This window comes from Lathyrus oleraceus, chromosome 2 (assembly GCF_024323335.1).
Source record: "Lathyrus oleraceus cultivar Zhongwan6 chromosome 2, CAAS_Psat_ZW6_1.0, whole genome shotgun sequence".
NCBI lineage: Eukaryota > Viridiplantae > Streptophyta > Magnoliopsida > Fabales > Fabaceae > Lathyrus > Lathyrus oleraceus.
Genome location: NC_066580.1, coordinates 387,465,978 through 387,529,037, shown reverse-complemented (window position 1 = coordinate 387,529,037; position 63,060 = coordinate 387,465,978). Strand labels below are relative to the sequence as shown.

Sequence of the window (63,060 nt, the reverse complement as noted above, 5' to 3'; positions counted from 1 at the left end):
TTTGGGTGATGCGTGTTATCATCTTGTCCTTGGTGAATCGTATGTTACTTTGTGTAATCCTTTGCAAATACACAAATCAATTACTATTATAAATAAATTTGATTTTTTTTGTTTCATTCGATGATTAATGTATTTAGCCCATATATAATCCATATACATCAACTATTTAATAAAGCAAAAAAGTGAAATTTGCATGTAATAATGACCATAAGGTCTATACCACTACATACTTCAACATATTTATATATAAATAAGGTTTAATGGAGATACAATGACAACGTAAAAAAGTTTTATACTATCACCCAAAGAGAATATATCTTGTATTAATGTTGATTAAGTATGAAGACTTTGATAGTAGAATCTTGTGCGTGATTGAAAATCATTCGATAACACTTCTTGTGGAATTGAAATTTTTGCAATACGATTAGTTTGTACATTTGGTGTAATTCAATAGTTCGATTTAATACATTACAAACTGGTTAAGTACATTTGTGAATCTCTCAATCGATAAGCATAATCTCTTTTACGCAAAAGTTGCTTCCGTCACGTAAAATAAACTCTATTTTTGAAACTTTGATAAAAATATTTATAAACATCTTAAGACATGAGTTTAAAGCCAGTAATGATCAAGTGAAGTATGAATCCCTTATTGCAAGAATGGCCTTGGCTAGAGAAATGGGTGTGTCTAATCTCAAATCCAAAAAGTGATTCTTAACTTGTTACTAGTTAAGTCGCTGCGACTACCAGATGAAGGAAACACAATTTATTAGGTATTTGTAGTAGGTTTAAGAGTTTGCAAAACACTTCAATTCATTCGAACTAACTTATAATCCTAGAGTGGAATACTCAAGAGCTATCCTCTTGTCAAAATTCGCCAACACCAAGTAGTCGGGTCACAACAAAACGATTTCACAAGAAATATTGTGCGTCCTTAACATAGAAAGTAAAGTCGTCAACTTCATAGACTCCTTAGATGCCAAAAGCGGGATGATGTCCTTATTTCAATACCTAACATATTATAAATTGTCCCCGAACAAAGAGGAAGTGAATAAGATAAGAAGGATAATGCAACAAATTCCATCAATACTCAAACCTACATCACGTCCCCATAGAGAGGTCTTGTATTACGTATCCTCGCCTTGGCCGTTTTATCAATGGGGGCGTAAACATCCCAAGTCCTTTTCCTTTAGCACTAGAACAACTAAATTCTTTACTCGTGAGAGTGAATTACTTCACTAAATGAATTGAAGTTGAAGCAATATCAAAGATCACGATAAATAAAGGAAGACGCTTTTATTGGAAATTGGACAATCAATGTGTTCAAGTTACTTGGGGTCTGCATGGGTAACCAATTAATGTGAACCAACCCATTTCTATAATTAAGATACTATTATGCTTTACTATATTAAAAATCAAACCTTTAACGTTTTCTCCTTCTTCAAAGACTCATTTCTGCATTATTTGGTGTGGTTAGGTCATGAGTGATAGGTTTGAGTGTGTTATCCATCATGGGAGTGTGTTTGTGGAGTTTAACAAATTATGTTACAAGGGGTTAGAGGAGGTTTGGCAAGTTGACCCTAATTTATGGAATTATTTTGAGGTTATGGGTGGTTTAAAGGATTTAAAGTATCAAAAAGTGGAAAGTTTTGGTATTCTGATTCAATGGATATTAATGAGCTAGTTTTGTTCAAAGATGATGCAGGAACAAATAGAGTGAAAATGATAGCACGAATTAATGAGAATGTGCATTTATATGTCATGCATCCAGTTTATGGGGTAAATTCAATATTGTCTCTAGAAAACAACGTATGATCCAACAATGTAGAAGAAGACAATTTGAAAGATTTGAATAATGATGTGAAAGGTATTTTCATGTGAGGATGTTAATTTGGAAGGGGCCATTGTGTCTGTGTTTGAGAAAGAAAGAAAACACACCGACACAACTTAAATCAAATACACACCAACACTTTCTGTAATCACATTTGAATATCAAGAAAGAAATAATAGCATGTTTGATACAAGTGAAACCCTTAAATAATGATTTTTTTTTTATCTTTTTGTTGAGTCATTACATAGTTGACACTCCACGTTGGCAAATGCTAGCGTTTTCTTAGCTATGCTAACGTTTTGTTAGCTAAACTAAAGGAAGAGACCAATAATGCTAACGAACCTAATATTAACGGATCAAAGTGTAACGTTTTTTATTAAGGGACTAAAGCGGAACTAAAAATTAACTTAAGGGACCTAATAACTAATTATGCCTAGTTTATATATATATATATATATATATATATATATATATATATATATATATATATATATATATATATATATATATATATATATATATATATATATATATATATATATATATATATATATCAAATGATACCGCTTTTTGATTAACAACATCCTCAAAGATTAACGAGACTTTCTCAGTCGGAAGTGAAGAACCCGAAGTCTCGCTGTTTGATTAACAACATCTTCTACATTAAAGGGATCTCTCACCCACTACCATAAATGCTGAACTGAGCGCAACACTGCAATTCTCCGTTGTTAATCGTGAAATGCGGAGGTTCGTTTCTTACTCCAATTTTCTCACTTCCTTTCACTCACTCTCTTCGTTTAGGGTTTTCTCTCATTCTCAATATTGGAAGGAGCAGCCCGTTACCGGCTCCGTTCCGCCCTTCGCACCCGCCATTGACGGCCCTTCTTCAGTCCCCTCTCTCTGCCAGAACCACCGTTGCAGGCGAGGACCTCCCTTCACTCTGTTGTTCATTAATATGTCTTTTTGATTAGATTCAGTTTTCTTTTCAGGCTGTTTGATTTGTAGAACAACATAAAACCTATTAGTTATTTATGGTTTCAATCCTCAAATTCCGTAGAATCTTCTACACAATAGAAGCCACACGCAAAGAATCATATGGTGCTTTGAGACACTGTCATTCTGAGAAGCTATGTAGAGTAGGGCTTTTCTGGGATTTGGATAACAAACCACCCAATTCAATTCCACCCTATGAAGTTGCCAATAAGCTCAGAATAGCTGCAGCTTCCTTCGGGGTTGTTCGCCATATGGTGGCTTATGCGAATAGCCACACTTTTAGCCATGTCCCTCATGTTGTTCGGGAGAGTCGGAAAGAGAGGCAATTGTTGTATAGTTTGGAGAATAAGGGTGTGATCAAACGTAATGAGCCTCATCTTTGTCGTGTTTGCGGGAGAAAGTTTTATACTAATGAAAAACTTGTTAACCATTTCAAGCAGCTGCATGAGCGTGAGCACGCGAAAAGGGTGAATCAGATAGAGTCTGCTAGAGGGAGTAGGAAAGTGAAATTGGTGGGAAAGTATTCTATGAAAATGGACAAGTATAAGAAGGTTGCAAGGGCTGTTCTGACTCCTAAAGTTGGGTATGGTTTGGCTGATGAGCTGAAACGGGCAGGGTTTTGGGTTCAAACCGTGTTGGATAGGCCGCAAGCTGCAGATGTTGCGCTGCAAAAGCATATGGTGGATATGATGGATCACAGGCGGGTTGAGTGCGTGGTCCTTGTATCGGATGATTCTGATTTTGTTGATGTGATAAAGGAAGCAAAGTTGCGATGTCTCAAGACTGTTGTTATTGGGGATATTAGTAGTAACGGAGTCTTGAAAAGGACTGCCGATACTGCATTTTCCTGGGAGGAAATTTTGATGGGGAAGGCTAAGAAGGAGGCTGTATCGGTTATGGAAAATTGGAAAGATCGTGATATATTGAAAAGGTTGGAGTGGACGTACAATCCAGATGTGGATAAAAAGAAACTCAACATGGATGATGCAGATGCTGAAGCATCTGGAGATGATGATATTGAAGATATCTATGATGAAATTGATAATGACTACAATGATGACAAAGGTTCTTGGTGGAAATTAGACTCCGATGATAATGATGTTACAAATTGATAATCACTGAAAGCTATCCATCTTACATGTGAAGCTCGTCAAGAAAGCTACTGATATTGTAGATTTTAAGTAGATCAATGCCAACCTAATGCAATTCTTGATAGTTATATATTATGTTTGGTTTGCTGCTTTCCAAATACATATTTCAGTTTTTCAATCATGATTTTACAATTTAAATTTGTTTGTGTAAACTCTTGTTCTGGATTCAAATGCAAAAATTATGCTCAAAGATGATTTTGTTAGAATTATTTTGTTGTTTATCCTATACACACTTAATTATGTTATTTATCTAAATATGGTCTATGCAAAAATAATTGGAAGAATTATTTTAATCATTTTGATTTAACTTAATATTCGATTCAACTCAAGCAACTAATTAGTCATTATTCTTCTCTAGTATATAGTTTTTGCTAAGGTGTTACTTATGAGGATGAAAGATTTATCAGTTGATATTAGAAGCCTTACCTGGTGGCTTGGAAGGGTTTTGCTTCTTGAACGAAGAATTCTGGATGAACAGTCTTCTACCCTTTTTGATCTCTCGCATGCTTATATGGGCGAAGCCTTACAACAATTTGGCACTTCAGAACAAGGTTATTAAAGTTGGTTTGCTTGATGGAGGGAGCTCGGCCATTGACTCTTGCTTCATTTAGAGGTTGGAATTATGGAATATGTATATGGACGAGTTGACACATACTTTGACAGTATGTGTTTTCATTTAGAGGTTGTTATTTATTTATTTTATTTTACTTTGACAGTTGTTATTTTGTTCTCTTGGAATATGTATATATACAAGTTCATAAGGCAAGACTCATAAGTAACACATACTGATGCACACCTTTCGTTTCACATTGAAAACAAAATAAATAACAACTGTCAAACCAGATGATTATACTTTTAATATATTGGTTGATGCTCTTTGTAAGGAAGGAAAAGTGAAAGAAGCTAAGAAACTGTTAGCCGTGATGATGAAAGAAGGTGTGACACCTGATGTTGTTACATATAATTCATTAATGGATGGTCATTTCCTACTTAATGAAGTGAATAAGGCCATGAATATATTCTATACTTTGGCTCGAAGGGGAGTGGCTCTTGATGGTCATTCTTATAGTATAATGATCAATGGACTATCTAAGAGTAAAATGGTGGATGAGGCCGTCAATCTCTTCAAAGAAATGAGTTGCAACAATATTATTCCTAATTTGATGACTTACAATGCCCTTATTGATGGTTTCTGCAAATCAGGGAGAATCTCCTATGCTTGGGAGCTTGTTCTTGAGATGCACGATAATGGTCAACCAGCCGATATAGTCACTTACAGTTCTATAATATACGCTTTATGCAAAAACCATCATGTTGACAAAGCTATTGCATTAGTCAAGAAAATTAAAGACCAAGGCATACAACCAAGTATGTTCACATACAATATACTTCTAGATGGATTATGCAAAGAAGGACAACTTAAGAATGCACAAGATGTTTTTAGGGATCTTTTGATTAAGGGTTATAGTCTAGATGTCCGAACGTATAGTATTATGATCAATGGACTTTCTAGAGAGGGCTTGTTTGATGAAGCAGAGGCCTTGTTGTCCAAAATGGATGACAATGGTATCATTCCTAATGCTATAACTTATGAAACTATAATCCTTGCTCTCTTTTATAAAGATGAGAATGCAAAGGCAGAGAAACTTCTTCGCGAAATGAGGTCTACTTGAAGAGTAACTCTAGGTAAGATAATTTCACATTATTTAATTGCTTATATTGCAGACAATTATGTAATTATTATGATTTAATTATTTATTTTGTCTATAGTTACACAAAAGAAGGTGGACCGCTCAATCGTCTCGCGGTCACTTCAATTTTAATCAAAAGTCATGTATGTGTTGTTGTTATGTTCATTTCGATATTTTAATGGCGTCAATGAATGTGTTAAGAAATGTGGTTGGACCTAACTCAACCCTATAAAACCAGCTAGTAGAATGAGGACTGCCCCCACTTATAAACACATGTTCAGGCCATATATTATCCGATGTGGGACTCTTAACAGAATGTTTATGTTCCTGTATATGGTTGTGATGTATATGATTTCTTGAGTTTTGAGATATAGCAATAATTCTATAGAAGTCTTGTATCTTGGCAAAATGGGTTGTTCACAAGTCTGCATATTACTAGGGGGAAAACAAAGACATGATGGAAACTTTGAAGTTTATATATACAATGTGAATTATATAGTAATATAACCACCAATTTAATAATTAACCACTGTAATTGTTGTTTGCATTAACTTCCCTTTGGCAAGGTCCATTTGTGGATCCAATTCTTCAATTATATTTGTCTGCAAATCCAAGAGTTCTAGTTGGTTGTTGATGTCTGTGTCAATATCTAAAGTTCCTTTGAGCTGATTATTTTTCAGCACCCTATGACTTATGTTGACTTGATTACTAATATAATGAATTTGAATCTATTTTTTTTTTACCTTAAGAGCAAAAAAGAAATTTAAATCTATTTTTTACCTTTATGATGGATTCACTAATAAAAGTTCTTTGCAACATACTCAAATTTGGAAATTGTTTTCTGTACTTCTTTCAGGTTCCTTAGGGTCTCTGCATGATCTAAATCATTATTTATTTTCTCGTGGTGGAGAAAAAAATTCACTTTTGATTCACTTCTCTCCTTATTTGGATGTGAGATCTTCATCTTCCAAATCATACCCAAAATCATCAGGATGAGGATCCAGTCAAAGTCTATTTTCTGGCACTATATATTTCTTTGTACTCAATTGTACTGCTGCTCCGTGGCAAATCAAACAAACGACCAACATCATTCCAGGATATTTGAACTGCAGGATCAGTTGAATGGTCATCAGTATTTAGTTCTGATTGATTAGTATGCACTAATGATGATGCTGTTGGATTTGTATTCATGTCTCTTTCGAATTTTGCTTTATTCATGCGATGCAAGAGCTTTTGTCAATGAAGGTTCAGACACACAAGCTTATCAGAAATGATATACTCTTTGTTTTCTATTATTTATTTGTTTCTTCCATTAATTCTATCACATTCCATGAAATTATGAAATCTGTATTTTACTTCAGAATATTTTCTATCCCTAAATATAAGCAATGTGAAAAATATCTAGTTAAAGTCAATTTACTATACACTAAATATGCAGGGCCTGAAGCTAGCTTTAGACAACATCAAGTGATCGATAATGCAGCTTTGTTAAATAACAGTTATAATGGTGCTAAAGCGTAGCAGAATTTGAACAACCGCTCATGTTCTGCGATATTATTTAGTACAAAGTGCTGTCAAATAGTGACTATGTCGATGCTATAGCCTATAGCATTGTAGCGTAAGTTTGAATAAACCGTTATTTCCTGGATCGGTGAAATAGAAATACTGATAATGAAAAGAAATGGACTGACTTACCTATGATGGCATGTGGTTTGTTACTAGGGCTTTAGGTGTTGAAATTATAGTATTTGTTGTCCTGTGATAGAAAAAAAATAGTAATGGAGAATGTAATGTGATAGCAATAAACTTATGTTATCTTGTCAAGGACATACATTTTTATGTGAATTGATTTATTCTTAAAGATCTTCATAAGTTGGTGTCAAAGGGGTGGAAATACTGTAATTTGGAACTTTCTGTCTTGAAGTTTATTGTCATTGGCTTACCTAAAGATCTATCCACGGGCATGGATTCCATTAGTGCTTTTTACTCTTTATGTCAACATTCTAGTTCTATTTTCCAGTAACATTTTATGCTGTTATGTATTTACTTTGAGAAATGTGGTAAGATGTAGTTTGCATACCAAGTAATACAATAATAATTATTCTGATTTATAAAAAATATGCTTGGGTCTCTGATATATGATGAAATCTTTTGTTTGTTGTGTTTCCTCACCTTCCTGTTCTGCATTGCTCAATGGTTTGAGACAACAACATCTCGCATGGTTTGATGATATCACTTCCATCTTTTTCTACTTGACACTACTGAGCAAGAGGTGTAAAGGTTATGTCTCGGAAATGTTTTTTAAGAACAGTTTTGAAACTATGATTTAACTATTGCATAAATGATTTTAGCATATGATCGAATCTGAGATTATCATATAAACATAATCAAGTTTAGGGATCTTTGACATACATTGGGACTGGAGAGGATCATGAAATGAAGGACATTCTTAAACACTTTGCATTGATATTATGTGTGGAAATGCTATGGAACGTCGCAGGACCCAATAGTATTTGAGAAGTTGGTTATCTCTGGATGGAATGCAGCTTCTGAAGCAAAAGTCATGTTTGGAGAACTTAAAGGGTGTCCCGCAAGGATGAAGTGGATGCATGTTTTCAAAGGAAAATGTAAGAGCTCTCTTTTACAGCTTCAGGTATGAATACTTTGAGTTTAGTAGTATTCTGTTAATATTTATATTTTTCTAATGAAAAATGAGCTGGTTCAGAAAGATCTGAAATGAAATAAAATAAAATAGTTCTGAAAACATTGCATTACGATACACAACTATTACATAGTCGAACAAATCATGCTGATGATGATGCTTTGACATGAAATATTGTTGCACCATAATAGACTTGAATGTAGAAGTCCTAAACTGGTAGGGTATTTGGAGTCATTGTTCACCTTGTTTCGAATTTGGTAAGGGTGATGTTCCCGTGTTTCGAATCAATGTGCAATGTTCATTAAATGTCTTTTTTGTGGTTCTAAAATGATAAGGAACCAACTTAAGTGGTATTCTGCAAAGAACTTGAATTGCTATCATAGTAAATATAGAATTTCATATGTAAATGAGATGGAGAAAACAAATTTTGTTCAATCAATTTTATGATTCCTTTGCAAAGAATATCATAACACCACCATGTAAAACTTCATAAACAAAATCTATTTACAGTTTTAAGTCGGTAAGTTTTTTTTAAAATAGTATTCTTAGACCACCTAGGATTGTATTTTGTTATTTAAGAATTTGTTTTTCTCTCCTTATTTGATTTCTCTTTGTTTGGGAAGCTAGTCAATGGAAAACCTACTCTCCCAACTGCCTCTTGCCACAATCGAAAATAGTAAGAGCATAGAAAGGTTGCAATCAAAGTTGTCCATTAATGACTTACCAGAAGAGATACTATCTCATATTATCTCTTTTCTCCCAACCAAACATGCTTTCAAAACCATGCTTCTTTCCAAGAATTGGATCTCTATATGCCACTCACTCTCAGTCTTACGCATTGACGATGGAATCGTCAACAACGCAGAGAACATGATTCACTTGCTTAGATTCGTGAACACATTTATGTTCTCCCCACAGTCTCAACACCTTCCTCTCAAATATTTTATTTTCAATTGTCGTTCTTAACAATGGGATGCTGAGACTGACCGTTTCACTTTCGACAATTGGATTGAAACAGATCAAAAATGTGGCATCCGTCATCTCTATCTATACTTGTTATATGTTCCTTTGGCGCCTACCGTTTTCAGCTTCAAAACACTTGTCACCATGACATTAATCAAAATACATCTAGACACTTTGTTTGATTGTTCTGTTTATCTTCCTTTACTCAAAATCCTCTATCTGTTCGATGTTCGTTTTCATCATATGGACGATTTCATGAAACTTCTTTCTGTTGAAATATTAAACTTGATTTGGGTCTAACCTTATTATTTGATTTTTGGGTTTAGTTATTTTGGATTTATTTTATTTTGGATAATGTATATAGAAAATTCTTGTAGTATTTGGAGTGTATAGATATTTCTTAAGATTGTAATATTTTCTAGAATATTTTTTGAATGTCTAGAGTTGAGAACTTGATAGATATGGCAAGGTGTATAGGAGGACACGTAAGAAGAGAGAGATGAGGAATTATGTTACTCCCACTCAAAACTAATTCTGTTAGCAACACATGGGAGAGGTGCCAGGTGGCAGGAAGAGAGAGAAATCCAGATGTGAGGGAATATATGCAGAGAGAATGTTCCTTTGTCAGTATGCATGATTTGAGTCTCATCTATAACTATATATAAAGGGGATACAAGTTTTTGGAGTGACCTATTTTTGTTCCAAAATTACCCTTTATCTTTTTTATAAATAACTTGAGTGATTAGTATCTTTTGTTGGTTACCAATTGATAAACTAACTTCCATCTCCCACAAAAAAAAATGTATAATTATCTATAACTTCCATTTCTATAACTATATATAAAGAGGATACAAGTTTTTGGAGTGGCCTATTTTTGTTCCAAAATTACCCTTTATCTTTTTTATAAATAACTTGAGTGATTAGTATCTTTTGTTGGTTACCAATTGATAAACTAACTTCCATCTCCCATAAAAAAAATATATAATATCTATAACTTCCATTATCTGTTGAAGGATGACAAGTTAAAAATCCTCTTCTATTTTTCTTTTTTAATTTCATCTTTTTCTCAATAAACATACTATTTTTTTTGTTGAACTTTTTTCATTCTATTATATTTCTATCTTACTTTTGATTTTCTATGTAACTTTCTAATATGCTGTTTTTTTACTTCCAATATAGTTTATTTTAATAACCTCTCACCACATTTTTAAAATTGACAATAGTTTCTTTTAGTAACGATAATGACAAGTTTTTTCATAACTTAATCACCTCATTGTTGCAAGATATGAGCATATATAGTTGCTCTTAAATTTTTTTTTTTAAAACTTCACATAAAAAATTTAAAATAATTGAAAAACACAAACATAAAGATAAGTTTATTTTGCTTTTCTCCATTATCATAAAAATATAAATTTATATTGGATATGATTTTCTTTTCCTAATTACACTTTAAATTGATTTATTTATTCATTCTACTTACAAAATTAGAATCTCACTTGTGTAATAGATAATACATTAAATTTTTATAACCATGATTTATGCTTAACAAAATTGTAATTGGAAACCATCGTTATTTTATTTTCTTATTCGTATTAATTTAGAATTTTATATGGAAGTAATGATAAGCAACTCTCTATATATATATATATATATATATATATATATATATATATATATATATATATATATATATATATATATATATATATATATATATATATATATATATATATATATATATGTCTCTCTTCTTTATCATCTCTATTTTCTTTCATGTGTTGCAAATCTGGTTCAATATCATGAATGGAGAAAGGAAACGATTATGAATATGTGGTTGTTTGAAATCCTAAAATCCAATTTGTAATTTTACTTTAAGCATGTTGCATGTTTTCATTTCTTTTTTTTTAAGAACCATTGCAGTAGTAGAAGTAGGGAGAAATGGGGAGTGAGTGTGTGTATTATCATCACAAAGTTGATATTTGGGTGGCGAGAGAGAGAGAGAGAGAGAGAGAGAGAGAGAGAGAGAGAGAGAGAGGGGAGGAGAGGAGAGAGGAGAGGAGAGGGAGAGAGGAGAGAGAGAGAGAGAGAGAGAGAGAGAGAGAGAGAGAGAGAGAGAGAGAGAGAGAGAGAGAGAGAGAGAGAGAGAGAGAGAGAGAGAGTTCTGATTTTGATTATATGGTTGACCTTCCTATTAAGCAACAATGTCACTTAATTCTCTCTTTTAAAGTTTATGTTTATTTGCTTAATGAACTGTGGAAAACAATTTTTTCTTATTTTATCTAAATCTTCTTATGGTTTTGAACAATCTATAACAATATATAAAGACAAAACTTAATTTTGGTGTCACCTATTTTCTTTTTTCATAATACCGTATTCCAATGCGGTTGAATAACGTCACGTCACAATGCGGTTTTCTCAATTCAAACAAAATTTAATACAAAAAATATTACATTGCAAACAATTTTTTTTCTTCTATACAACTATATATGTTTCATCAAATAAATAGTTTATATTAAAATCAAACTTATAAAAAGAGAAACAATTAATATTTTCACGTGTTAGCGCAATAAAAAAAACGGACAAACGGGCACGGAGTGCCCGTTTGGACGCTAGTTTTCATAGGAGAGATAAGGCCTCTCGAAGAGCTTGACCCTTTTTCTTCATCTTTTCTTTCCATTTTCATGCTAGTTTACTGTATTCTGCTAGATCCCATATGAACTCTAGCCTTATTTCATCAATAATATTCATCAATTGACTTATTTGTGTCCCTGTTCCATTTCTCTTGTTGCTAGACTACTGATTTGATCTTAACAATTTGGTATCTAGAGCCTTGGTTTCGTTTTTCCTGTGGATGGTCGTTACGAGAAGCGTTAGGGGAAATCATGTTGAACTGATAGAACAGTGGATGGGTAACATGGAAGCGTCCATGGAACAAATTCGTCAACTCGTTTTAGATCAACAATCACGACCTCAAGTCACCGTTGATCAGATACGTCAACTCATTCAAGAATAACAAACATGGCGTCACACACGTAAAGGGCGTGAGGACCGGCGAGACGACGACAGCGAGGGAAGCACTTTTAGCTCAGAATAAGGGGAATCGCGACCACGACACCATTATCATAACAATAACCAGAGAGGTGGAATTTTTGGAGGAAGGATGCGATTGGAGATTCCAATATTCAAGGGAGAGGATGCGTATGGGTGGTTGGTGCGAGTGTGTAGCGGGGTATTCGTTACCATTAGAGATATTGACTAAATCTAAGGTGAACCATACAAGTCGAGTCGCCACCGCACTTCTATTTATCCAAAGAAAATGTTAGAAAGCGAACAAAAACCGAGAAGTTTTATCGAATCAAAAACTAATAAAAATGTCAGAGATCTGGGTAAGGGGGTTGGTTATGCAATGGGAAGGTTTTAAGCACCCAAAACATCCTAGGTACTCCTAGGGAGCCCTTTTCACATTGGTTGTAAGGTTGGTATTTTGTGAAAATTTATTTGTGCAAACATGATTGAAGAGATGAGGAAAGAATATACAAGTTATTTACATTTTGTGTTTGGATGGATAAACCCATTGCCTACGTACCATCTAAAAAAGATTAGGATCAAAACCTCGTAGTTCGGGGTAAAAAATCTAAGAAATGAGTTGGTGAATTGATTGGTCCAAAAGCCTTAAGGTCTTTTGTTATCCAAGGGAGAAAACTCAACCTAAAACCACAAATCCACCATGTGAGGATAACTTCAACATGCTAGTGAGGGGTTAACCCTATAATAAGCATGGAAGATTCATTGTCCATCACTAAGGATATAGGTGAGTATTACATCTACCTCAAGGATAACTCAAAACTAATAGCTAAAGGTTATGAAAAATTTTGATTAAGAAAGTGGTCATTGAAACCACAAAAAGGAATTTGAATGGGTTATATTTACCAATGAAAAGTATGTAGAAAATATGGTCAAAGTTGATTTAAGAATTCAATTCAAAATAAGTATTATGAAAAGGAAATTTGAAAATCAAAAGCATAAGGCTTAGGTTTCTAATGTTTGAAAACAAATGTTAAATGTTTGCACAAAAGTTTTGGCTTGGGTTAGAGTGGAGGGAAGAAGAAGAATGACTAAGATCCTAATCATACAAGAGGTAGGGGATAAAAAGTAAGACCACAAATGGAGTTCCCTTCTTGAGATCATATTGATGATCCAAGTAGCTCCCATCCTTTGGAATATGCAAGCAAGATAAACAAATATTTAAGCACATAGGACAAAATTGGGTCCTCGAGGAATCAGATGTGCCTTCATAGGATATGCACCAAATAGCAAAGCATACATACTTCTAAATATAGAGTCTAATGTAATTGTTGAATGATGTGAAATTCTTTGAAAATATCATCACAAAGGATAAGGGACCTGAAAATCCCACAATTGAAGAATCTCGTGACAAAGATTCGACACGAATTGTTGAAACACAATCAGAACCAAGGAGAAGCAAAAGGGCACGAAAAACTAAGGATCTAGGACCAGATGAAATCAATTCCCAACTCATTTCTCTTTATTTAGTTGAAGGAAATAGCAAGAATGATGTTCATGAAATTCCTATTATTCTTCAAGTAGAAGATGATCCTAAAACATATAAGGAATCAGTGGCTTCTAGGGACGCTTCTTTTGGAAAGATGCTATCCAAGATGAAATGGATTCAATTATGTCAAATCATACTTGGGAACTAGTTGATCTTCCGAAGGGATCAAGACCCATTGGATGCAAGTGGATGTTTAGAAAAAAGTATCATAGTAACGGTATATTAAACACCTACAAGGCTAGACTAGTAGCAAAATGATTTAGATAAAAGGAAGGTGTCGATTATTTTGACACATATGCACCGGTAGCAAAAACTACGACGATTAGAATCCTGTTTGCACTAGCTTCCTTGAATAACCTTATTGTTCATCAAATGGATGTTAAAACAGCATTCCTAAACGGAGATCTCGATGAAGAGATCTACATGGAGCAACCAGAAGGCTTCATGCTTCCTGGAAATGAACAAAAGGTATGCAAACTTGTTAAGTCTTTATACGGTTTAAAATAAGCACCAAAACAATGGCATCAAAAATTTGACACCGCCATAATTTCAAATGGGTTTGTTCCAAACTCTTGTGACAAATGCTTGTACACAAAGGTGCGCGGAAGTGTTGTGATATTTCTATGTCTATATGTTGATGACATGTTGATTATCAACAATGAAATAAATGGAATATTAGAAACAAAGAAATTTTTGACTTCCACATTCAAGATGAAAGATCTTGGACTAGTTGACACTATACTAGGGATCAAAGTAAAACGAAATAGTGGGGGTTATGAACTTAATCAAACACATTATATTGAGAAAATGTTGGAAAAGTTCAAACACCTAAACTTTAAAGAAGTAAACACTCCATTCGATCCTAGTGTCAAACTTCAAAAGAACAATGGGAGAACCGTGGCACAATTGGAATATGCAAGTGCAATTGGATGTCTAATGTACTTAATGCAATGCACCAGACCTAACATAGCTTTTGCAGTTAGTAAGATGAGTAGATTTACTAGCAATCCAAATGATGAACATTGGAAGGCCATAACTAGGATTTTCGGATATTTGTTAAAGACCAAAAATCTTGGCCTTCATTACGGTAAGTTTCCTGCCGTACTAGAAGGATATACCAACTCAAGTTGGATATCAAGTGTTGGAGATTATAAATCTACAACTGGATGGATACTCACATTAACGGGAGGTGCTATTTCTTGGAAAATCAAGAAACAAACATGCATTACTCTCTCAACCATGGAATCAGAGTTTGTGGCTCTTGCGTCTGTTGGACAAGAAGCAGAATGGTTGAGGGACCTCTTATTGGAGGTTCTGTTAGCTAAAGACAATGTTTCAAAAGTATTGATATATTGTGATAGTCAAGCCACCCTGGCTAGAGCGTTTAGTGAAATGTACAATGGAAAGTCTAGACACATAGGTCTTAGACACTCTCTCGTGAGAAAAATGATAAAGGATGGGATCATTTCACTAACATATATACAAACAAGCTATAATTTGGCTGATCCATTTACTAAACCACTGGCCAGAGATTTAGTAAAGACTACCTCAAAAGGTATGGGATTAAAACTCCTTGAATAAGGGTTCCGACAATGATAGCAACCCAATCTGAAGTTAACACATTTTAATTTAAGATTCAATGGGTAACAAGAAGTCGTTGATTCGGAAGGTTATGCAACATTCCGCGATAATGTTGACGATTACAAACTGAGGGTTGAGTTTTCAAGGAAACTCTTAATGAAGTTCTATATCAAGGAGGATACGCATCTCAAGAAATAGATACGAATTGAACTTCACCTATATGAACTTCAAGATGGTGCCGTCTTAAGGTGAGAGTTGGAGTTTCTCTCATGAAAAATTCATGAAAACAGGAAAAGCACATGGCCATAAATAGTGCTAGGCGAGATATGTAGGCGAAGAACCTCTAAAAGTGTGTGTATAGCAACGTCGATCTGATCACATGGGATAATGGTTCAAAGCATAGCTACCTAACGTTCCGATTAGGCTTTGCGTTGTCTTTACTAAGGTTAAGTTCAAATCGAAAGATACCTAACTGTATTAACACTTTTTGCTTTCTATATTCTGGAATTGGATTTGTCATTATTAGAACAAGTGGGGGATTGTTGTAATTTATTAAATACAAGTGTGTTCCAAAATGACAAATGGTGGAAGTGAGTTAATGTTAATAAATGCATGAGATAACTCTTCATGAATTTTGAATTTTGAATTTTGAATTCGGAGATTGTAACTCTTCATGAGATGTTGCAAAGGCGAAAACATGCAACTGTTGGTGAAACATGCTGCAGGCCAACCATTATGATTATTGGAAAAAGACATTGCTTCACCAAGGGTCGCTACTTTGTGAAACAATATCAACATGGCCTATAAAAGCATAAATCCGGATTCAGAATACAACAAACAAAATCCGAAAACCCTCTAAATAATTCCAGACGCTCTTCGCTGCATTCGGGTTTTCGCCGGTCTTGCGCAAACTCGATAAGGCTGAATTATCCTGGGTATTCCTGCATAAGAACTCTAAGACAATCGAGAGTGTTTGAAATACTATAAGGAAAGTGTTGCGTTCACGATTCAAGCCTGGACCCCTTTAATCCTTCAGAAATTTCTAACAATTATTATGTACATCAATTTTTATTTTTATTTTTATTTTCGATCGCACGTTATACTTCATCTGAACATAGATAAATAACTTATAACATTAAATATCTGTTATGATACATTTCGAATATGTATCTCTGAAATATCCACAAATATGCAACTCCAATATAATTCAAATGTAAATAACTTCTGAGTTGATTATATTAAATATTTAAAATTATTCCGAAAATACATCTCCAAAATATTTGAACGTTTATTCAAAAATAAATACATCAAGAAATAAAATCTAATAACATTTAAATAATTGTGCATAATGGTACAAAAATATCCATCATGCATTACGAAATTCTCTTTTTTTCCACCTCAAAGATTAACGAGACTTTCTCAGTCGGAAGTGAAGAACCCGAAGTCTCGCTGTTTGATTAACAACATCTTCTACATTAAAGGGATCTCTCACCCACTACCATAAATGCTGAACTGAGCGCAACACTACAATTCTCCGTTGTTAATCGTGAAATGCGGAGGTTCGTTTCTTACTCCAAATTTCTCACTTCCTTTCACTCACTCTCTTCGTTTAGGGTTTTCTCTCGCTCTGTACATCAATTCATTCCCAATAACTCTAATGTTGATGATGCCGTTTTCTCATTCCATCGCATGCTAAATATGCGCCCTACTCCATCCATAGTTGAATTTAGCAGGATTTTAGGTTTCCTTGTTAGGACTAAGAATCATTACGCCACTACTATTTCCCTTTATCACCAATTAGAATTCAACCAAATTCAACCATGTATTGTTACTTTAAACACCATCATCAATTGTTATTGCCACACAGGTCAAATGAGGTTTGCTTTTTCTGTATTTGCTAAGATTCTCAAAATTGGTTATCAGCCTGATACCATAACTTTGAATACTCTTATCAAGGGTTTGTGTCTTAACGGTAAGGTTCATGAAGCTCTGCACTTTCATGACCATGTCGTTGCACATGGATTTCGACTCGACCGGATTAGTTATGGTACTTTAATCAACGGGTTGTGTAAAATCGGGGAAACAAGAGCCGCCGTGAAAATGTTGAGACAAATTGATGGGAAGTTGGTCAAGGTGGACGTGGTAATGCACAACATAATAATTGATAGTTTGTGTAAAGATAAGTTTGTAATGGATGCCTATGAGTTATATTCTGAAATGATTGCAAAGAAAATATCTCCCGATGTTGTCACTTTCAATGCTCTTATATATGGATTTTGCGTTGTTGGTCAATTGAGAGAAGCATTTGGCTTGTTCCATGAAATGATATCAAAATTCATCAAACCAGATGATTATACTTTTAATATATTGGTGGATGCTCTTTGTAAGGAAGGAAAAGTGAAAGAAGCTAAGAAACTGTTAGCCGTGATGATGAAAGAAGGTGTGACACCTGATGTTGTTACATATAATTCATTAATGGATGGTCATTTCCTACTTAATGAAGTGAACAAGGCCATGAATATATTCTATACTTTGGCTCAAAGGGGAGTGGCTCTTGATGTTCATTCTTATAGTATAATGATCAATGGACTATCTAAGAGTAAAATGGTGGATGAGGCCGTCAATCTCTTCAAAGAAATGAGTTGCAACAATATTATTCCTAATTTGATGACTTACAATGCCCTTATTGATGGTTTGTGCAAATCAGGGAGAATCTCCTCTGCTTGGGAGCTTGTTCTTGAGATGCACGATAATGGTCAACCAGCCGATATAGTCACTTACAATTCTATAATATACGCTTTATGCAAAAACCATCATGTTGACAAAGCTATTGCCCTAGTCAAGAAAATTAAAGACCAAGGCATTCAACCAAGTATGTTCACATACAATATACTTCTAGATGGATTATGCAAAGAAGGACAACTTAAGAATGCACAAGATGTTTTTAGGGATCTTTTGATTAAGGGTTATAGTCTAGGTATCCAAACGTATAGTATTATGATCAATGGACTTTCTAGAGAGGGCTTGTTTGATGAAGCAGAGGCCTTGTTGTCCAAAATGGATGACAATGGTATCATTCCTAATGCTATAACTTATGAAACTATAATCCGTGCGCTCTTTTATAAAGATGAGAATGCAAAGGCAGAGAAACTTCTTCGCGAAATGATTACTAGAGGTCTACTTGAAGAGTAACTCTAGGTAAGATAATTTCTCACTATTTAATTGGTTATATTGCGGACAATTATGTAATTATTATGATTTAATTATTTATTTTGTCAATAGTTACACAAAAGAAGGTGGACTGCTCAATCGTCTCACTGTCACTTCAATTTTAATCAAAAGTCATGTGTTGTTATTACGTTCATTTTGATATTTTAACGGCGTCAATGTTTGATTCTTTTTTTGTCGTGACATAATTATCCTTTATCTTTGCAATGTACTTCGATCATCTTCATCTAATTTTAATGATATTTTCTTTCATTGCTCATTGTTGGTGAGTCAGATAACAAACAAGTCTGAGAAAGGATTTGAATGTTTATGTTCCTGTATATGGTTGTGATGTATATGATTTCTTGAGTTTCGAGATATAGCAATAATTCTATAGAAGTCCTGTATCTTGGCAAAATGGGTTGTTCACAAGTCTGCATATTACTAGGGGTAAAACAAAGACATGATGGAAACTTTGAAATTTATAAATACAATGTGAAATATATATAACCACCAATTTAATAACTAACCACTGTAATTGTTGTTTGCATTAACTTTCCTTTGGCAAGGTCCATTTGTGGATCCAATTCTTCAATTATATTTGTCTGCAAATCCAAGAGTTCTAGTTGGTTGTTGATGTCTGTGTCAATATCTAAAGTGCCTTTGAGCTGATTATTTTTCAGCACCCTATGACTTATGTTGACTTGATTACTAATATAATGAATTTGAATCTTTTTTTTTTTACCTTAAGAGCAAAAAAGAAATTTAAATCTATTTTTTTACCTTTATGATGGATTCACTAATAAAAGTTCTTTGCAACATACTCAAATTTTGGAAATTGTTTTCTGTACTTCTTTCAGGTTCCTTACGGTCTCTGCATGATCTAAATCATTATTTATTTTCTCGTGGTGGAGAAAAAAAATCACTTTTGATTCACTTCTCTCCTGATTTGGATGTGAGATCTTCATCTTCCAAATCATACCCAAAATCATCAGGATGAGGATCCAGTCAAAGTCTATTTTCTGGCACTATATATTTCTTTGTACTCAATTGTACTGCTGCTCCGTGGCAAATCAAACAAACGACCAACATCATTCAAGGATATTTGAACTGCAGGATCAGTTGAATGATCATCAGTATTTAGTTCTGATTGATTAGTATGCACTAATGATGATGCTGTTGGATTTGTATTCATGTCTCTTTCGAATTTTGCTTTATTCGTGCGATGCAAGAGCTTTTGTCAATGATGGTTCACACACACAAGCTTATCAGAAATGATATACTCTTTGTTTTCTATTATTTATTTGTTTCTTCCATTAATTCTATCACATTCCATGAAATTATGAAATCTGTATTTTACTTCAGAATATTTTCTATCCCTAAATATAAGCAATGTGAAAAATATCTAGTTAAAGTCAATTTACTATACACTAAATATGCAGGGCCTGAAGCTAGCTTTAGACAGCATCAAGTGATCGATAATGCAGCTTTGTTAAATAGCAGTTATAATGGTGCTAAAGTGTAGCAGAATTTGAACAATCGCTCCTGTTCTGTGATATTATTTAGTACAAAGTGCTGTCAAATAGTGACTATGTCGATGCTATAGCCTATAGCATTGTAGCGTAAGTTTGAATAAACCGTTATTTCCTGGATCGGTGAAATAGAAATACTGATAATGAAAAGAAATGGACTGACTTACCTATGATGGCATGTGGTTTGTTACTGGGACTTTAGGTGTTGAAGTTATAGTATTTGTTGTCCTGTGATAGAAAAAAAATAGTAATGGAGAATGTAATGTGATAGCAATAAACTTATGTTATCTTGTCAAGGACATACATTTTTATGTGAATTGATTTATTCTTAAAGATCTTCATAAGTTGGTGTCAAAGGGGTGGAAATGCCATTGGAAACATGAAACACTGTATTTTGGCTTGGAACTTTCTGTCTTGAAGTTTATTGTCATTGGCTTACCTAAAGATCTATCCACGGGCATGGATTCCATTAGTGCTTTTTACTCTTTATGTCAACATTCTAGTTCTATTTTCCAGTAACATTTTATGCTGTTATGTATTTACTTTGAGAAATGTGGTAAGATGTAGTTTGCATACCAAATAATACAATAATAATTATTCTGATTTATAAAAAATATGCTTTGGTATCTGACATATGATGAAATCTTTTGTTTGTTGTGTTTCCTCACCTTCCTGTTCTGCATTGCTCAATGGTTTGAGACAACAGCATCTCGCATGGTTTGATGATATCACTTCCATCTTTTTCTACTTGACACTACTGAGCAAGAGGTGTAAAGGTTATGTCTCGGAAATGTTTTTTAAGAACAGTTTTGAAAATATGATTTAACTATTGCATAAATGATTTTAGCATATGATAGAATCTGAGATTATCATATAAACATAATAAAGTTTAGGGATCTTTGACATACATTGGGACTGGAGAGGATCATGAAATGCAGTGGAGCAGCATCAAATGCTATGGAACATTTCGCCTTCTGAGAAAGTATCTGAGAAGTTGGTTATCTCTGGATGGAATGCAGCTTCTGAAGCAAAAGTCATGTTTGGAGAACTTAAAGGGTGTCCCGCAAGGATGAAGTGGATGCTTGTTTTCAAAGGAAAATGTAAGAGCTCTCTTTTACAGCTTCAGTTATGAATACTTTGAGTTTAGTAGTATTCTGTTAATATTTATATTTTTCTAATGAAAAATGAGCTGGTTCAGAAAGATCTGAAATGAAATAAAATAAAATAAAATAAAATAGTTCTGAAAACATTGCATTACGATACACAACTATTACATAGTCGAACAAATCATGCTGATGATGATGCTTTGACATGAAATATTGTTGCACCATAATGGACTTGAATGTAGAAGTCCTAAACTGGTAGGGTATTTGGAGTCATTGTTCACCTTGTTTCGAATTTGGTAAGGGTGATGATCCCGTGTTTCGAATCAATGTGCAATGTTCATTAAATGTCTTTTTTGTGGTTCTAAAATGATAAGGAACCAACTTAAGTGGTATTCTGCAAAGAACTTGAATTGCTATCATAGTAAATATAGAATTTCATATGTAAATGAGATAGAGAAAACAAATTTTGTTCAATCAATTTTATGATTCCTTTGCAAAGAATATCATAACACCACCATGTAAAACTTCATAAACAAAATCTATTTACAGTTTTAAGTCGGTAAGTTTTTTTTTTTAAATAGTATTCTTACATCACCTAGGATTGATGGTCAGTGTTCTCTTTTAATTGAATAGTAAAATACCCATGCGGAAGCACGGGAATGGGTTGTTACGTGCATTGGTACACAAATTAAGAAAATACTAAAACAAAAAAAATCCGATTTATAAAAATAATACCGTTTAGTATATTTTTTTCCATATATAAAAATAATACCATACATAAAAATATTTGAATTAATCATAAATAATTTTTCCGAATTTTAACATCACTTATAAAAATATTTGAATTAATAATGCGATTTTCTTCGTATATAAAAATAATACTCTCTCTGTCCTAAGATAGGAGTCTTTCTAGCCAAACAAATTTATCTTAAAATAAGAACGTTTTTACATTTTCAAGGAAACATTAATTAATTTTTAACAACTTTACTCCTAATATTTTAACAACTTTACTCCTAATTAATATTGTCTACACTATTTTTAAAATAATATATTATACTATACCTTTATGATAATCAATTATTTTTAATCTATGTTCAACAATTTTAAAAAACTTTTATTTTAAGATAAAAAAAATACTGTTTATAAAAATATTTAAAATAAATCTATGTTGTTTTTTGTATCTCGACATAATTTATAAAAATATTTGAATAAGTAATTCACTTTTCTCATAAATTATTAAAATTTTATTAAGAATGTGATAACCATGTTAAAATTTAAATTATGCTTATATATATATATATATATATATATATATATATATATATATATATATATATATATATATATATATATATATATATATATATATATATATATATATATATATATATATATATATATATATATATATATATATATATATATATATTATTTCAGTATGATAGGCTTTTCTCACATTGGAATTTTTGCTCCCATTTCCATAATTATTTGTTTCTAGTTTTCTTTTACACATGTGTATTGTAAGATAATGGAATGCGTTCCTTTTAATTAATCTGAATAGGGTATATATACAACAATGTGTAACGTATGTAATTATGATACAATCCTAATTATAGGAAATTATTTATGACTAATAATAATCAAATATTCTATTCTATCACACCCCCACAGTCGAAGCGGGAGGTTCACGGACGCTTAGACTGGTCCGAAAATCATCAAAGAGAATGCGAGGAAGTCCTTTGGTGAAGATGTCTGCAATCTGATGTCTGGATGGGACATGAAGGACGCGAGCCTGACCACGCGCGACCTTTTCCCGAACAAAATGAATGTCCATCTCAATATGCTTAGTGCGCTGATGCTGCACAGGATTACCAGATAGATAGATGGCACTAACATTGTCACAATACACCAAAGTGGCCTGAGGAATAGGAAAATGGAGTTCTAGGAGAAGATTGCGAATCCAACACGATTCTGAGACAACATTGGCAACTCCCCTATATTCGGCTTCAGCACTAGAACGGGAGAGAGTAGGTTGTCTTTTTGAAGACCAAGAAATAAGGTTGTCCCCTAGAAAAACACAGTAACCAGATGTAGACCGTCTGGTGTCAGGACATCCACCCCAATCAGCGTCAGTGTAGGAGATCAGTTTTGTAATAGGAGATGGTGATAAATGTAATCCAAAATGTAAGGTGCCCTGAACATAGCGCAAAATGCGCTTAAGAGCAAGCATGTGTTCCGTGCGAGGGGCGTGCATATGAAGACAAACTTGCTGAACAGCATATGATATGTCAGGTCGAGTGAAGGTGAGATATTGTAGGGCCCCTGCAAGACTCCGATACATGGAAGGATCCTCATAAGAAGTGCCGGAGGAGGTGCTGAGTTTCTGTTTGGTGTCAACAGGAGTGGCTGACGGTTTACAAGACGCCATGCCAGCACGTGCAATGATATCTGAAGCATAAGTGCTTTGACTGAGAAACATACCTCCAGGATAACGAGATACTGCAATACCCAAAAAGTAACTCAGAGGACCCAGATCCTTCATTGCAAACTCAGATGCTAAGAGTGACATAATTGATTTGCAGAGGACCTGAGTGGAGGTAATGAGGATGATGTCGTCTACATACAACAAAATGTAGGCGATGTCTGAACCTTGTCGATATATGAAGAGAGAGTGATCTGATGTGCTATGACGAAAACCAATAGTGGCGACGTAGTCAGCAAAGCGTTGGTACCATGCCCTGGGCGCTTGCTTAAGACCATACAATGACTTCTTCAACCGACATACATAATCTGGATGACGGAGGTCGCGAAAACCCAATGGCTGATGCATGTAAACAGTCTCATGAAGATCACCATGTAAAAATGCATTCTGGACATCCAGTTGATGAATGGGCCATGATTTGGATAGAGCAATGCTGAGCACTGTTCGAATGGTAGCTAGTTTCACCACGGGGCTGAAAGTCTCATCACAATCCACACCTGCAATCTGTGACCTGCCATCACCTACAAGACGAGCCTTATAACGCTCAAAGGAGCCATCAGAATTCTTCTTATGTCTAAAAATCCACATACATCGAATAAGATTAGCATCACAAGGACGGGGAACTAAATCCCACGTCTTATTTCTAATAAGAGCATCAAATTCAGATTGCATTGCAGATTTCCAATTCGGGTCTGATAAGGCTAGTTTAGGATTTTTAGGTATGGGAGAGATGGTGTGGTCGGAGTGAGAGATTGATAAGTTAAATATTTTGCGGGGTTTAACAATGCCTTTCATGCTACGTGTGGTGATGGTTCGTGTAAGTGGAGGTGGATGTTGTTGAATTTGTGGTGATGTGGGAGAGTTTATTGGAGTCGGTGGGTTGGTCTGAGAGGTAGGAGATGATGATTGTTGGTTTATTGAGGGGAGTGGCTGGTCAATTTTGCTTGTGGGTGTTGATTGGTTATGTGCAATAGGTGGTGAAATTTGATTTTGCCACTGATGTATAAGGTAGGGGTGAAGGTCATCATCTAGGAATTGATAAGAGTGAGGTGAAGGGGAGTGTATCTTGGTGAAGGGAAATTGAGTTTCATCAAAGATAACATGCCTTGAAATTATTAATTTTCTATTAGACAAATCAAAACACTTGTAACCTCTATGATTCGGTGGATAACCCAAGAAGACACACGGAGTAGAGCGGGGTTGTAACTTATTGATGGTAGACGACGGGAATAATGGATAACATAGACAACCAAAGACTCGAAGGTGTGTGTATGTGGGATCACGACGATACAGAAGTTGTGTTGGTGACTGATTATGACGTGTTTTACAGGGAATAATATTTAACAAATAAGTTGCCATGAGGAGAGCATGATGCCAAAATGAGGGGGGGACAGAAGAATGAGCTAGCATAGTGCGTATCATATTATTAATGGTTCTTATTTTACGTTCCGCTTTCCCATTTTGTGAGGATGTGTGTGGACAAGAGAAACGAAAAATTAGACCATGATCTGTGCAATACTTTTGAAAAGGCTCATTATTATATTCACCGCCATTGTCACATTGAAATGTTTTGACTTTTTTTGAAAATTGAGTTTGAATGAGTTGAGTAAGTGACTTGAACGTTTCAAACACATGGGATTTTCTGCTAATAGGAAAAGTCCACAAGAAGTTTGTAAAATCATCTAAGTATAATACATAATATTTATGACCAGCAGAGCTTAAAATTGGAGACGTCCATAAATCACTATGTAAAATATCAAAAGGCATCAAGGTCGTAGTTTGAGAATCAAAAAATGGCAATTTAACCTGTTTGCCTAAAACACAAGAGTCACAAACAACAGAAGAATTAAAAGGTTCACAACATATGAACTTATTTTTGCGAAGGGAATTTAAAACAGACACGCCAGGATGACCAAGACGACTATGCCAGAGACTGGAAGTGAGACCGGCAAAACTAGGAGAAGTGGTAACTGGATAAAGATCTCCACGACTGTCACATCTGAGAAGGGAGATCCCCGTCTGAAAGTCAGAGACAGTAAAACCAAAAGGGTCAAAGGAAACAGAAACATTGTTGTCAGTGGTGAGTCGTCTCACAGAAATTAAATTTTTAATAATTTTCGGGGCATGCAGGACATGTTTAAGGTGAAGTGGTTGGTGAGATGTGGTTATTTGTGTGTGTCCGGTGCCGTGAATTGGAATTTCATGGCCACTGCCAACAATAACTTTCTGATTTGAATTACTTATAGGAAAATAAGACGAGAGATTACCTTGTGATGCAGCTGTGTGAGATGTTGCGCCCGTATCCATGTACCACTGATTGTCAGGAGTGTGGAGTGACATTGTGTGCATTGCGGTCTCAATGTCTGTCGGTATCTGAGAGGAGGTAGAGGCTGCATACACCTGAGGACGTTGTCCTAGAATGCCTGGTTGCTTAGGAGGACCGGCAAGGCGTGCCCACTGAGAGGTGGGATATGGACACGGTGGCATAGCCCATGGTGGTGGAGTCCAACCCCATGGTTGCCAAGCTGGGTACTGTTGTTGCTGCTGCCAAGGAGGAGAGGACCATGATGGAGGAGTGTTCGGAGCTCCAGGCTGAGGACCACTGCGGTTATTGCGTCCCCCTCCGCGGCTCTGGTTGCCACGAGAACGAGAACGGTTGTTGGGGCGGCGGTTGCCACGCTGAGAGGTGTCTTCAATAGGTTTTGACTGAGTGGTGTGCATGGCAGCATGAGAGCCTGTGTTTGCCATCTTAGCCATACCGGCTTCTTCCAAAGTGAGCATTGAACGAGCCTGATAGAATGCAGGGAGAGGATTACTCTGGCGAATCAAGGTGGCAACACTACGGTAAGCTTCTGGGAGACCCGATATCAGCTGAAGGACAAGACGATGATTGTTGACAGGGGAGCCGACATTTCTCAATTGATCAGAAAGCATCTTAAGACGCTGACAGTAAGCAGAGACATTTGGAAAATCCTCCATACGAGTGTTAGAAAACTCTTGCTCAAGAGTGACAGCTCGAGCATTTTGGTTGTCCTGAAAGATATCTTCTAAGCGATTCCAAGCTTCTACTGCAGTCGAGTTGGGTTCCAGGATAGTGGTCAGCAAATCAGTAGAAATGGTGGAATAAATCCACTGGAGAACGGTGGCATCAAGAGTGGTCCATTGTTCATGCTCGGCATCGGTAGGGGCTGGAGGTGCTTTTTCCGTAGATGGAACAATGTGATGCAAGACTCGATGTGAGCGAGCATGAATTCGGAAAAGCTCGGCCCATGTTCCATACTGATCTTTTTCCATCTCAAGAATAATAGGAATGTGGTTCCTAATGTTGGAGACAGCAAGAGCGGGATGAAAATCATGTTTTGAAACACCGGTGGCAGCGACGGACTGCTCGGAAACATTGGCTACAGTGGGAGTTTTCTGAGTATTGTGGTCGCTATTGCTGTTTTCGGAATCAGACATGACTGCTTCTTGTTTCACAGTAACAATTCACGAGTAGAATACAACAACAGTGGACAACACGGACGCGCAGAGGAGAGAAATCACGGCGTTGTGGTGTGCTATCGTCGGAACAGAGATGTGAAACCCAAAAGAAAGGAGATCTGAATTGCGAACAGAGGCGAAGAACCAGAACAATCCGCGGATTCGGCGGTGGTTTTCGTGCACGGTGGTGCGACGGCGGCGGCGCGAACAGAAAAGAGGATGTGTTCGGCGGCGGCGGTATGTAGAGGACGAAGGTCCTGTGGCGGCGGCAGCGGCGGTATGTAGAGGACGAAGGTCCGGTGGCGGCGGCGGCGGCTGCTTCACGAAGGAGAATGAGGAAGGCGGCGGCGGCTGCTTCACGAAGGAGAATGAGGAACGCTTCTGTTTTGTTTTTCTGATACCATGTAAGATAATGGAATGCGTTCCTTTTCATTAATCTGAATAGGGTATATATACAACAATGTGTAACGTATGTAATTATGATACAATCCTAATTATAGGAAATTATTTATGACTAATAATAATCAAATATTCTATTCTATCATGTATATCTCTTTGCAAGATTTTGTTCAAAATTTCATCTCTTGCAAAATCAAGAATTCTATCAACGGCCACCAATCTTCACGTGGTTCTTTCTTATTTGTCATCACAGATTTTCTATTTCATTATATTATCCATACTCAACAATAATAAAATCTTTATTTTTCTTTTGTTTTCTCTCTTTTCAATCTTTTATTTTTATCTTCAAGAATGTCAACCCTAAAAATTACAACTTCATCTACCACCTTCACTGTTTCAAGACATTGAACTCAAAAAACTTCAATTTTGTCAACAACCTTCAACAAAATCAAATTTCAATTACCCATTATCTTCATCGTGTGCTCTTCGTATCTTCAAGAACGTCAACTCAAAAAACTACGCATTCATCAACAATCTTATGTTCTTCGTCAATTCAGGACGTCAACCACAAAACTCATTTCGTCACTTCATGACGTCAACCACAAAACTAATTTTAAATATTTCTCTTTATGAATAATAACATTTTAAAAAAAAATGCTCTAAATAAAATTATATTGATATTTTTTTTAAAATCATGTATGAAAATATTGCAAAAAAATATAATTTTAATTATGTTAAAATCTAATAAATATTTAGAATATTGAATTTAAAAATTATTTTTAAAAATTATTTGATTTTTATTAGGTTAGAATATCAAACAATAAACATATAAGTTATTGAATATTAAGCTTATTTTTTTAATCAGAACCAAACACACACTCCCTCTCCTCTAAATTATTTTTTTAATTATAAAAAAAATGCCAAAAATAGTTTTATTACTTTTAAGTTAGTTTTTTTTATAAAAAAAAGCAATTATTTAAATCCATGCCAAACTGGTCTATTTTCATGATTTTTTTAATTGAGATTAAATGTAGTTCATTGACAAAAATATAAAATAGTTTTATATTATTATCTAATAGGAATTCATTAATTTGTCACGTCATCAACATAATTTTAAAAGATAAATGTGATTTAACGAGATATATATTATTGATTGGTTGTTAGTGTACAATTATTTAACATTATCGATTTATATTCTTTTTCTTTTCTTTTTAATTACCTTCGAATGAGTCGTCAATGGGATCATGATATGGGTTGTGTATAGTAACCATAAGGAGTGTGGGATTGGAAACTCCTTGTAACTTGTAAGTAATTTTAAAGTTGGAGATTTTGTAAACTTGCACCGTTTGCAATCATTTCAACTAATAGTACATTATCTTGAGAAATTAGTTAGAGAAAAGAGAGGAATTTGAGAGAATTAGTTAGAGAAAAGAAAAGAAGGTTTTTCTCACGAAGCTCTTTGTTTTTTCTGCTTACACACCGTCACTGGTCAAGCCGTCAAATGAAGGTGCATCTAAGCCTCTTATACCATCGTTCCCGAATATTCTCACTGAAGGTCAAAGAGGCACTATTATAAAGGGAAAAGTGAACCTGATTGAAAAGGGACTTATGAAAGTCTCTCTTGAAGAAGGAAACCGATTGCTACCAAATGTCACGATGGATGTGAAACTTTTGTAGGAACCGTGCAATTCTTAGAAGGAGGCTAAGTCATTAAACTCCTTGAGAAGAACGTGAGCTATTATTTGATGAAAGACAAGTTGAAGAAGATGTGGAAACTTACCAGAGGTTTTGAGAACATAGACGTTGATAATGGTTTCTTTATGGTCAAGTGCGAACTGCTCGTAGATAGGTAGAAATCATGTCAGAAGGCCCGTGGATGTTTTTTGACCATTATTGGGTAGTGGCTCGATAAAATCCAGACTTTGCATCTCCTTTCGTAAAAGTGGAGATGACTCTGGTTTAGATTCGATTTCTAGGGCTTAACTTATTGTATCATGATGAAATTGTCCTTCTTGGTTTGACATCTATTGTTGTTAAGGTAAATACTAACACTCTGAACGTAGAGATGGGAAGATTTGCCAGAATTTGTGGGGAGATTTATCTTACCTTGCCGGTTGTCATAAAGGTCAATGTTAATGGTCATTAACATGCAGTAAGAAGGTCTTCACATTATTTTAGCTAGTTGTGGCTTTTTTGGACATCACACATGTTATTGTAAGAAAACACCAAATAATATGACGCAGTTAGTCGTTCCTACAGTGGCGCAACCAAGAGGCCCGCTGGAAAACAAGGGTTTCCATGACCAAAGATTAACATAATTGCTTCAATAAGTAGGCGATGATGGCACCAAGATTGTAGCAAAAGAATCAGGTAAAAGAAATGTAGTTCATGTTTATTAGCTGATGGTGCAGAGGAAAAAATGCAACAAAAGAGTCAATTATGGTCAAGGGAAATCTTTATCCAATAATGCGCATAGAGATCCAGAGAGTTCTAAAACATGAAGGTTGATGTTTCTTTAAAAGGAAAAACAGTGGCAGGAAAACTGTTGGACCTAGTCGACTTGACGCAATTTCCAAAAAACCAGCGATTTGATAAAAGTGGACTTACCCCAAACACGTGTCCGCCAACACACAGAGGGGATCCATGCATCAAGGCAAAGTCTGCCGTTTGGGAACCATGCCTTACTCTTGCTGGTCCTTCTCACAAAACCGGCCCAACTTTTAATTCCTACCCAACATAAAAGGGTGTGCCTAGTACTGCTAAATACACCTTTATTGTTCCCATAGTAAATTGGGTTTAAAGAGCATCACACGATACAACATTCTGCATTTTAAATTGACAACAAGTCAGTCAGATGTAAATAACCACTGCGCTATGTATGACGGTGCTACTCAAGAAGAGGAAGTTGTTCTCAAAACTCCCATTGAATAAGAGCCAACTACATAAGTTTTCTCTTGTTTGGGACTTGCTTTGTCACCTCCATCAACTTTACTAGTTATGTCAAATTTCGAATAAGTCATTTTGCTCTCTTGGAATATTTGGGAGGCCTATAATAATAGGGCTAAAAGACACATGATGGAATGAGTTATAAAATAACCTCTAACTTTTCTAACCGTTATGGAAATACACATTGGTTTTCATATGATCGAATCTTTATGGGATATAGCTGGATATGTGGGTGTTCACTACATGGATGCGCATGGTCAATCTGGGGGAATTTGGGTGTTAAATCATAATGGTAGTAATATTATAACTATCGTGCATGATCTCTTATGGATATAATTACTATCAAGCTATCATTGGAAACTCCTTCTTGGTATGTAACTGGAATTTATGCTAATCCCATGTACACTTGTTGTATTGACCTATGGCTCCATATCATTGACCGGAGGAACACTATTGATGCCTCTTAGATGCTGATTGAAGACTTTAACGACATCATTCATCTGAGTGAATAAAAAGGAGGTAATTTTAAACATTCTCAGGCAACTGCTTTATTGAATTTCATTGATAAATGTAATATAGTTTAAGTAGACATGTATGGTGGGAAATTCACTGGGAATAGACCTTGTACTGGTAATTGAATGGTCTACCACAAGCTGGATATGGACCTAGTTGATGTTGCTTGGTGTATGGCTTTCCCTAATGCATATTTTGAGGTGTTGTGCACATTTCATTCTGATCACAACTCCATCCTCCTTAGGTGTGGCCTTCCCTTCCAAGACTATGGGCCACGTCCTTTAAGGTTTGAGGCAGCTTGGATCACTCACATGGAATACTCTAATATAGTCCAGAATGCTTGGGGAAATCCCCAGATGACATTGTTATTTGTCTCCAAAATATGCAGCATGATTCTATCATTTTTAATAAGGAAACTTTTGGAAATATCAGCAAACAAAAGCACAATATTGAGAAGAGACTCTTGGGTACCTAACTCTCTTTGGAGAGAATAGATTCAACAAGACTAGTTATCTCCAACAAGAGCTTCAGCAGGAGTATGATGAGATCCTACAGAAGAGGAGATTCATTGCTATCAAAAGTCAAGAGATGATTGGATTAAATTGTGAGATCGTAGCACCAAGTTTTTTCCTACTAAGACGGTAGTTACGTGGAAGAGAAATAAATTCCACGACCTTCATCTTCCTAATTGTGTTTTATGCAGTTATGATACTATTCTCAAGGAATAAGCACTGACTTTTTTAAAAGTATTTTCTACACTACATATCCTACACTCCCTCCTAGTATGGGTGACTCAAGTAGTTGACTCTGATCCTTAATGAAGAAGCCCAACACTCTTTGATTCAACAGGTAATGAGGTAAGAAGTTACTTATGCGTTAAATAAAATGCATCCTTTTAAGGCGCCCAACCTGATGGGTTCCAGGGTATTTTCTTTAAACAATTTTGGCATATAGTTGGAGACGAAGTTGTCCAACTTATATTAGATGCTTTTGTGACAAATAGTTTTCACTTCTCTCTTTCTGAGACTCTTATCACATTAATTCCTAAAGTGGAATGCCCTAAATTTTTTAAGGAATTCAAACCTATTAAATTGTGCAAAACTATTTACAAGCTTATTATGAAGATTATGGTGAGCATATTGAATCCTTATCTAATTAGATAGTTGGACCCTTCCATAGTAGTTTTTTCTTGACAAAGAGACAACTGATAATACCATTATCCTCCAAGAAGAAATTCATTCTATGCATAAATCTAAAAAGGAAAAAAAGTTGACATGATGTTTAAAATAGATCTTGAAAAGGTCTATGATCATATTAGTTTGTATTTCTCAGACTTTTGTTTAAAGTGAAACAAGTTTCCTCCCATTACTACACAGTTGCTCATGCACTGTGTAACTAGCTCCTGAATGTCTATTATTTCGAATGGGTGATGGCTACCAAATTTTCCTTCAACTAGAGGTTTACATCAAGATGACCCCCTTTCACCCTATCTCTTCGTTATCTACATGAAATTTTTGTCGTATACAATCATCAAGGAAATCAATGAAGACCATTGGAAACCTATTAGGTTATCTCGTAATGGACATCCTCTATTGCATTTATTTTTTTCCTGTTGATTTTTTTCTTTTTGTGAAGATTTATAACTCCCAGGCAGTGATCATTTTTGATATCTTGAATCGTTTTGCCATGTTTTCTGGCCTAAAAGTAAACGTTGCTAAATCAAAGGTGTTCTTCTCCACTACCACTAAGATGATTAAAATGGGTATAATTGTCACTAGCACATGTATCAAGCAAACTCTTACTCTAAAGAAATAATTGGGTTTCCCTATGTTGCATGGTCGTCTTCAACGCAAGGACTTTGAGGTTCTGTACTGGTAAATTCATGACCATTAAGCTATGGATAAACTTAACGTCAATAAAACCAGAGTCACCATCGCGCTTTTATTGTTTCCAAAGGAAAAGGGAAAAATACGAACAAAACCCAAATATAAGAAGTTTTCAAATCAAAACTAATAAAATATCAGAGATTATAGGTAAGGGGGTTGGTTACACAGAGGGAAGGTGTTGGCACCCAAAGTGTCCTAGGTACTCCTAGGGAGCCCTTTTGTTTGTGTGTATATGTGTTTTGGTATAAAATGATGTTTGCAATAAATAGAGTGTGGGGATGAGAAAACAATTCATTAATTATATTTTTTGTGTTTGACAAGACCTTCGGACTTGTGCCTATGTACCAACATAAAAATGAGGGATCAAAACCTTTTAGTTCGTTGTATCAATTTCAAAGTCAGTTGATTGCTTTTAATAAAAATTTAAATTTAAATTTAAAAGAGGCACAAAGGGTCTAAAAGAGTTTGCATAAGTGTTAGTTCTTTTTGTCTTTTGAAATTTTAAGTCAATATGGTTAGATTCATTTACAAGTTTGATTTAAGAAAAAAGTTTGAAAATACAATGGCATAAGGCCAAAGTTTCTAATTTGCAAAAGAGTCTAAGTTTAAAAATCACAAGCAAAGAAGATTTTGAAAAGAGAGAGAGATTTGAAATTTAAGATGTGGGAGGGGATGAAGAGACTAATCCTAAGCAAAAATTTAAAAGTTAAGAGTTTGAAAGATCTGACCAATGGGATGCAATCCAATAGACAAGAATTTCATATAGAAAACCACTTTTCCCTTGGACAAGATCTGACCAATGGGATACAAGAGCAGTTGCTGAAGGCTCAAGATTTGATGAGAAATCAAGCCAACAAGCATAGGAGAGAGGTTGAACATGAGGTGGGAGATATGGTGTTTCTAAAGATTCAACCCTATAAACTTAAGAAGTTGGCCAAGAGACTTAACCAAAAATTAAGTCCCAGGTTTTATGGGCCTTATGAAGTGATACAGAAGATAGGGGCAGTGGCCTATAAATTGAAACTGCCTGATGACACGAGGGTGCATCCGGTGTTTCATGTGTCATTGTTAAAAAAGGTTGTCAAACCTAATGTAGAACCTCAACCCCTACCAGCTTGTATGAATGAGGATTGGCACCTAGAATCCACTCCTGAGAGGGTTGTGGAAATCAGGAGAACTGAACAAGGGGTATTAGAGGTGTTGATTAAGTGGAAGAATTTACCTGAATTTGAAAATTCTTGGGAATTAGTTGAGAAGATGAAACAGGAGTTTCCTGAATTTCTCCTTGATGTCAAGGAGAGTTTTGAAGGGGGAGGAATTGATAGATATGGCAAGGTGTATAGGAGGACACGTAAGAAGAGAGAGATGAGGAATGGTGTTACTCCCACTCAAAACTAATTCTGTTAGCAGCACATGGAAGAGGTGCCAGGTGGCAGGAAGAGAAAGAAATCCAGATCTGAGGAAATATATACAGAGAGAATGTTCCTTTGTCAGTATGCATGATTTGAGTCTCATTTTCATAGGAGAGATAAGGCCTCTCGAAGAGCTTGACCCTTTTTCTTCATCTTTTCTTTCCATTTTCATGCTAGTTTACTGTATTCTGCTAGATCCCATATGAACTCTAGCCTTATTTCATCAATAATATTCATCAATTGACTTATTTGTGTCCCTGTTCCATTTCTATTGTTGCTAGACTACTGATTTGATCTTAACAGAACTCTCTAGAATTAGTGGGTCTAGAGTTCTCCTTAGAGTACTATAAATAGAGATGTAATCCTAGACTTTTGCATCAAGCAAAAATACAAAGTTCTCTCTTCCATAAATAATTCTCCTACCTACCAAATTTCTATTCAAGCCTCTAATAATCCCACACACTTTTTCTAAATAGAAAAAGGATTTATTTCCAACACTTTCTGGGTGTCCTGAATTGGAGAGATTGGTAACCCTATATGTTAAAGCAGATGACAGTGTTACAACTAAAAGGTATATTAAACCCTTGTCCAAGTTTAGTTGGTTCCTTTTAAAGCTGTTTATAATGTCCAGATTATAAATATATTAGGGGTATGATATAAATCACCATTTTAGTTATGTTGACGATGTTACAACAAGACTAAATTGACTAATCCTTATTCTTATATAATATGATGTGTGTTTTCCATTTTGTTTGTTTTTATAATATGTATCTTATTTTTGTCCTGGTCAGTTGGGGAATAATCTTCTTAATAAAGAAACCAATTCATATTACAAAGACTTTCCAGTGTTTGAAAACTTAATCAAACTTTATCTATGTTGGAGCCCTAATACCCACATTCATGAATGGGATGAGGTAGTCAGAATGCTCCAGAATTGTCCCAAACTTCAATCTCTCCATTTTCAAGGTTTGTTTTTTTACATCCATGGATAGTTATTGGTTTTTGTTAATTCTTCTTTTCTTTACGTATCCTATTTTGTCTCTGATTGATAGGCACAAAGTTCACCAACCAAAGAGGATTGGAAATACCACATTTTTTAAGTGATTTATTCTCTTTGTTCAAGGATCTCTCCTACATGTAAGTTGTCATTTTCTGAGTAATATTATACTCTCCATCAATAGTCCACCCATTCAAAGGGTGTCACTGAAGGAGAATTGCGGTCCAAAACGCAGCGGAAATTAAAATTTTCTCCTTTAGAGATCCTTACGAATGGTCATGATCAGTGATAGAATATTTACCTCTTGTGACGACTGAAACCTTTGGTGCAGATCTCTTGTGACAATCAAAACCTTTGATGCAGATCCACTGAGTGATCACGAACGTTGAACGATGACAACGTCTCTACTCAGTCCACACGAACGGGTTCCTTCAATCTCAGTGCTAGCTGGTACGAATGAAGGCTTTGAGTGAGAGAGAGAGAGAGAGAGTGAAAACGAAAAGAATGCAACCGCCAATTTTTGCTTCTGCACAAGGGTTCTATTTATAGAACCACTTGTGTGGGCTTCAAGCTAAAAGCCCACTTAAGTGTATTTTGGCCCATATCTTATAATATGCCCAAAATCACTTAAGCTCATGGTACCTTACCATATTTCGTATTCTAATCAAGTACATCGTACCTTACGATGCTCTATAACTCACTTAAGGGCACCGTACCTTACGGTATTCCTTAGTTACTCTATCTCTCATCAATCCGTCCTTTGTGTGTGACCCTGTAGGTTTTCGTGACGTTGGCAATTATATTAAATCACGCATTTAACATAATAAACAATGAGCGGTATCTAGCAACACATCACTGCTACCCAAGACACGAAAATGTCATGTGATCTGACAATTCCTTCTGTGATAATACTTATGTGTATAATTACCCTTTTGCCCTTATGTCTATATTGAACACAAGACATAGACCGTGTCATCCTTATCCAGTTCAATATTTGGCCCATAGACATTTATCCTGTTATGCAGGATGGGCAAATTCCATCTAGGTCACTCATGTCCCTCAGCATGCTTTGTGGAGTACCCATCAACTGTCTTTATGGTTATCCAGTTACGGACAACGTTGGATCAACAATAAAGCACTCGACTCTACATCTAGGATCCATAGTGGTTTCAGGTCGAAGAGTGGAATACACTATTATCACCATGAGAATAACTTATGACACCTTGCATAACTTTCTATATAGTATTCTCATAGCGGGTCAATCCGGTATAAATATTACTCCTAATATTCATACCTATGTTTAAGACTTGATAACTCTTTATCCATGATCCATGAGATGTGATCATCAGTCTACAAACATAATAGTCTCAATGCTTTTAATGTTATCCCACTTCACACTAAAGCTCGACTACGGATACTTTAGGAATAATGTCCTTATGTTTAATGTGTTCTCATGATTAAGTCACACTTAATACATTAAACGGACTATCTATTCCAGGGACTTTATTAATCAACCATAATAAAGAGAATGCCTTTTATTATTCGATACAAGTACCAAAATGTATTGGCCTCTAGGGCTTACACCAACAGTCACTTCGTCACTATGCAATGTATTTTCCGTCTGATATTATTATTATCGACCACTAGCTCAAAAAATGCACTAAAGTGTCTTTTTTTCCACCGTTTTTTCTGTTTTGCTGAAGTTAATTGGATTTGTTGAAGTTGGGTTACTCATATGTGCTTAAATTTGTTGTCATCTTACTTAAACTTGACTCTATAAATTATATCATTGGTTGGAAACTAAGATAAATATAAAATGTCCTTCAGGCACTACACGGAACATTCTATATGTTGTCAGGCACTACACGGAAAATACTAAAATGTCCTTCAGTTTTTGGAGATGTATCTCCGGGTGCATTTGTGATACGGTGAACCGACTTTGTATTTTTGCTTTGAAAAGCTATGTCGCGGATAGCAAGAGTCGCCATCGACTTTTCTTTTATCCAATAAGGAAAGGCGGAAAAGAACAGGAAAGACGTTAATTAGATTTTGAGTTCGGGAGGTACATTATACCAAGGGAAGGTGTTAGCACCCTTGGTATCCATGGTTATCCATGGGCTCTTAATTGCTTAACTCACTTATGTTTTCCTTGTTTGAGAAAGTGTTTGAGAAACATGGTGTGTTTAGAAAATATTTTGAAAGGAGAGTTTAACTTTGTAATGATTCTTGTACGAATGTATACAAAGTGTTTATCTCGTTTGATTTTGAAAGATGTTTAAAAAAATATAACTCGGCGATGATTCTGGTGCGAATGTATACCAAGTGGTGATTTTCTAAAAGATGTTTTGAAAAGTGTGAGGTGTGAAAAGTATTTTAAGCCGTGAGCAAGCATTTAAGAGTTATACCTAACCAAGGTCGTTATAGGTATTTCCTATCCTTAGGAGGGTAAAACTGTCCTTACTATTGAGAAGTAAGTAGTCTTATCCTTTGGATGTAAAGGGACATCGTGGGGTCGTCGATTGGTCATTGAAGGCAACATTTGTAAGGATACCTTAGCATTCGAAGGGACGATCATCATTTAATCGTAGGCTACAACGAAGGGTCATCGAGGGACAAAGGCATATATTCGAAGGCAACGTTCGAGGGACAGGGTCATATATTCGAAGGCAACGTTCGAGGGACTATGATTTATCTTGTAGGGACATTGACCTTTTGATCGAAGGGATTATGACTTATCTGTTTAGGGATGATGATGATTTAATCGAAAGGGTCTTTGCTAACACATTCGCGGGACATGACCGTAATATCGTAAGGCAACAAAGAGAGGGTTACCCTAGAGGTGCAAGTGTGGAAATGATTGGATTCAGATATATTATCTTGAATTAATTTATCTAAGTTCGATTATTTATCTTTCCATGCAATCCTATTAGCATACATCTAGACAGTTATATTCACAGTATGAAAAAATTAAAGTGCGAAAAATAAGACTACGCTATTACATAGCTTCGGGATGGGGGTACATAATTTAAAAGGGGATATAAAATATCTAAATCTTAATTAACGAGTACAAAATTAAAAGGGCATAGAAAGTTCACGACAAATGAAATAAATAAACTAAATTTAAGAATGAATTAAGAATATTTTTAGTCTATAATAATAGAAACTTTTTTTTATGAATTTATGGAAAAATTTAGACTAAATTGATAGAAATTTTAAAAGAAAAGAGAAAAAAAATATATAATTAGATTTTTATTATTCAAAATAGTCCATTTTAATTAATTAAGTGATATATGAAAATTTAATTATAGTGAAAAGGGAGTAAACATAGTAAAAACACTGAAAAGCTAAAAAATACGTTGTAGTGAGGGGGAGCTACCAACGAGCCATGTTGGTCCATTCTTATTCGCCTTCATTAAAACATATATTAATTCTACACACCACCATGCATGTTACAACTTTCTCTCTTACGGCAAGCTACTTTATTTTTTCTCATGCTGTTTCTTTCATGTGAATACAACAAACATGTAACTTCATCTTATATCAAACCACACACATAAAATAAGATCATATGTAATCATCATGCAATAATAAAAATAGCCATGCACAAATCAAGAAGCTTATATTATTTTACTCATGTATTAGTTCTCTTTACTGCAAGTGATAATGATAAAACAAACCTTACACATACATGTTAAAGACAACCAAGGATTTATATTATCACCATTATATCATCATCATCATTATTATGTAATAACAGCATGTGAAATAAATATAATCATGCTAGAAACAACACTCATATAATAATAATTAAATGGCAGATATAATTCTTTAATCATGCAAATAGAATTTCTCCAACATGCTATGACATATCAAGAACAGATGCATACTTGAATAAAACAATATCAACATCCACCAAACCATGAATACATCATCTCAATATATATATATTAAACAAATATTATTCATGCATGAATTAAGGAGTATTGCAAGGTAATCATGTTGGATGCAAATTCCCTAATGAACACTTACTGGAGATTTGATTCTTCTAGCTTGCTCACTGTATGTGTGTTGTTCTTATTCAGACTATGAGTGCTTTATGGTTGCTTCTCTTTTCCCTGCCCGTGAATCTTCTTACTTCTGCCTTGCCTTGTGTATCTTCTTCTGCTGTATCTCTCATCTTTTCCGTCTTCCTGCCTTTTTTTGCTGCAGCCATAGGAAGTATTTATAATGGTGTGGATTAGAGTTTAACCTTGCTAAATATTTGGATCCCTTCCTATACTTTAGGGTTTAACCTTGCTAAATATTTGGATCTCTTCCTATACTTTAGGAGAGTTAGGGTTTAACCTTGCTAAATATTTGGATCCCTTCCTATATTTTAGGAGAGTTAGGGTTTAACCTTGCTAAATATTTATTAAATACAAATAATGAATAATTCAAATGACTTTTAACAAATAAAAATTAATTTAAATTTTAGTTACGTAATTGAATTAAAATTTAAACCTATTTCTATTTTTACTTTCATCATTTAAAAAAAAATCAAAATTATTCTTACTTATATCAACCAAAATTATTTTATAATTTATGGGCTTTTAAAAAATGTTACTCTTATAAATAAATTTTATTAAGTAAAAAACGTGAATTACTAAATAAATACTATTTATAAATAATGAATAAATGGAACATGAGTCACTAAATTATAAAAAATAGTTATTATAATTTAATGAGCTTTAACAAATAAAATTAATTTAAAATTTTAATTATACAATTAAAATTCAAATCTATTTTTATTTATCATTAAATTAAAACTATTTTATTTATATATATATATATATATATATATATATATATATATATATATATATATATATATATATATATATATATATATATATATATATATATATATATATATATATAATTTATTTATATCATACAGATAACCAAAATTATTATTATTTTTTATATCTGTATCACATAATAAATAAATTAAAATTTATAATTTATATGAGAATGTATGCTAATGAATGAATGCAAATGTGAAATGAATGTCATGCATGAATCAATTTATCATAAAAATTAACAGGCAAATTTTGGGGTATGACAGCATCCAATGCACATCCAACATAGACTATTATGAGTGACGTCCTATAAGATATATTTTTTTTTAATATCGGAGATGCATCTCCAATTTTTTTCGTAGATTCATTTCTGTAGCAAAAATAGATATAAAAAATATGTAATTTTCTAAAATGAAATTAACATTCATAAAATAAAATAAGCATTACATAGATGATTTCTAACATAAAATGCAACATTACACTTGAATATCAATATATAGGTGGACGCTTCAACATCTTCACAATATCTTCGACCGATCTTGAAATCGTCGCTTCCAACTCGAGCAAAACTTTTGTTTTGAAACAGAAGTGCATATTTCACATAGCCCTTACATTTGCATCCGTCTTGAGCTCAAAATTGTTGAACTCAATTTTTTCGATGTTGCCAATTGATGGTGAACGGTACTCGAGCTTCACAATTCTTCAACTGTCTCCGTAAGGTAGGAGGTGATGAATTTTGTATTTAATATCTGCAAGAGATGTGTACTCGTTAAGTTTAAACTTTCGCTCGAGTGTCACGTTGAAGAATGAGTCATTTGCGACATACCAGTTGATGTTTATTTGTGACATTTGAAATAGTGAGATAAGAAACAAAAGCATCTTAATTTATAGAAGCTGTAGACAAATATGGACCATTCAAAACAAGAGCATCTTAATTTATAGAAGCTGCAGACAAATGTGGACCATTCAAAACAAGAACATCTTAATTTATAGAAGCTGTAGACAATTGTGTGAGATATTCATTAAAATGCATAATTCTCAATTTACTTTAAAAGGTTTTCATGGAATTGTTTTGGTTGGGGTAGATGATTTTGATAGTTATGTTGGTGTAAGCCCTAGAGGCCAATACTTTTGGTACTTGTGTCGAATTATTTATTAATAATAAAAGGCTTTTTGTTTATTATGTTTGTTTAATAAAGTCCCTAGAATAGATAGTCCGTTTAATGTATCAAGTGTGACTTAATCATGAGATCACATTAAACATAAGGACATTATTCTTAAAGTATCCGTAGTCGAGCTTTATTGTGAAGTGGGATAACATTAAAGCATTAAGATTATTATGTATATAGGCTGATGATCACATCTCATGGATCATGGATAAGGAGTTATCAAGTCTTAAACATAGGTATGAATATTAAGAGTAATATTTATACTGGATTGACCCGCTATGAGAATACTATATAGAATGTTATGCAAAGTGTCATAAGTTATTCTCATGGTGATAATGGTGTATACCACCCTTCGACCTGAAACCACTATGAACCCTAGATGTAGAGTCGAGTGCCTTATTGCTGATCAAACATTGTCCGTAACTGGATGACCATAAAGACAGTTGATGGGTACTCCACGAAGCATACTAAAGGACATGATTGACCTAGATGGAATTTTCCCATCCTGCGTAACAGGATAAATATCTATGGGCCCAATATTGAACTGGACAAGGATGACACAGTCTATGCCTTGTGTTCAATATAGACATAAGGGCAAAAGGGTAATTATACACATAATTATTATCACAGAAGGATTTGTCAGATCACATGACATTTTCGTGTCTTGGGTAACAGTGATGTGTTGCTAGATACCGCTCACTGTTCATTATGTTAAATATGTGATTTAATATAATTGTCAATGCCGCGAAAACCTATAGGATCACACACAAAGGACGGATTGATGAGAGATAGAGTAACTAAGGAATACCGTAATGTACGGTGCCCTTAAGTGAATTGTAGAACATCGTAAGGTACGGTGTACTTAAACAGAATACGAAATATGGTAAGGTACCACGCGCTTAAGTGATTTTGGCATATTATAAGATATGTGCCATATACACTTGAGTGAGCTTTTTAGCTTGCAGCCCACACAAGTGGTTCTATAAATAGAACCCTTGTGTAAAAGCATTTGTGTAGTTGCAATTTCATTTCTCTCTCTCTCTCTCTCTCTCTCTCTCTCACTCACTCAAAGCCTTCATTCGTAGCAGCTAGCACTGAGATTGAAGGAATTCGTTCGTGTGGACTGAGTAGAGGCGTTGTCATCGTTCAACGTTCGTGATCGCTCCGTAGATCTGCATCAAAGGTTACAATCACCATAAGAGGTAATGATTCTATCACTGATCATGCCCATTCGTAAGGATCATTAAAGGAGAAATTTTAAATTCCGGTGCGTTTTGGATCGCCCTTCTCCTTCAAGTTATATCACTAAAGTGGGCGAAATATTTTTTTCAAAGATTTAACAGGGCTATGAAGAATATTGAATAGGTTAGTAGTAGACACCTTTTCGTGTCTGCTCATCGCAAACTGATGGACCAACTTTTTTATTAGACTATGGTAGCTGGTGATCGAGAGTCGTGACAGGTTCAATTGACACTTTAATGATGCATCTTCAAAGATTCTAGAGAGAAATTTGTATTTTAGGGAATTGGAGACTTTAATAATTGTCATTTGTGTATTGATGGATGTGACATGTTCTTGGGGTCATTGTTGTTAATCGTGAATATGTAGATGAAACGGTCTAGAAATGGGAGGGGTTGAATAGAACGACTCCCTTATACCATTTTCAAAAACAAATTCTTTTCAAAAAATCTGAGTGTAAAGCGTGGAAGCAAAATGTGATAAGGAGAAGCAAAATACAACAATTGGATTCAAGAAATATATGTTTCATCGTCTTTTTAATAAGAATGGTTCAATTAATATTATAAACAACGAATGTAAAAGAGGTTGTTTTAAAAAGAAATGTAAATTCAAAATTTTAGGGTTAACAAAATCTCAATTGAGGTATAGAATGTTCAATGAATTAGATGCATCAAAAATCTAAACTTATATGATAAAACATTATATGACATTCTAAAGATGAACAAAATATAATACATATGGTATTATGCAGAAAATTAAAACATAGATAGAGAAAGAAAAATGTACACAAAGATATATAATGGATCGACAATTCGTCATCGATATGCCTACTCTACTCTTCAATGGTTTTAACCATTGGAAACGATAACATCTTCCACTATTTCAATGTTAATGATACAAATATTTTGGTACTACGAGTTATCATCAAACTAAACAGTAACAACTCAATGCTTTAGCCAACACATATAAAAAATGATATTCCTTTTGCTGATGAAGATTACTCAATTGCTAACACACAAACAAGATCTTCAATGATCTTGATCCAAACACACTTGCAAGACACAATAATCATGCTTCAAACTTCAATTCTGCAACAACTTTTACTCGAATCGGACGAAGACTTATCTGAGCGATTGTTTAACCAAAACTGATTAGACAATTTGCAACTTTGATAGCGACAACCTTTACACAGTTCCACCAAAGTCTTCTATGGAGTATTGAGAAACTCTTATCTTGCTCGATAAGCACCATATAATACTTTGGACAAGATGAGATCCTTTCTCCTGATACACAGAACAAATTTCACAGAAAAATATTAGATTCCCTAATGTACCTTTAATCTACCTGTCACACTCAATCTTTAGAATTGAGCACCACAATAATGGTTTCTTAGTATAAGGTTGAAGATGATGAATAATATCTAAAGCATCTCACACAACATGACTACAAACTCTCACAACATTTATATAATAAGAAGTTTTTCACAAGTTTGAATTAAGGAATAATGTGTGTGAATGAAAAAGCTCTCATGGCCTCTCTCAAGATTCTTGACAAAAGGAGTATTTGGTTCTTGGTGAATATCACTACGCCAAATAAGGGAAAAGAGGGCGCTTATTTTGGCCTATAACAGTGCTTTTAAGCGCCCTCTAAAGTGGCGCTGGCATAGGTAAAGACAGCGCTTTATTTTCCTGGAGAAAGCGCTGTCTAAAGTGGCCACATTATAGTGCGCTTTCAGAAAAAAGCGCCCTCTGGAGTGGTCCATAAAGGGACACCTTAGAGGGCGCTTTCTGGAAAAAGCGCCCTCTAAAGTTGTCAATGTAAAGTGTTTAGAGGGCGCTTTCAGGAAAAAGCGCCCTCTAAAGTTGTCAATGTAAAGTGTTCAGAGGGCGCTTTCAGGAAAAAGCGCCCTCTAAAGTTGTCAATGTAAAGTGTTTAGAGGGCGCTTTCTGGACAAAGCGCCCTCTAAAGTGTTAGTTATTTTAAAAAAAATTATTTGAAAAACAGTGGATATAATTGGTAACCTGTTCGCATGCTGCAAAAGTGTAAAATTCATATTGATTTCATCCTTTAATCCAATGTTATACACCATTAATCCATTGATATATACAACATGAATCCATTTATATACAACATTAATCCTCCATATATACAACATTAATATATGATTCTTTGATCAACAATATACAACAACATATTCATGATTTAGTAAAAGTACAACAACAATATACAACAACAGCATACAACAACAATATTCCATACATATATGTACAACAATATACAACCTAGCTATATGATTCTTTGATCAACAATGAATTGACACAATTCATCCTTCATTTCATCCAAATGAGCTCTTGAGTAAGATTTGTATTCCTCAAAGTACTACAATTAAGAGAATAAAACATATTCATGATTTAGTAACAAATTAGATGAAATATCTGACAGACATGATTAAATATACAAATACACACGAATATTTAGGGGAATTTCACTTACGCGTCAACCGTCTTCTTCATACTCGGATATTTACTCCAATCACCCGATAACGAATCGAGATAATACACTATTAGTCTCGAAAGATCCATAGCAACCAACACCCAGTGACCACTGTATCCAAAAGCTGTCTAGTAGTTCTAACCAATACTAAACAAAATAACGCCCATCCACCCATGGTGGCAAACATGTTCTGTATATCCAAAAGTTGTCTAGTAGTTCTATCGCACATCCATACAAAATAAGGCTCAACCAAAAAAACTGATGGCAGCATAAGTAGTATATCCAAAAAAGGCATGGTGAATAATAGCAAGTGTGCATAATAGGCAGGAGGAACTGCATACAAGATAACATTTTTGTTAAACTAAAGTTTTGTATAGCCTAAAACAAAAACAAGCAAAGGGAATCGAGTAACAAACCTATTGAGACAGATCGAGTACACCTCGCATAACTGAATGGAAAAAAATAGTATCAGAAGGCTTCTAAAATTAAATGAAAACAATACAAGTTTAGGTAAAAATTAAATGACATAGCTAATATTACCTGAATTCCTGCATGGCTGTTAAGGTAAAAATCAAATTCCCTAGGGTGACAAATGCTGGTGTCTACCACGGTTCCTTTGACAATTTAGAACAACAAAATCAGCAAAAAATGATAAATTCAAATGATAATATATACCAGCTGCGTTGAGAAATATATTGAAAAAACCTGGCATAATATTTCCACTTCTATCGGTCTCTTTGGGGTTGACAGGAAAGAGACGGGTGTGATGTCTCTTTTGGACCACTACAAAAGTAACTTTAGGTAGATACCCATCCTCTATTGAGACACAAGCTTGATGAAAAAAAATTAGTTGGTCTTCAGCACTCCAATGTACTTCAAATTTTACACCCTTGTCTCTTGCACAAATGATTGACTTCATAATAGCCATTTTACCTGTAATAAAGAAAACAATTAAAATCAGATGACAAATGTAAAAACAATTAAAATCATAAAAGTCATTTTACCTGTAATAAAGAAAACAATTAAAATCATTTGACATGTACCTTTTTCACTAAGTTCTCTTTCTTTTCTTGGTTGGAATATGTTCTACATGTCTCTTAACAACACGGACGGTTGGATTGATCCAAATACCCTCATTATGATCATTTCTAATATATGAATCATTTGATATAATATTCTCATCTTGATCATTTCTGGTAAACGATTCAATCTCAACATCAATATCACCTTGATCTCCAGTGTTTTCATCAATTACTTTGTTGGGAAAAAGAACTATAGACCATTTCGTACTTTTCGGATCATTGACATAGAACACTTGTCTAGCTTGAGAGGCTAGAATAAAAGACTCATCTTTGTATCCCACCCTATTAAGATCCACTTGCAAAAATCCTGACTTATCCATTCGAATGCCGTTATTATTTTCAACCCACTTGCAACCAAATATAGGAATCTGAAACTTCTCATAATCAAACACCCAAATGCGCTCGATAACACCAAAATACGACAGATTTGCAACTTTGGGATTTAAGTCCTTCACACTTGATATGTGCATTGCTTCAGCTACCACGGTGACACCACTATTCTGCATAGTACTTTTATCATCTTGTTCTTTGGTATAAAATGTGTATCCATTAATCGCGTATGCGCTATAAGAAAAAACATGGAAACTTGGACCATATGCTAAGCATCTCAACCTTTCTGTTATTGAAGCGGGATCTGAATAATACTTTGAATAAATATGATCCTTAAACCAAGGTATAAAACATCGATTGTGCTCTCGTACTATCCAATTTTCATTTTTATTGGGATTTAAACCTCGGAGAACATCCTTGTGAATTTCAACATACGGCACAACCTCATTCTCATTGTGCAGAACATACAAATGCACTTGATCCCGTTCGACCCTTGATACTGCCACGATTTTATTTCCAATTAGATTTTTTCCTTCTTTCTTTTCGACAAGCTGAGACTTGGGGAGTCCGATTGACTGAACATTAGACAAATATTCAGTACAAAACTCAATCGCTTCTTCAACAATGTATCTTTCAACCATACAACCTTCTGGTCGACTTCGGTTCTTCACGTACCCTTTTAATATTTTCATATAACGTTCAACAGGGTACATCCATCTCATATAAGCTGGTCCACACAATTGTGTCTCTTTCACAAGATGAACAACTAGATGTACTATTATGTCAAAAAATGATGGGGGAAAAAACATTTCAAGCTCACACAAAGTAATAACGATTTCTTTTTGCAACATTGGTAAGATCGCAGGATTGATCACCTTACTGCAAATTGACTTGAAGAAAGAACACAACTTAGTTATAGAGCTTCTTACTTTTTCTGGAAGAATAGAACGTATACCTATTGGGAGAAAATGTTCCATTATAACATGGCAATCATGGGTCTTTAAACTCTTTAACTTGAGGTCTTTCATAGACACAACTCTTCTAATATCTGAAGAGTACCCTTCTGGAACTTTAACTTCACTTAGAAACTTACACAATGTTTTTTTCTCCTTTCTAGATAGAGTATAAGCAGCAGGAGGTAGATATGTTCGTTTTCCTTTCTTCAAGGGTCCTAATTCAGTTCTTATTCCCATCGCTATCAAGTCCTTTCTTGCCTTAAGGCCATCCTTAGACTTTCCTTGTATATTGAGTAACGTGCCAATAACACTTTCAAATACATTTTTTTCAATATGCATAACATCAAGAAAATGTCTCACATACAAGGACTTCCAATACGGCAATTAAAAAAAAACTGACCTCTTCTTCCACCCACTTTTGACAAGTGTGTGGGCAAAAGGCTTGCCAAACTGAGTATCCAAATCTTTCACCTTTTCAAAAATTTGATCACCCGTCAATATAGGTGGAGCTCTGCCTTGTTCTGTCTCTCCATTGAACGCCTTTCTCCATCCACGGTAGTGATGATTTGAATTTAAGAATCTCCGATGACCGAGAAAGACATTCTTCTGACCAAACTCCAAGCGCTTCCAATCTGTTTTATCTTCACAAATAGGACACGCACATTGACCTTTTATGCTATACCCTGATAGATTTCCGTATGCTGGAAAATCATTAATTGTGCCAAACAACATCGCCCTCAAGTTGAAACTTTCTTTCCTATATCCATCATAAACCTCCACACCGGTCTCCCACAAAATCTTTAAATCTTCGATTAAGGGCTTCAAGTACACGTCTATGTCATTCCCTGGTTGTTTAGGTCCAGAAATCAACATAGACAACATCATGTACTTACGCTTCATACATAGCCATGGAGGTAGGTTATAAATCATAATAATCACAGGCCATGTACTGTGTGAGATACTCTGGATACCGTGTGGGTTCATTCCATCAGTAGATAATGCCAAGCGAAGGTTTCTTGATTCTTCTCCAAATTCAGGATAATCATTATCAATTTTTAACCACTGTGGTGAATCTGCCGGATGTCGATACTTTCCATCTATAATTCTTTCATCTGCATGCCAGGTCAAGTGTCTTGAATCGGTTTCACTACGAAACATGCGTCTAAATCTCGGAATAACAGGAAAATACCACAAGACTTTTGCTGGAGACAACTTGTTCTTATATCGCGAGACACCGCATTTAGGACACTCATTTAACGATGCATACTCATTTCGAAATAAAACGCAATCGTTTGGACATGCACGTATCTTATCATAGCTCATGCCAATAGAGCACAACATCTTTTTGGTCTCATATGTTCGATTGGGAAGAACATTATCCTCAGGAAACATATCTTTCAAAAGGGCTAATAACTCTGTGAAACTTTTATCCGACCACCCATTGCCCGCCTTTAAGTTGTACAACTTTAATACCGCAGACAATCTTGTGAATTTAGTGCAACCATCATACAAAGGTTTCTCTACATCACTTACCAACCTCTCAAACATTTCGGGACAATCCTTAAGATCTCCTTCAAGTGCTTCTGCAATCTCTTCAACTCGATCACAATCGTATGTATCTGCGCCACTATAGTTTGAGGCATAGGTCGTACTATTCCCCGGTTCAACATTCTCGTTACTTTTCTCACCATGCAAATTCCAACATGTATAACTTCGATCAATTCCATGCCTCATTAGATGCGATGTCAACTAAATTGCGTCAACCCGTTTCCCATAACAACAACCCAAGCAAGGACATATCATTCTACTGGGGTCTTCGGCGTGCGCAACGACAAACTTAACGAATTCTGATACCCCATTCTCGTACTCTCTCGACAATCGATTGGAAGACATCCATGTATTATCCATTACTAATTAGAATAAACAAAAAACAATTTCAGAAGAGTTCAAACACATTCGGACCTAGGTTTCTAATGATACTGGTGTTGACACAAAATCATATGTTCATAGGTCGTATAACCCTAACTACTGGGTAATGTAGTCCCATTGCATGCGCTATCATGGTCACTAAAAACCAACCGTCAATTTCCTATTGCATGCGCTATCATGGTCGAAACAAACGTAGCATAGACAACAATGAAACAAACGTAACATAAAACAGAAATTGGGCAAAGCTAAAACAAAGCAATAACATAAAACAGAAATTGGGAAAAGCGTGTACCTTTGATTGGTAGAAGGAGGAAACGCGCAGTAATAATGTAGATCTAACAGAGGTGGAAGGAAAACGCCTTAGAACCCTAACGTGAAAAAGAACGAAAATAACAGATAGTGAAATAACAAAACGCGCAGTATGTTATAATTTTAATGTTTACTAAAGGGGACATTAGAGGGCGCTTGTGGAAAAAAAGCGTCCTCTAAAGAGGGCCTAAGAGGGCGCTTATGAAAGCGCTCTCTAAGGCTTTACAGAAGCGCTTTATAAACTGGAAATGCACATGGACTTATAACAGCGCTTTATTAAAAGCGCCCTCTAAGGGTAACCTTAGAGGGTGCTTTCTAAAAAGCGCCATGTATTGTTGTCCCTCTATCTCCTCCTTATTTTTTCGTTTCACCTTAGAGGGCGCTTGTGGAAAAAAAGCGCCCTCTAAAGGGGGCCTAAGAGGGCGCTTATGAAAGCGCTCTCTAAGGCTTTCCAGAAGCGCTTTATAAGCTGGAAATGCACATGGACTTATAACAGCGCTTTATTAAAAGCGCCCTCTAAGGGTAACCTTAGAGGGCGCTTTCTAAAAAGCGCCATGTATTGTTGTCCCTCTATCTCCTCCTTATTTTTTCGCTTCACCTTAGAGGGCGCTTTGTTACAAAAGCGCCCTCTAAAGTGCGCTGTCTATTGCTCCTTATTTTTCGCTTCACTTTAGAGAGCGCTTTTGTAATAAAGCGCCCTCTAAGGTGCGCTGTCTATTCCAGTTTTTGGCGTAGTGTATATTGATTACTCTCAACTAACCATCAATAATGATTATTGAAAAATTATCATCTCCCATCAAGTACTTTTACTTTTTAGAAGAGACATTAATTGGTTAAATAGGTGCATGAGGTTTGACACAAAAAGATAAAAGGAAGAAAATAAGATTTGAGTTAAATTACGAGGTTACGATTTAAATAAAGAAAGAAGGATTTGAATTAAAGGTAGTGAAGTGAAGAATTTATTATTTTATTTGAATCATGTTCCATGTCTGTGATTTGAGTCACACTAAATCATGATTCGAATCACAATTGATTTTAAAGAAAATTTTGATTCACATGAGTCAAATCAAATACCATGTGATTCGAGTCAAGAAGTACAATGTTTTGAATCACACACTTTCCTAATTCTAATCAAGGTGACATAACCAAATTATAAACTTTTAGGGAAGTGTTTGATTCAAATCATAACATGTATGATTTGAATTAATCTTCACAAAAACCTTGATTTAAATATTCTAACGTGTGATTAAAGCTACACTCAAGATTTTGACTTACATCAAATTGTATAGGCTAAAAAGATACATTACCATGGGTCCAAAAATAACACATTGAGTATAGGGGTATCTAAAGGTGCATGTCTAAACAAATAGTCAAAATGATCAACTTACAAACGAACTACAATAATGCAATAAATCAAATTACACAGACATATCAAATTTAGACAGAACATCACAATAAATGATACTGACTGCAATGTAATTTCAGCTACGTGTTCTTGTGCAGGGATGTCCAAGTGGGTGTGGAGGTAGAGTAAGTTCACACAAGGATTGTAAGAAGCTTTGTAAATGCTGAACTGAGCGCAACTCAGAACAATTCTCCGTTGTTAATCGTGAAATGCGGAGGTTCGTTTCTTACTCCAATTTTCTCACTTCCTTTCACTCACTCTCTTCGTTTAGGGTTTTCTCTTGCTCTGTACATCAATTCATTCCCAATAACTCTAATGTTGATGATGCCGTTTTCTCATTCCATCGCATGCTAAATATGCGCCCTACTCCATCCATAGTTGAATTTAACACGATTTTAGGTTTTCTCGTTAGGACTAAGAATCATTACGCCACTACTATTTCCCTTTATCACCAATTAGAATTCAACCAAATTCAACCATGTATTGTTACTTTAAGCACCATCATCAATTGTTATTGCCACACAGGTCAAATGAGGTTTGCTTTTTCTGTATTCGCTAAGATTCTCAAAATTGGTTATCAGCCTGATACCATAACTTTGACTACTCTTATCAAGGGTTTGTGTCTTAACGGTAAGGTTCATGAAGCTCTGCACTTTCATGACCATGTCGTTGCACATGGATTTCGACTCGACCAGATTAGTTATGGTACTTTAATCAACGGGTTGTGTAAAATCGGGGAAACAAGAGCCGCCGTGAAAATGCTGAGACAAATTGATGGGAAGTTGGTCAAGGTGGACGTGGTAATGCACAACATAATAATTGATAGTTTGTGTAAAGATAAGTTTGTAATGGATGCCTATGAGTTATATTGTGAAATGATTGCAAAGAAAATTTCTCCCGATGTTGTCACTTTCAATGCTCTTATATATGGATTTTGCATTGTTGGTCAATTGAAACAAGCATTTGGCTTGTTCCATGAAATGATATCAAAATTCATCAAACCCGATGATTATACTTTTAATATATTGGTTGATGCTCTTTGTAAGGAAGGAAAAGTGAAAGAAGCTAGGAAACTGTTAGCCGTGATGATGAAAGAAGGTGTGACACCTGATGTTGTTACATATAATTCATTAATGGATGGTCATTTCCTACTTAATGAAGTGAGCAAGGCCATGAATATATTCTATAGTTTGGCTCGAAGGGGAGTGGCTCTTGATGTTCATTCTTATAGTATAATGATCAATGGACTATCTAAGAGTAAAATGGTGGATGAGGCCGTCAATCTCTTCAAAGAAATGAGTTGCAACAATATTATTCCTAATTTGATGACTTACAATGCCCTTATTGATGGTTTGTGCAAATCAGGGAGAATCTCCTATGCTTGGGAGCTTGTTCTTGAGATGCACGATAATGGTCAACCAGCCGATATAGTCACTTACAATTCTATAATATACGCTTTATGCAAAAACCATCATGTTGACAAAGCTATTGCATTAGTCAAGAAAATTAAAGACCAGGGCATTCAACCAAGTATGTCCACATACAATATACTTCTAGATGGACTATGCAAAGAAGGACAACTTAAGAATGCACAAGATGTTTTTAGGGATCTTTTGATTAAGGGTTATAGTCTAGATATCCGAACGTATAGTATTATGATCAATGGACTTTCTAGAGAGGGCTTGTTTGATGAAGCAGAGGCCTTGTTGTCCAAAATGGATGACAATGGTATCATTCCTAGTGCTATAACTTATGAAACTATAATCCGTGCGCTCTTTTATAAAGATGAGAATGCAAAGGCAGAGAAACTTCTTCGCGAAATGATTACTAGAGGTCTACTTGAAGAGTAACTCTAGGTAAGATAATTTCTCACTATTTAATTGGTTATATTGCGGACAATTATGTAATTATTATGATTTAATTATTTATTTTGTCAATAGTTACACAAAAGAAGGTGGACTGCTCAATCGTCTCACTGTCACTTCAATTTTAATCAAAAGTCATGTGTTGTTATTACGTTCATTTTGATATTTTAACGGCGTCAATGTTTGATTCTTTTTTTGTCGTGACATAATTATCCTTTATCTTTGCAATGTACTTCGATCATCTTCATCTAATTTTAATGATATTTTCTTTCATTGCTCATTGTTGGTGAGTCAGATAACAAACAAGTCTGAGAAAGGATTTGAATGTTTATGTTCCTGTATATGGTTGTGATGTATATGATTTCTTGAGTTTCGAGATATAGCAATAATTCTATAGAAGTCCTGGATCTTGGCAAAATGGGTTGTTCACAAGTCTGCATATTACTAGGGGTAAAACAAAGACATGATGGAAACTTTGAAATTTATATATACAATGTGAATTATATAATAATATAACCACCAATTTAATAACTAACCAATGTAATTGTTGTTTGCGTTAACTTCCCTTTGGCAAAGTCCATTTGTGGATCCAATTCTTCAATTATATTTGTCTGCAAATCCAAGAGTTCTAGTTGGTTGTTGATGTCTGTGTCAATATCTAAAGTGCCTTTGAGCTGATTATTTTTCAGCACCCTATGACTTATGTTGACTTGATTACTAATATAATGAATTTGAATCTTTTTTTTTTTTACCTTAAGAGCAAAAAAGAAATTTAAATCTATTTTTTTACCTTTATGATGGATTCACTAATAAAAGTTCTTTGCAACATACTCAAATTTTGGAAATTGTTTTCTGTACTTCTTTCAGGTTCCTTACGGTCTCTGCATGATCTAAATCATTATTTATTTTCTCGTGGTGGAGAAAAAAAATCACTTTTGATTCACTTCTCTCCTGATTTGGATGTGAGATCTTCATCTTCCAAATCATACCCAAAATCATCAGGATGAGGATCCAGTCAAAGTCTATTTTCTGGCACTATATATTTCTTTGTACTCAATTGTACTGCTGCTCCGTGGCAAATCAAACAAACGACCAACATCATTCAAGGATATTTGAACTGCAGGATCAGTTGAATGATCATCAGTATTTAGTTCTGATTGATTAGTATGCACTAATGATGATGCTGTTGGATTTGTATTCATGTCTCTTTCGAATTTTGCTTTATTCGTGCGATGCAAGAGCTTTTGTCAATGATGGTTCACACACACAAGCTTATCAGAAATGATATACTCTTTGTTTTCTATTATTTATTTGTTTCTTCCATTAATTCTATCACATTCCATGAAATTATGAAATCTGTATTTTACTTCAGAATATTTTCTATCCCTAAATATAAGCAATGTGAAAAATATCTAGTTAAAGTCAATTTACTATACACTAAATATGCAGGGCCTGAAGCTAGCTTTAGACAGCATCAAGTGATCGATAATGCAGCTTTGTTAAATAGCAGTTATAATGGTGCTAAAGCGTAGCAGAATTTGAACAATCGCTCCTGCTCTGTGATATTATTTAGTACAAAGTGCTGTCAAATAGTGACTATGTCGATGCTATAGCCTATAGCATTGTAGCGTAAGTTTGAATAAACCGTTATTTCCTGGATCGGTGAAATAGAAATACTGATAATGAAAAGAAATGGACTGACTTACCTATGATGGCATGTGGTTTGTTACTGGGACTTTAGGTGTTGAAGTTATAGTATTTGTTGTCCTGTGATAGAAAAAAAATAGTAATGGAGAATGTAATGTGATAGCAATAAACTTATGTTATCTTGTCAAGGACATACATTTTTATGTGAATTGATTTATTCTTAAAGATCTTCATAAGTTGGTGTCAAAGGGGGAAACACTGTATTTTGGCTTGGAACTTTCTGTCTTGAAGTTTATTGTCATTGGCTTACCTAAAGATCTATCCACGGGCATGGATTCCATTAGTGCTTTTTACTCTTTATGTCAACATTCTAGTTCTATTTTCCAGTAACATTTTATGCTGTTATGTATTTACTTTGAGAAATGTGGTAAGATGTAGTTTGCATACCAAATAATACAATAATAATTATTCTGATTTATAAAAAATATGCTTTGGTATCTGACATATGATGAAATCTTTTGTTTGTTGTGTTTCCTCACCTTCCTGTTCTGCATTGCTCAATGGTTTGAGACAACAGCATCTCGCATGGTTTGATGATATCACTTCCATCTTTTTCTACTTGACACTACTGAGCAAGAGGTGTAAAGGTTATGTCTCGGAAATGTTTTTTAAGAACAGTTTTGAAAATATGATTTAACTATTGCATAAATGATTTTAGCATATGATAGAATCTGAGATTATCATATAAGCATAATAAAGTTTAGGGATCTTTGACATACATTGGGACTGGAGAGGATCATGAAATGCAGTGGAGCAGCATCAAATGCTATGGAACATTTCGCCTTCTGAGAAAGTATCTGAGAAGTTGGTTATCTCTGGATGGAATGCAGCTTCTGAAGCAAAAGTCATGTTTGGAGAACTTAAAGGGTGTCCCGCAAGGATGAAGTGGATGCTTGTTTTCAAAGGAAAATGTAAGAGCTCTCTTTTACAGCTTCAGTTATGAATACTTTGAGTTTAGTAGTATTCTGTTAATATTTATATTTTTCTAATGAAAAATGAGCTGGTTCAGAAAGATCTGAAATGAAATAAAATAAAATAAAATAGTTCTGAAAACATTGCATTACGATACACAACTATTACATAGTCGAACAAATCATGCTGATGATGATGCTTTGACATGAAATATTGTTGCACCATAATAGACTTGAATGTAGAAGTCCTAAACTGGTAGGGTATTTGGAGTCATTGTTCACCTTGTTTCGAATTTGGTAAGGGTGATGATCCCGTGTTTCGAATCAATGTGCAATGTTCATTAAATGTCTTTTTTGTGGTTCTAAAATGATAAGGAACCAACTTAAGTGGTATTGTGCAAAGAACTTGAATTGCTATAAATATAGAATTTCATATGTAAATGAGATAGAGAAAACAAATTTTGTTCAATCAATTTTATGATTCCTTTGCAAAGAATATCATAACACCACCATGTAAAACTTCATAAACAAAATCTATTTACAGTTTTAAGTCGATAAGTTTTTTTTTAAATAGTATTCTTAGACCACCTAGGATTGTATTTTGTTATTTAAGAATTTGTTTTTCTCTCCTTATTTGATTTCTCTTTTCTTGGGAAGCTAGTCAATGGAAAACCTACTCTCCCAACTGCCTCTTGCCACAATCGAAAATAGTAAGAGCATAGAAAGGCTGCAATCAAAGTCGTCCATCAATGACTTACCAGAAGAGATACTATCTCATATCATCTCTTTTCTCCCAACCAAACATGCTTTCAAAACCATGCTTCTTTCCAAGAATTGGATCTCTATATGCCACTCACTCTCAGTCTTACGCATTGACGATGGAATCGTCAACAACGCAGAGAACATGATTCACTTGCTTAGATTCGTGAACACATTTATGTTCTCCCCACACTCTCAGCACCTTCCTCTCAAATATTTTATTTTCAATTGTTGTTCTCAACAATGGGATGCCGAGACTGACCGTTTCACTTTCGACAATTGGATTGAAACAGCTCAAAAATGTGGTATCCGTCATCTCTATCTATACTTGTTATATGTTCCTTTGGCGCCTACCGTTTTCAGCTTCAAAACACTTGTCACCATGACATTAATCAAAATACATCTAGACACTTTGTTTGATTGTTCTGTTTATCTTCCTTTACTCAAAATCCTCTATCTGTTCGATGTTCGTTTTCATCATATGGACGATTTCATGAAACTTCCTTCTCTTGAAATATTAAATTTGATTTGGGTCTAACCTTATTATTTGATTTTTGGGCTTAGTTATTTTGGGTTTATTTTATTTTGGATAATGTCTATAAAAAAGTCTTATAGTATTTAGAGTGTATAGATATTTCTTAAGATTGTAATATTTTCTAGAATACTTTTTGAATGTCTAGAGTTGAGAACTTGATAGATATGGCAAGGTGTATAAGAGGACACGTAAGAAGAGAGAGATGAGGAATAATGTTACTCCCACTCAAAACTAATTCTGTTAGCAGCACATGGGAGAGGTGCCAGGTGGCAGGAAGAGAGAGAAATCCAGATCTGAGGGAATATATGCAGAGAGAATGTTCCTTTGTCAGTATGCATGATTTGAGTCTCATCTATAACTATATATAAAGGGGATACAAGTTTTTGGAGTGGTCTATTTTTGTTCCAAAATTACCCTTTATCTTTTTTATAAATAACTTGAGTGATTAGTATCTTTTGTTGGTTACCAATTGATAAACTAACTTCCATCTCTCACAAAAAAAATATATAATTATCTATAACTTCCATTTCTATAACTATATATAAAGGGGATACAAGTTTTTAGAGTGGCCTATTTTTGTTCCAAAATTACCCTTTATCTTTTTTATAAATAACTTGAGTGATTAGTATCTTTTGTTGGTTACCAATTGATAAACTAACTTCCATCTCCCACAAAAAAATATATGATATCTATAACTTCCATTATCTGTTGAAGGATGACAAGTTAAAAATCCTCTTCTATTTTTCTTTTTTAATTTCATCTTTTTCTCAATAAACATACTATTTTTTTTGTTGAACTTTTTTCATTCTATTATATTTCTATCTTACTTTTGATTTTCTATGTAACTTTCTAATATGCAGTTTTTTTACTTCCAATATAGTTTATTTTAATAACCTCTCACCACATTTTTAAAATTGACAATAGTTTCTTTTAGTAACGATAATGACAATTTTTTTCATAACTTAATCACCTCATTGTTGTAAGATATGAGCATATATAGTTGCTCTTAAATTTTTTTTTTTTAAATTTCACATAAAAAATTTAAAATAATTGAAAAACACAAACATAAAGATAAGTTTATTTTGCTTTTCTCCATTATCATAAAAATATAAATTTATATTGGATATGATTTTCTTTTCCTAATTACACTTTAAATTGATTTATTTATTCATTCTACTTACAAAATTAGTACCTCACTTGTGTAATAGATAATACATTAAATTTTTATAACCATGATTTATGCTTAACAAAATTGTAATTGAAACCATTTTTAAAGTTTATATTTATTTGCTTAATAAACTGTGGAAAACATTTTTTTCTTATTTTATCTAAATCTTCTTATGGTTTTGAACAATCTATAACAATATATAAAGACAAAACTTAATTTTGGTGTCACCTATTTTCTTTTTTCATAATACCGTATTCCAATGCGGTTGAATAACGTCACGTCACAATGCGGTTTTCTCAATTCAAACAAAATTTAATACAAAAAATATTACATTGCAAACAATTTTTTTTCCTTCTATACAACTATATATGTTTCATCAAATAAATAGTTTATATTAAAATCAAACTTATAAAAAGAGAAACGGTTAATATTTTCACGTGTTAGTGCAATAAAAAAAACGGACAAACGGGCACGGAGTGCCCATTTGGACGCTAGTTTTCATAGGAGAGATAAGGCCTCTCGAAGAGCTTGACCCTTTTTCTTCATCTTTTCTTTCCATTTTCATGCTAGTTTACTGTATTCTGCTAGATCCCATATGAACTCTAGCCTTATTTCATCAATAATATTCATCAATTGACTTATTTGTGTCCCTGTTCCATTTGTCTTGTTGCTAGACTACTGATTTGATCTTAACAATTTGGTATCTAGAGCCTTGGTTTCGTTTTACATGTGGATGGTCGTTACGAGAAGCGTTAGGGGAAATCATGTTGAACTGATAGAACAGTGGATGGGTAACATGGAAACGTCCATGGAACAGATTCGTCAACTCGTTTTAGATCAACAGTCACGACCTCAAGTCACCGTTGATCAGATACGTCAACTCATTCAAGAACAACAAACACGACGTCACACACGTAAAGGGCGTGAGGACCGGCGAGACGACGACGACAAGGGAAGCGCTTTTAACTCAGAATCAGGGGAATCGCGACCACGACACCATTATCATAACAATAACCAGAGAGGTAGAATTTTTGGAGGAAGGAGGCGATTGGAGATTCCAATATTCAAGGGAGAGGATGCGTATGGGTGGTTGGTGCGGGTGTGTAGCGGGGTATTCGTTACCATTAGAGATATTGACTAAATCTAAGGTGAACCATACAAGTCGAGTCGCCACCGCACTTCTATTTATCCAAAGGAAAGGTTAGAAAGCGAACAAAAATCGAGAAGTTTTATCGAATCAAAAACTAATAAAAATGTCAGAGATCTGGGTAAGGGGGTTGGTTATGCAATGGGAAGGTTTTAAGCACCCAAAACATCCTAGGTACTCCTAGGGAGCCCTTTTCACATTGGTTGTAAGGTTGGTATTTTGTGAAAATTTATTTGTGCAAACATGATTGAAGAGATGAGGAAAGAATATACAAGTTATTTACATTTTGTGTTTGGATGGATAAACCCATTGCCTACGTACCATCTAAAAAAGATTAGGATCAAAACCTCGTAGTTCGGGGTAAAAAATCTAAGAAATGAGTTGGTGAATTGATTGGTCCAAAAGCCTTAAGGTCTTTTGTTATCCAAGGGAGAAAACTCAACCTAAAACCACAAATCCACCATGTGAGGATAACTTCAACATGCTAGTGAGGGGTTAACCCTATAATAAGCATGGAAGACTCATTATCCATCACTAAGGATATAGGTGAGTATTACATCTACCTCAAGGATAACTGAAACCTAATAGCTAAAGGTTATGAAATTTTTTGATTAAGAAAGTGGTCATTGAAACCACAAAAAGGAATTTGAATGGGTTATACCAATGAAAAGCATGTAAAAAATATGGTCAAAGTTGATTTAAGAATTCAATTCAAAATAAGTATTATGAAAAGGAAATTTGAAAATCAAAAGCATAAGGCTTAGGTTTCTAATGTTTGAAAACAAATGTTAAATGTTTGCACAAAAGTTTTGGCTTGGGTTAGAGTGGGGGGAAGAAGAAGAATGGCTAAGATCCTAATCATACAAGAGGTAGGGGATAAGAAGTAAGACCACAAATGGAGTTCCCTTCTTGAGATCATATTGATGATCCAAGTAGCTCCCATCCTTTGGAATATGCAAGCAAGATAAACAAATATTCAAGCAATCAAGCACACAATCACAACAAGCTCCTAGGAATCTTCCAATGGCTTTTAGATCTCTCTCTCTCTTAGAAGCTTATGGCAATGGTTCCTCAATTTGGCTCAATGTTGGAATTCCTAGCACAAGAACACACACATCAAAAAGTTCTATCAACAAACAAAGAATGAACAAGAAGGAGTTCAGAAATTGGCCTTTTCAAAGTCTTCTTCAACATTTATAGCACTCTAAAGGCCCAATGCCTAGTTGCTCTTTGACTTTTATAGCACTCTAAAGGCTCAATGCCTAGTTGCTCTTTGACTCTAAATTTGCATAGGGAAAGCCTAAAGTCTAAGTCCATTTGTCTATTTCTTTGCATTTGGTCCACAACCATCAAAACAAAACACAAGCACAATGATATATACACAATTATGTGCTCAAGTGAGCAAAAGACAAATTGCATTAACATAAACATGTGCTCAAGTGAGCAAAGGAAAAAGCAAATGAATAATATGTACAAGAATAGTAAATTGCATAAAAGTAAAGTGCAAGAAGTAAATGTTAATAATTAATGATTAGTGTTAATAGTTAGTGTGCCATAAGGCAAATTTAGCGCTATGTTAAGCAATCGTAATTGGACTTATGTAGAAGTCACAACTATCTGAGGCCGGTCAATAATAATGTAGGCAACAACACAAGTTAGAAGTCTTGATTAGTGAACCAAGTTTCAACAACTTGTCATGCCAAAAAGAAGATGGGAAATGATCTTGTATTGGTTTAAGTCCTTTGCATGATTTAGAAAGCAATCTATCCTTAATGCAAAGCCATTCACTTGATCAATTGATCAATTGATCAAGATGAATTAGATTTGAATCAAGGAAGATTAAACTTCCCTAATCAATATTAACTTATCAACCTTTAACTCATTGATCAAAAGATAAGAAGAAGAAGAAGATAATGGAAATGAAGAAAATAAAGTGCATTAGATGAAATGGAATGTACCAATCTATTAATGTTGACCAAAGATAGGGAAGATCAAGGTCAAACCATAAAAACAGAAGTGAGATGAAGATTGGAAGTCAAGAAATAAACAAAATATTTTTGGCATTTTTAATAATTGAAAATAAACTTGAATTAAAATATTAAAGGAAGGTCAAACTTCAAATTCACTTCAAATCAACCTTGAAAAGTCCAAGTGAATTATCCTAAGTTCAACAAGGTCAAACAAAGTTTGACAAAAAATTTCAGCATTTTTAAAAGTCAGAAGCTATTTTTAATCAATTAAAAATGAAGAAAAATAACCTAATTGAACTAAAATCTCAAATAAATCTCAAATCAATTAATAAATTGATGAGAATATTTTTCATAGATCTATCATCATTCAAATAGGTTGAGAAAATATTTTTGTATTTTTTGAATATCAAAAACTATTTAAAATGAATTAAAAATGACCAGAAAAGAGAAAATTATTAAAAAATAGCAAATGTCAAAATAAAAAATATTAAAAATCATTTTTAGAAACTAGAAATTAAAAGAGAAATAATGCAATTGGTCCCATATTTTTTGGACCAATAATAAAAGAGATACGAATTTTTGAAATAAAAGGAAATAAAGAAAATAAAAATAAGAAATAAGAAAATATGAAAAAAGGAGAGGCGTTGGATCCAGTCTCATTAATTGAGTTGGCACATCCAATGGCTATCAGCGCGCGCTTACCAAAGTCCTCAGTCAAATGAATCACATGGCGCATTATCAAAAGTCATAAGATCTGATGGTTATGATATAAACTGGGAAATGCATCCAACGACTCATGATTGATCTGGCAATGAGACGGTGGCCAGCGCCACCGTCTTCTCCGGTGAGCTCCGGTGAAGGTCAAAAAACACAGAGGTTCAAATGCTAACTAAAATGGACTATCCGGACACCATTCGAAAGGTGAAGTGATGTACATCACTCCTATGCCACTCAATTCCACTCTAGATTCCTATTAAGAGAGAAATCAGAGATGGAAGTTTGGTGGTGTTCAACTGAACTTGCTTGATTCTAATAATTAAACACACAATAATGATGCCTCTATAGAGAGGACTTCAGACAACACAATATCAAGGCAAATGGAGCAAAGTATAATGAGATTCGAAGCAAAATTTAGTGGAGCAAAACCTTTGGATTATGAAGAAATGAGTCAGTCTCTTTGGTTCCTTTTGCAAACAGGAGCTTCAATAGATCAAATGATGAAGGTCTAGGAACTTTAGATCTGAAAATTCAACCAAATGCAATTGAATTTCAGATCTGAATTTTTGGAGAAAAATGAACCTTGAAAAGTCCAAGTGAATTATCCTAAGTTCAACAAGGTCAAACAAAGTTTGACAAAAAATTTCAGCATTTTTAAAAGTCAGAAGCTATTTTTAATCAATTAAAAATGAAGAAAAATAACCTAATTGAACTAAAATCTCAAATAAATCTCAAATCAATTAATAAATTGATGAGAATATTTTTCATAGATCTATCATCATTCAAATAGGTTGAGAAAATATTTTTGTATTTTTTGAATATCAAAAACTATTTAAAATGAATTAAAAATGACCAGAAAAGAGAAAATTATTAAAAAATAGCAAATGTCAAAATAAAAAAATATTAAAAATCATTTTTAGAAACTAGAAATTAAAAGAGAAATAATGCAATTGGTCCCATATTTTTTGGACCAATAATAAAAGAGATACGAATTTTTGAAATAAAAGGAAATAAAGAAAATAAAAATAAGAAATAAGAAAATATGAAAAAAGGAGAGGCGTTGGATCCAGTCTCATTAATTGAGCTGGCACATCCAATGGCTATCAGCGCGCGCCTACCAAAGTCCTCA

The 63,060-nt window shown here is 34.5% G+C and overlaps 3 protein-coding genes across 11 annotated transcripts; 2 read left to right on the top strand and 1 right to left on the bottom strand.

Annotated features, from left to right (window-relative positions):
• The first annotated feature begins 2,396 nt into the window (after positions 1-2,396).
• On the top strand, positions 2,397-20,053 carry LOC127119669 (putative pentatricopeptide repeat-containing protein At1g12700, mitochondrial). 7 transcript variants are annotated; one of them, XM_051049962.1, is made up of 4 exons: positions 2,397-2,575; positions 4,331-4,654; positions 4,857-5,658; positions 19,510-20,053. In XM_051049962.1, exons 2-3 carry the CDS (start codon positions 4,595-4,597, stop codon positions 5,643-5,645), a joined length of 849 nt encoding a protein of 282 aa, XP_050905919.1. In that variant the 5' UTR covers positions 2,397-2,575; positions 4,331-4,594; the 3' UTR covers positions 5,646-5,658; positions 19,510-20,053. The 7 variants fall into 7 exon arrangements, with proteins under 7 accessions (XP_050905919.1, XP_050905918.1, XP_050905917.1 ...); XM_051049961.1 differs by lacking the exon at positions 19,510-20,053 and adding an exon at positions 6,520-7,078; XM_051049957.1 differs by lacking the exons at positions 2,397-2,575; positions 4,331-4,654; positions 4,857-5,658 and adding exons at positions 16,799-17,001; positions 17,310-18,640 and having other exon boundaries at positions 19,510-20,018.
• Positions 20,054-26,125: 6,072 nt separating this feature from the next.
• On the bottom strand, positions 26,126-27,667 carry LOC127123386 (uncharacterized). The gene is made up of 2 exons (XM_051053606.1): positions 26,193-27,667; positions 26,126-26,142 (listed from the first exon to the last, which is right to left on the bottom strand). Exons 1-2 carry the CDS (start codon positions 27,226-27,228, stop codon positions 26,126-26,128), a joined length of 1,053 nt encoding a protein of 350 aa, XP_050909563.1. The 5' UTR covers positions 27,229-27,667.
• Positions 27,668-51,115: 23,448 nt separating this feature from the next.
• LOC127119671 (putative pentatricopeptide repeat-containing protein At1g12700, mitochondrial) lies at positions 51,116-55,161 on the top strand. Of its 3 annotated transcripts, XM_051049966.1 has the most exons (3): positions 51,119-51,369; positions 51,678-53,008; positions 53,885-54,428. In XM_051049966.1, exon 2 carries the CDS (start codon positions 51,683-51,685, stop codon positions 53,000-53,002), a length of 1,320 nt encoding a protein of 439 aa, XP_050905923.1. In that variant the 5' UTR covers positions 51,119-51,369; positions 51,678-51,682; the 3' UTR covers positions 53,003-53,008; positions 53,885-54,428. The 3 variants fall into 3 exon arrangements, with proteins under 3 accessions (XP_050905921.1, XP_050905920.1, XP_050905923.1); XM_051049964.1 differs by lacking the exon at positions 53,885-54,428 and adding an exon at positions 54,467-55,161 and having other exon boundaries at positions 51,116-53,008; XM_051049963.1 differs by having other exon boundaries at positions 51,118-53,008.
• Positions 55,162-63,060: the final 7,899 nt, after the last annotated feature.

Bases quoted from the DNA above. Each gene is read 5' to 3' on its own strand.
- LOC127119669 (XM_051049956.1), top strand. From the start codon at position 16,994: ATGCGGAGGTTCGTTTCTTACTCCAAATTTCTCACTTCCTTTCACTCA.
- LOC127123386 (XM_051053606.1), bottom strand. From the start codon at position 27,228: ATGTCTGATTCCGAAAACAGCAATAGCGACCACAATACTCAGAAAACT.
- LOC127119671 (XM_051049964.1), top strand. From the start codon at position 51,362: ATGCGGAGGTTCGTTTCTTACTCCAATTTTCTCACTTCCTTTCACTCA.